The sequence below is a fragment of the Delphinapterus leucas genome, chromosome 7, assembly GCF_059928025.1.
Source record: "Delphinapterus leucas isolate spDelLeu-1000000601 "Yukka" chromosome 7, BTC_Dleu_Yukka2, whole genome shotgun sequence".
Lineage (NCBI taxonomy): Eukaryota > Metazoa > Chordata > Mammalia > Artiodactyla > Monodontidae > Delphinapterus > Delphinapterus leucas.
In genome coordinates, this window is record NC_143135.1 from 771,228 (window position 1) to 823,661 (window position 52,434).

General features: G+C 59.4%; 1 protein-coding gene across 1 annotated transcript; it reads left to right on the forward strand.

Annotated features, from left to right (window-relative positions):
* The first annotated feature begins 404 nt into the window (after nt 1-404).
* On the forward strand, nt 405-30,455 carry LOC111170325 (mucin-2). Its single transcript, XM_089914298.1, has 53 exons — nt 405-480; nt 1,541-1,811; nt 2,618-2,732; nt 3,025-3,115; nt 3,197-3,306; nt 3,465-3,675; nt 3,864-3,989; nt 4,476-4,593; nt 4,825-4,963; nt 5,052-5,162; nt 5,251-5,320; nt 5,464-5,601; nt 5,696-5,860; nt 6,329-6,423; nt 8,649-8,775; nt 9,163-9,418; nt 9,546-9,598; nt 9,717-9,817; nt 10,201-10,352; nt 10,645-10,783; nt 11,101-11,211; nt 11,297-11,476; nt 11,605-11,844; nt 12,289-12,445; nt 12,595-12,726; nt 13,207-13,351; nt 13,687-13,730; nt 14,102-14,299; nt 14,663-14,689; nt 15,264-15,773; nt 16,119-16,416; nt 16,985-17,618; nt 17,928-18,860; nt 19,296-20,035; nt 20,483-21,091; nt 22,723-22,777; nt 23,149-23,323; nt 23,791-24,038; nt 24,603-24,786; nt 25,074-25,299; nt 25,884-26,062; nt 26,344-26,413; nt 26,533-26,633; nt 26,746-26,777; nt 27,250-27,427; nt 27,642-27,746; nt 27,976-28,016; nt 28,234-28,356; nt 28,452-28,553; nt 28,948-29,076; nt 29,281-29,320; nt 29,648-29,774; nt 30,141-30,455. Exons 1-53 carry the CDS (start codon nt 405-407, stop codon nt 30,361-30,363), a joined length of 9,960 nt encoding a protein of 3,319 aa, XP_089770424.1. The 3' UTR covers nt 30,364-30,455.
* Nucleotides 30,456-52,434: the final 21,979 nt, after the last annotated feature.

Genomic DNA, 52,434 nt, shown 5'->3' on the forward strand with positions numbered 1-52,434 from the left:
AGACCCGACGCAGCCAAAAAAAAAAAAAAAAAAAAAAATTAGATTCCACATTAAAAAAATGGGGGGCCAGGTCCTCCCTGTCCCGGGCCTGGTTCCGCTAGTGGCTGGGAGGGACGGAGGTCCGCCTTGGGTGTGTGTTGGAATCGGGTAATTGGGGCTGCCACATTCTGGGCAGAGCCAGCTCTACCCCGGGAGCAATAAAAAATAAACCTCAGATAACCTGAATCAATATTTCCCCACCAGGGCCCTCGGAGCCCCCGCAGCTGCTTTCCTGACAATCTGGCAGATGCCCCACCCACCCCTCGCCCCTCCCCTGCCCTCCCCACCCTCCGACGGCTCTGCGGGGCCATATAAGGCCCAGACCCCTGCCCCGGTCGCTCTCCCACACCAGGTTTCTGGCCACCATGGGGCTGCCACTAGCCCTCCTGGTGGCCCTCTGCCTGACTCTGACCTGGGCCGGGGGCTCAGAGCTCCGGAGAGGTGAGAGGGTGCGGGCAGGAAGTCCGGGCGGCCCAGGGCACATGGTCCTGCCTGGGGTAGAGGTGTTTCCCTCGGCCCGGGCTTTGGGGTGGACAGCGTGGGCCAGGCCTCCTGCAGCCCCACCCCTGCTGACTTTGGGTGGAGGGATGAAAGGAAGGAAGGAAGGAAAGAAGGGAGGGAGGAAAGAAGGAAGGAAGGGAGGGAGGAAGGAAGGAAGGAAGGGAGGGAGGGAGGGAGGGAGGAAGGGGGTCTTGGGTTCCCACCATGCTTCTGAAGGTGATTGCCTGGCCAGAGTGTGTATCCAGGGGACAGTCCCAGGCGGACACACCGGTCTGGGTGGCTGCCTGTGGGCCTAGGGGAGGCAGGGGCCTGCCAGGAGGGGCTGGGCCAGGGGAGGCCCCCAGTCCTGTATCAGTACCGGGACTGGGGGTCAAGACCAAGCTGGGCCCTTCATGGGTCTCTGCTCAAGGGGTGGCTTCAGCCAGAGAAGACCATGCAGATGTAGGATGGGGACATCTCTGTCCCAGCAGGGCATTTGGGGACAGGGTGGTGGCGGGGCTGGGGGAAGGGGGAGCTGGCCCCATATGGATGAACATGACGCAGGCTCCCTCTGAGGGGTCTGGCACAGATCTTCTGCGGGATGAGGGGCGGCTGGAGCGGGGCTGGGGTGCTGGCTGGGGCGTCGATGGACGGAGTGTGGTGGAGACCGGGGTGGGGAGCTGGGCCAGGCTGACAGGGCGCCAGGGAGCCCGACAGCCCCTCTGGCCCTGCTCCCCGCTCAGCACACAGCCGCATCCCCCGCAGGGTCAGGGTGGGAGGGCGCGGCAGCTGGAGACGCCCTTTCAGGGGGCTGAGACTGCGTGGATGGGGTGGCCAGTGTCCAGCAGAAGACCCCCGCAGGGCGACCCTCCCTGGGGCCTGGGCCGAGACCCCGACGGGCTCTGAGCTGCTGCGGGGCGCCTCTGAAGGGTCCTCAGAGGGCCGCTGCCAGGCCAGAGCCTCGGACGGACGGGCTTCCTGGCGACATGGGCTGCTCACGTGCCCACCTGCTGCGCCCCAGAAGGCAGGACCCGGAACCACGGCCACAGCGTCTGCAGCACGTGGGGCGACTCCCACTACAAGACCTTCGACGGAGACGTCTTCCGCTTCCCCGGGCTGTGCGACTACAACTTCGCCTCTGACTGCCGGGACACCTACCAGGAGTTCGCTGTGCACCTGAAACGGGGCCCCGGCCGCAGTGGGGGCCACCCCCAGGTCGAGTACATCCTGCTGACCGTCAAGGGTGATGCCATCTACCTCACCAGCCAGCTCGCTGTGGTGAACGGCGCCTTGTGAGTGGTCAGGCAGTGTCCCTTCCCACGTCCTGTGAGCAAGCGAGACCTGGCCGGTGCCCCCGCTTGCCCTCCCTTCCCCCCCACCTCCCCCCACTGCCCCGCCGGCTAAGAAGGAGAGTGTTGGGGAGGGAGCTTTATTAAACCAGTGAGTCTCTTCCAGCCCCGCTGCTGGCAGCCCACCAGGCTCTGGGCTGGACCGTGCTGGGCAGGGTGGCCTGGCAGCCCAGGCTAGGGTTACAGGAGCCCACGGGAGGCCCGTTCCTCCTTCCCCCATGTTGTCCTGCGTTGTCTCAGGAACAAAGGGGCCCTGAGCTCATTCCTGCCCCGGGCGGGCAGGGGGTGGGGTGCAGGGGGGTCCCCACCTGCAGGGTTTGCCCTTCCCCTGCTGCAAGGGATTTTGATTCCCCGAAGCCCAGGCTCAGAGTAGGGGGCCGGAACAGGGCCCACAGGGGCAGCGTGGGGTGGGTACAGCGCCTGCCCTGGGCGATGGGGTGGGTGGGGCTTCTCCAGCCTGGTCCTCCCTCCTCCCAGGGCTTTTACGGGCTCCCTGGGGGCCCTGCCCAGAGCAGAGCCCAGGGAGGGGGTGTGGAGAGGGCGTTGGGCCGGCGGGTGTGGCCCAGCCCAAAGGACCTAGCCAGGCAGGTGGACAGGGGCTGGGCCACGGCCCGAGTGCCCCCAGAGGGTGGCCACACTGCTTGTGGCTCCCGGACGGGAGCCGGCCACCCCACCCACGCCCACAGCCTCAGGCCCTCTGCCACGTGGGTGCTGCGTGGGCCGGCATGACCCCGGTGCCCATCCCCCAGGGTCAGCAGCCCGCACTACAGCCCGGGGCTGCTCATCGAGAAGAATGACGCCTACACCAAGGTCTATTCCCGTGCTGGCCTCACGCTCATGTGGAACCGGGAGGACTCGGTCATGGTGTGTCACGGGCCTCGGGGACCCCAGGGGACCAAGAGGGGGCTCTGGGCGGGCTGGGGCACTGTGTGGCCTTTGGGCGGGTGGAGAGGCTGGAGGCAGAGCGGGGGTCAGGTGGTCCACCCCGTGAGGGGACCCTCTGGCCCGGGGTGGTGTGCTGGCCCTGCCCCTTCCCCCGCCCCCTCCCCCCAGCTAACCCCAGCTCTCCCACCACGGCTGACACGTGTTCAGGCAGGGTTCTGAGGCTGACCTGGCTGCCCCACGGCCTGCTCACTTGTCTCCCTTCCCCGGACAGCTGGAGCTGGACAGTAAGTTCCGGAACCACACGTGTGGCCTCTGTGGTGACTACAACGGTCTGCAGACCTACTCTGAGTTCCTCTCCGATGGTGAGGTCCTCCTCGGGCCTTGGCGGCTGGGCTGCGGGCAGGCTCCCCGCCCGGCCCCGCTGAACGGCTGTGCCCCCCCAGGCGTGCTCTTCAGTCCCATCGAATTTGGGAACATGCAGAAGGTGAACAAGCCTGAGGAGGTGTGCGAGGACCCCCAGGAGGTGCCGACCCCCGCGTCCTGCTCTGAGCATGTGAGTCGCTGGCCATTCGGGGGGGAGGGGGCCGTGGGAGCAGAGCCTGCACCTCCCCCCAGAGCCGTGCCTGCTGGCCTCTGTTGGGGACCCCGCGCCTGCCCCGGTGGCGCGGAGGGGAGAGGAGGCCGTGAGCAGCCCCACCCACTGCCCGCCAGCGCGCCGAGTGCGAGAGGCTGCTGACAGACACGGCCTTCGAGGACTGCCGGGACCTGGTGCCACTGGAGCTGCATGTGCAGGCCTGCATGCAGGACCGCTGCCAGTGCCCGCATGGCACTTCCTGCGTCTGCAGCACCATCGCCGAGTTCTCCCGCCAGTGCTCGCACGCCGGCGGCAGGCCGCGGAACTGGAGGACCGCCTCGCTCTGCCGTAAGTGCCGCGCGGCCAGGAGCCGGGGGCACGTGGGGCATGATCCGCGGGGAGCGCGGTGCCCTTTGCGCCCTGGACTGGGAGCCATGCTGTGCCCAGCTCAGCCGGGGCGCGAGGCCGGCACGGACCCTTCGTGGCGCCCGCTGCGCTCTGCCCCTCGGCTCAGGGGCCTGCCTCTGCCTGTCCAGCTAAGAGGTGCCCCGGGAACATGGTTTACCTGGAGAGCGGCTCGCCCTGCATGGACACCTGCTCACACCTGGAGGTCAGCAGCCTGTGTGAGGAACATCGCATGGACGGCTGTTTCTGCCCGGAAGGTGAGTGCTGGGGACGCACGCAGGCAGCGGAGTGGAGAGCGCTGCCCTGAAGCGCCACCCGCCGCCTGTGCCTGGTGGGACGGCCGCCTCGCTGCCTGGGCCTCGGCTCTCAGCCGTGCTGAGGGAGAGTGACAGCTCGGGGCCCTGCAGGGACATCAGGGGACAAGGTCCAGGTAGAAGGGCTATAAGGGCTGAAGACTCCCCAACATACACACAGCAGTGTCACCTTCCTGCTCATCACCCGTGGATAGACCTCGTCCTGCCTGGCCCGTGGCTCTGAGCCTGGAAGCAGGTCCCTCTGATACAGTGTGGGGACCACAGTTGTCCCCCAAAGGACCATAGGTGTCTGTGGCTGGGAGGCCTGGCTGGCAGCGCCCCTTCAGGGAGGCCGGCCCCTGGCTGTGGCCCTGGAAACGGCAGCCCCACCAGGGGGGACTCTGGCACTGTTCGGGCCGGCTGAATGGAACATGTCCCGCGCTGTCCCAGGCACTGTGTACGATGACATCAAGGGTGGCGGCTGCATCCCTGTGAACGAGTGTCACTGCAAGCTGCGTGGACACCTGTACGCGCCTGGCCGACAGATCACCAACAGCTGCGAGCAGTGGTGCGTCCCGGGGCTGGGGTCCCGACGGGCTGCGGTCCAGGTGGGCTGGGGTCCCGACGGGCTGGGGTCCCGACGGGCTGGGGTCCAGGTGGGCTGGGGTCCAGGTGGGCTGGGGTCCCGACGGGCTGCGGTCCAGGTGGGCTGGGGTCCCGACGGGCGGTCCAGGTGGGCTGAGGGTCCCAGAGGGCAGGGGTGGTGGTCGAGCCTGACCCTGGCCCTGTTGCCCTACAGTGTTTGCAATGCCAGCCGCTGGGTGTGCCAGGACCTGCAGTGCCCCAGGACGTGTGCCCTGGAGGGCGGTGCCCATATCACCACCTTCGACGAGAGGAAGTACACGTTCCACGGGGACTGCTACTACGTGCTGACCAAGGTGGCTGGCACCCGGGTGGGCATGTGGGTGGAGCTGGACCCCTGCCCCACCCGCTGTGTGGCTGCAACGCCCTCTGCCCTCCCCGCAGGACACCCACAACGACTCCTACACCGTCCTGGGTGAGCTGACCCCCTGCGGCTCCACCGACAAGCAGACCTGCCTGAAGACGGTGGTGCTGCTGGCTGACAACAAGAAGAACGTGGGTGCCCCTGCCCCCTGCCCTCCCAGCACCCCCGGGGACCCCAAGGCCCTTCTCAGCCCCCGTGTACACTCGGCCTTGCCCACAGGTGGTGGCCTTCAAGTTGGATGGCAGCGTCCTGCTGAATGAGCTGCAGGTGAACCTGCCCCACGTGACGGGTGAGTCCAGCTCCAGGGCGCCCATGCCGGGGAGGGGGCGGGGTGGGGGGAGGAGGGGGGAGGGAGACGGGGGAGGGGGACGGGAAAGGAGGGGAGCCCTCCCCACGAGCCCTCCACGGCCCTTCACCTCCCCTGCCTTGCAGCAAGCTTCTCCATCTTTCAACCGTCCTCCCACCACATCGTCGTGACCACCGCCTTCGGCCTCAGGCTGCAGGTCCAGCTGGTGCCGGTCATGCAGCTCTTCCTGACGCTGGACCATGCCGCCCAGGGGCTGGTGAAGGGTGAGCAGCCCCGCCCAGCGCCCCCCATGCAGGCCACCCTCGGGCCTGCGCACTCTGACCCCCGACACTTCCCAACCCTGTCCCGGCCCCTCAGGCCTCTGCGGGAACTTCAACGGCCTTGAAGGTGACGACTTCAGGACGGCCGGTGGGCTGGTGGAGGCCACGGGCGCCGGCTTCGCCAACACCTGGAAGGCCCAGTCGAGCTGCCGTGACAAGCTGGACTGGCTGGATGACCCCTGCTCCCTCAACATCGAGAGCGGTGAGGCTTGGCCGCTGGGGAGCTGGCCCTGCGCACACAGGGCTCCTGGTGGGACGTGGTGGGCGGGTATAGTGTGGAGACAACAGAGCCAGCCGTCCACCTGCTGCTGTCTGCCTTGCGGCTGGTTTATGGTGGCCCACGGTGGCAGCCTGCCCAGTGACATGGCAGAGGGGCCGGGGCTACTAATCGCAGGCTGGTGGCCCTCATCCGGGGGCTGGCCTGGTGCCTTGACAGGACACCCTAACACCTGCCAGGTCACCTGCCACGTCCACGAGGTGGAGAGAGGAGAGGGGTGGGAGCCCTTGCCTTACAAAGGGGCACCGTCCTGTGCTGACCTGCCCTGAAGGGAGGGGCCTGGGTTCAGTCCACCGAGGGGACAGTGTCTGCTCCAGCCTGGGCGGCTGGGCAGCGTGACCTGGGGGACTTGTTGGAGGGGCCATCCGCACTGACGGGCTGAACCCTCTCCAGCCAACTATGCTGAGCATTGGTGCTCCCTGCTGAAGAAGACAGAGAGCCCGTTCAGGAAGTGCCACTCTGCCGTGGACCCAGCCGAGTACTACAAGGTGGGTGGGCCCACACAGGCACCCCCCTCCCCGCTGCCTGCGAGGCTCCTGTGGGAAACGGCTGCGTGTGTGTGCACAGCACATGTGTATAGCTGGGTGTGTGTGCACAGCACATGTGTATAGCTGGGTGTGTGAGCACAGCTCATGTGTATAGCTGGGTGTGTGAGCACAGCTCATGTGTATAGCTGGGTGTGTGAGCACAGCTCATGTGTATAGCTGGGTGTGTGAGCACAGCTCATGTGTATAGCTGGGTGTGTGTGTGCACAGCTCATGTGTATAGCTGGGTGTGTGTGAGCACAGCACATGTGTATAGCTGGGTGTGTGTGCACAGCACATGTGTATAGCTGGGTGTGTGAGCACAGCTCATGTGTATAGCTGGGTGTGTGTGTGCACAGCACATGTGTATAGCTGGGTGTGTGTGCACAGCACATGTGTATAGCTGGGTGTGTGAGCACAGCTCATGTGTATAGCTGGGTGTGTGTGCACAGCACATGTGTATAGCTGGGTGTGTGTGCACAGCACATGTGTATAGCTGGGTGTGTGAGCACAGCACATGTGTATAGCTGGGTGTGTGAGCACAGCACATGTGTATAGCTGGGTGTGTGAGCACAGCTCATGTGTATAGCTGGGTGTGTGTGAGCACAGCACATGTGTATAGCTGGGTGTGTGTGCACAGCACATGTGTATAGCTGGGTGTGTGTGCACAGCACATGTGTATAGCTGGGTGTGTGAGCACAGCACATGTGTATAGCTGGGTGTGTGTGTGCACAGCTCATGTGTATAGCTGGGTGTGTGTGAGCACAGCACATGTGTATAGCTGGGTGTGTGTGCACAGCACATGTGTATAGCTGGGTGTGTGTGAGCACAGCACATGTGTAGAGCTGGGTGTGTGTGAGCACAGCTCATGTGTATAGCTGGGTGTGTGTGCACAGCACATGTGTATAGCTGGGTGTGTGAGCACAGCTCATGTGTATAGCTGGGTGTGTGAGCACAGCTCATGTGTATAGCTGGGTGTGTGTGCACAGCACATGTGTATAGCTGGGTGTGTGAGCACAGCACATGTGTATAGCTGGGTGTGTGTGCACAGCACATGTGTATAGCTGGGTGTGTGAGCACAGATCATGTGTATAGCTGGGTGTGTGAGCACAGCTCATGTGTATAGCTGGGTGTGTGAGCACAGCTCATGTGTATAGCTGGGTGTGTGTGCACAGCACATGTGTATAGCTGGGTGTGTGTGAGCACAGCACATGTGTATAGCTGGGTGTGTGTGTGCACAGCTCATGTGTATAGCTGGGTGTGTGTGAGCACAGCACATGTGTATAGCTGGGTGTGTGTGAGCACAGCTCATGTGTATAGCTGGGTGTGTGTGAGCACAGCACATGTGTATAGCTGGGTGTGTGTGTGCACAGCACATGTGTATAGCTGGGTGTGTGAGCACAGCTCATGTGTATAGCTGGGTGTGTGAGCACAGATCATGTGTATAGCTGGGTGTGTGAGCACAGATCATGTGTATAGCTGGGTGTGTGAGCACAGCTCATGTGTATAGCTGGGTGTGTGTGCACAGCACATGTGTATAGCTGGGTGTGTGTGAGCACAGCACATGTGTATAGCTGGGTGTGTGAGCACAGCTCATGTGTATAGCTGGGTGTGTGAGCACAGCACATGTGTATAGCTGGGTGTGTGAGCACAGCTCATGTGTATAGCTGGGTGTGTGTGAGCACAGCACATGTGTATAGCTGGGTGTGTGAGCACAGCACATGTGTATAGCTGGGTGTGTGAGCACAGCTCATGTGTATAGCTGGGTGTGTGTGCACAGCTCATGTGTATAGCTGGGTGTGTGTGAGCACAGCTCATGTGTATAGCTGGGTGTGTGTGAGCACAGCACATGTGTATAGCTGGGTGTGTGAGCACAGCTCATGTGTATAGCTGGGTGTGTGTGCACAGCACATGTGTATAGCTGGGTGTGTGTGAGCACAGCACATGTGTATAGCTGGGTGTGTGTGAGCACAGCTCATGTGTATAGCTGGGTGTGTGTGCACAGCTCATGTGTATAGCTGGGTGTGTGTGCACAGCTCATGTGTATAGCTGGGTGTGTGTGAGCACAGCACATTTGTATAGCCGGGTGTGTGTGTGCATGTGCGTAAATGCTGCGTGTCTGTGTGCTCACACGGGCGTGATGTCTCCCAGCCAGCTCTCCCCGTTCACTGCCCTGTTTGCCCCCACAGAGGTGCAAATACGACACGTGCAACTGTCAGAGCACGGAGGACTGCATGTGCGCGGCCCTGGCCTCCTATGCCCGCGCCTGCGCCATCAAGGGCGTCATGCTGTGGGGCTGGCGGGAGCGCGTCTGCAGTGAGTGCCAGGTGTCCTGGGCCCGGGCCGGCCTCCAGGTCGCTGCTGTCCCAGGTGGCAGCTCGCCCTGGCCGTCAAGGGTTGAGGGTGCAGGGGGGCGACCTCACTCCCAGCTTCCTCGGCTAGGAAGCAGCAGGAAACCTGCCCTGGGCCACTCTGCTTGCAGGGAGGGGCCTGGAACTGTGGCCACGATGCCTTAGCTCAGAGGGGAGGTGCGTGGGGGGGGGGCTGGGGCACCTGTGTGGCCAGGGGTCCCGGGGTGACTGCCCTCGTTGGCCCCCTGGCTGGGTGGGTGTCCTGGCCAGACGTGGGGCTCGGGGCTGGCTTTCGGGGAAGGGAGCTGCGGGCCGTCCTCCTGCCCCTCAGGCCGGCCCCTCCCCTCTGCAGACAAGGACGTGGGCTCCTGCCCCAGGTCGCAGGTCTTCCTGTACAACCTGACCACCTGCCAGCCGACCTGCCGCTCGCTGTCTGAGCCTGACGCTCACTGTGTCAAGGGCTTCGCACCCGTGGACGGCTGCGGCTGCCCCGACCACACCTTCCTGGACGAGAAGGGCCGCTGCGTGGCCCTGGCCAAGTGTTCCTGCTACCACCATGGCCTCTACCTGGAGGCGGGGGAGGCCATCCTGAGGCAGGAGGAGCGATGGTGTGTGGCCTGGGGCTGGGGAGGGAGGGCCGGCTCTGCTGGGGGTGCCCACACCCCCGCCCAGTCCCACAGAGCCACTGGGCCCGCCCCCGAAGGGCCCCATTCAACCCCCACCTCTCCCTCACAGCGTTTGCCGGAACGGGAGGCTGCACTGCCTGCGGGTCAAGCAGCCCTACCAGCGTAAGTGGCTGCTGCCCTGTGCACGGCCTGCCGCCCCCCACCCTGCTCCGCCCTCATCGCCTGCGCGAGCCCCCCACCCAACTTCACCTGAGCTGAGGTGGCCCCTTCTGTCCCGCAGGCTGCACGGCCCCGAAGATCCACGTCGACTGCAACAACCTGACGGCGCTGGCCACCCGGAACCCCAGGCCCGTCAGCTGCCAGACGCTGGCTGCCGGCTACGTGCGTGCTGGGCGGGGGCGCTGTGGACGGGGGTGCAGGCGGGCTCCCGTACGACCGGTCCTGCGGCTCTGGGCCCTAGGTCCTCTGGACACATGCGCTTCGCCGGCCCTCCCCATTCCTCGGGGGAGGTGGCCACCTGTGGGTCCCCACCCAGACCGCTGAGGGCACAGGGACCAGTGTAGGGGCCCCTGGCAGGCTGCTCTCCCCCGTCTCCCAGCCCAGTGGTGAGCCCGGGGGCAGGGCTCCGGAGGCTGGACCAGGGAGAGACGTCAAGCGTCGGGGGGGGGGCGGGGCACGAGGGGTGTCTGCAGCAACAGAAGAGGGGCCAGCCACCCTGGGCCCGGCACCTGATCCCCGAACCCCGCTCTCCAACCGCCCGCCAGTACCAGACGGAGTGCATCAGTGGCTGCGTGTGCCCTGAGGGGCTGATTGACGATGGCCGGGGTGGCTGCGTGGTGGAGGAGGCGTGCCCGTGTGTGCACAACAAGGACCTGTACTCCCCCGGGGACAAGATCAGGGTGGACTGCAACACCTGGTAAGCACCCTGGCCCCCGACCCCCAAGCACTCCGTGGGGAGCCGGCCCTGGACCACAGGCCTCCTCCACGGGGTTCTCCTCCGTGGGGCTGGCCGGGGTCTGCAGGGCCCCGTGGCCTCCCACCTGGCTGGCAGGGCCCTGGCCTGGGTGAGCGCTGGGATAGGAGGGCCTGGAGGTGTGCTCTGTGAGCTGCTGGGGGGCTTTCCGCACAGCGCCAGGGTACACGCTGAGCAGGGGTGGGGGACCTGGGCCCCTGCAGCCCCTCCAGGCCCCCCATCTCGCTCTCCTCAGCACCTGCCAGAAAGGGCGCTGGGCATGCACCCAGTCCATGTGCCACGGCACCTGTGCCATCTACGGGAACAGCCACTACATCACCTTCGATGGGAAGTACTATGACTTTGATGGACACTGCTCCTACGTGGCCGTTCAGGTGAGGCCAAGGGCATGGCCAGAGCCTGCCTCTGCTTCATGGCCCCTGCGTTGCTGGCCCTGGGCTGCTCCCAGTCCAGTGAGGAGGCTCCGAGTGGAGGGGGTCTGGGGCAGGACGGGAGCCCTTCCTTGGCCCTCCCATTCCATGACCCTCCCGTGGATTTCGGGGGTGTGGGGTGCACAGGGGCGTGTGTGTTTGGGGGGTTAAGGCCCCTCTCAACAGATGAGGGGCTGAGGCTCGACCAGGCCCAGCTTGGGGGAGGTGCCCAGGACCCTCATGGCCGGGCCGGCCTGGCTCACGTGCCCGTGGGCCCCCAGGACTACTGTGGCCAGAACTCCTCACTGGGCTCCTTCAGTGTCATCACTGAGAATGTCCCCTGTGGCACCACGGGCGTCACCTGCTCCAAGGCCATCAAGATCTTCCTGGGGGTGAGTGCTGCCTTCCCCTGGGCACGCATGGTCCCTTGGGGACCCTCAGACTCGGCCAGTGACGGGGCCTCTCCCCTGGGCACAGAGGACGGAGCTAAAGCTGGAGGACAAACACCGCATGGTGATACAGCGTGATGTGGGCCACCATGTGGCCTACACCACGCGGGAAGTGGGCCAGTACCTGGTGGTGGAGGCTAGCGTTGGCATCGTCGTCATCTGGGACAAGAGGACCAGCGTCTTCATCAAGCTCGCCCCCTCCTACAAGGTGCGCAGCCGCCTGCCCATCAGCCAGTCTGTGCCTATGCTCCCCCCGGGCCTCCCAGGCTCATGAGCGGCCAGCCCCTCCCGCCTGCGAGCCCCCTGGCAAAGCCCCCGGCCGGCTTGTCTCTGCAGGGCACTGTGTGTGGCCTGTGTGGGAACTTTGACCAGCGATCCAGCAACGACTTCACCACGCGGGACCACATGGTGGTGGAGAGTGAGCTGGACTTCGGGAACAGCTGGAAGGAGGCCCCCACCTGTCCGGACGTGAGCGCCACCCCCGAGCCGTGCGCCCTGAGGCCGCACCGCCGCTCCTGGGCCCAGAAGCAGTGCAGCATCATCAAGGGCCCGGTCTTCGGGGTCTGCCACAGCAAGGTGGGCGGGGAGTGGGCGCGGGCAGGGCCGAGGGTGGGGCTGAGGGCGGGGCGGTCTCCCGGCTGCGTCAGCCTGTGCCATCTGTTCTCCAGCTTCAGCTCCATCTTCTGTGTCCTTTGGACACGTGACCAGAGGTCCAGGCTTCCCTCTGAGACCCCTGGTTGGACCCCCGGCCTCTGGACCTTCCAGGGAGGGAGAAAGGACACAAATCCCTGAGGCCCAGATGGCCCTTAGCTCCCGGCAGTGGTGGGGGGAGGTGGGCAGGGTTGGGCAACCGTCGCTGGACCTCCCCTGACAGCCCCACTGGGGGGCTAGGGCTGGGTGACCACACCCTGTCCCGGGCGCAGAGTCGACCTCGGGGTCCCAAGCTTCCTGGGCCACAGGGGAAGGCCTGTCCGCATGAGGGCAGTGTAGACACCGGGCACATGGAGGCTCCTCCTCTAGGTGGACCCCAAGCCCTTCTACGAAGCCTGTGTCCACGACTCGTGCTCCTGCGACACGGGCGGGGACTGTGAGTGTTTCTGCTCTGCTGTGGCCGCCTACGCCCAAGAGTGCACCAAGGAGGGGGCCTGTGTGTTCTGGAGGACGCCCGAGCTGTGCCGTGAGTGCCCGCCTGTCCTGGACCTGGGGTGCCAGTGTGGCGGGCCGGAGGCTGCTGCACCGGGGGATGGGGTGTTTGTGGCCCCCTCCCTGCCTCCCCCGCCCGGCCTCGGCCCTCCCCAAGCCTGACCCCCCTCCCCCCTCCCCCAGCCATATTCTGTGACTACTACAACCCCCCGAACGAGTGTCAGTGGCACTACGAACCCTGCGGGAACCACAGCTTTGAGACGTGCAGGACGATCAGTGGCGTTCACTCCAACATCTCCGTGTCCCACCTGGAGGGTGAGGCGCCCTGTGGGGCCCGGGACCCTGCGTGCCAGGGTGGGCCAGGCTCGCCGCGCTGACAGTGGGCTGGGAGCCTGAGTCAAGACCCCGCCCTAGAGGAGAGAGGCAGAAAAGGGGCAGCTTAACATGCCACGTAAGGTCAGGAGACCATGTGAGGTTGGGGGCGAAGCTGCTGTGGGGAAAGAGCAGAAGAGGGCGAGGTGGGGGCTAGGGAGTCCTCTGCAGCGTCTGTGAGTCGAGAGCACGGAGATCTGGGGAGGGAGCAGTGGGCGTGCCCCCCAGGAGGCTGGGCGGGGCCTGGCTGTCCCTTTGGCCACAGGGCCGTGTCAGGGCCCCAGGAAGGGGGCGGTGTCCGGGCCCCTGCCTTCCCAGAGGACATCTGGAGAAGAGGACCTTCCAGGGTGGGGAAGATGGGTAGGGTCTGGTGGATGTGGGGTCCTCTGTGCCGGTCCAAGCCCAGTGCCCTGTGCCCACCAGGCTGCTACCCCCGGTGCCCTAAGGAAAGTCCCATCTATGACGAGGACCTGAAGAAGTGTGTCACACGGGACAAATGTGGTTGCTACGTGACGGGCACTCACTACGCACCTGGAGAGTCTGTGCCCTCGAAGATCTGCTACTCTTGGTATCTAAGCTCACGTCGCAGGGGCCCCGGGGGAGACCAGTGCACACGTACACACGCACCCACATCCACGCACACACACTGGCACACAGTGTTGTTCATGTACACGCATGTGGACACATGGCCGCACGCACACAGGAACCAGGGGGAGGGGAGAAGTGGGTCCTCCTTCCTTCTGCTCCCCTTGCCTCGTTCCCTCTCTGCCCACAGCGGGAACCCAGGCGGGGGCTCCTGGACTCAGCCTTTGGGGTAGCGCCCTGAGGCTTTGGGCCGGTGGCAGAGGCGGCTGGGAGAGGCCAGGGTTTCCTCGGGCCTGCAGCCTTGCTCTTGCTTTTCAGTGTGTGTAACAACTCCTCACAAGTTGTCTGCCAGGAAGAAAAAGGTAAGCTGCCCGCCCCTGGACCGTCCTCCTGGGCTGTGCTGGGGTCATTCTCCCCTTCCCCTCCCCCTTTTCTTCCGTGTGGCTTCCCTGGGGCCCTCCCAGCTCAGATGTGCCTCTGATTTGCAGCAGCCCCTCGGGCTCACCTGAAATGTTTGTATTTCTCCTGATGGGGAGCAGATGCCCCATCTGTGGTGTAGCTTCTGTGTCCTGATGGGCACCACTTAGGATTCTGGGAATGGGGTCCTGACGGGCGCTGGTTTGCCAGTGGTTGGAGGTGGGGGAAACCAGTCTTCCCCTTATTGGGACAGGCTGAGGAGGGCCTTGTGAGTCTCTGTCTTGTTCCTGACGTGTTGACGTCGGCCTCCCCCCAGGGAAGATTATCACCTCTAAGAAGGACAGCCCCTTCTGCTACTGGGAGATCTGTGGCCCCAACGGGACGGTGGAGAAGCACTTCGGCGTGTGCGAGCACACCCCAACAACCTTGTCCCCCTCAACACCCGCCACCACCACCTCTGTCTCCCCCATCACCCCCTCCACCACCATGAGCACCACTCTGACCGCCAGTACAGGTAAGGTCTTCCCCTGATCCCAGCAGGGCGGCCTTTCTAGGTAGACGGGGGTGATGCCGACATGCCTCTCAACTCAGGGAGTGTCCCCTGCCTCCCAGCATCTTGACCACACCCCTGAGCCCAGATTGCAGTGATGGCGACTCGGGGCCGTCTCCCCAGACCCGCAGGAAACTACCCCTAAGGGTCAGAGGAGGCAGAGAGACACCCTCTAGTCCCCGTGCATTTGCTCGGGCTGAAATTGCAGCTCGCGCTGAACGAGCCGCCAGCCGCCAGCCACCGGGAAAAGAAACTGGTAAAATTAAAAGGTTTGAAAAACCTCAAAGCTATAGAATGACATTCTCTTTTCCCCCCCTTTTACTGCAGTGCCATCTCCCTCTTCAACAACTCAGAGTAAGTCACGTTGACGGCGTTCCCAATGATACAGGGCGAGGACCTGCAGAAAGCTGCTGGGCGCCTCCCTCGAGACCCAGACACGGGGCTGGGCTGGGTGGGCTGGACCAGCGGCTCGCGGACCGAAGATGCTGTATTTTGGTGACTCGATTCCCGATTTGCTGAGCCCAGGGACACGTGCAGGGGACCTGACCAGCTCAGGGTGAAAACATTGGTCAAGAGTCCATACCAAGTCCCTGCCGGCGTGCTTCTTCGCTGGACTGGGTGGCCCTTTCCTTATTTATTTGTTTGGCATAAGGATTTGAAAGTAGCTGAGGAAGGGGTGCTAGGCTGGCGCTCTGAGGCCTGGGTCTGTCACTGGCATGGCATTGGGGTCTTGGGTTTTTAGCTGCAGAAGGAGGGGAGAAGTGGAGGGTGGAAGTTAGGGCTCAGCTTAGAGCCTCAGAGCCAACACTGCGCCCTTGGGTGATGATGGGGACAGCTGGTCCCGGGGGTATCGGTTCTCCGAGTCCCACAGATCTCCCGAAAGGCGCGCCCCAGCCTGGCTGACCAGCGCTGCGTCTTGCTCGCCTAGGGCTATGCTGCTCCTGGTCCGACTGGATCAACGATGACCATCCCAGAATCGGCAGTGATGGTGGAGACCGAGAGACATTCAACCATGTCTGCAGGGCCCCCAAGGATATCGAGTGCAGGGTGGCCGTACAGCCGCACCTCAGGTGGGAGGATCTGGGCCAGGAGGCTCAGTGCAATGTATCCTTCGGGTTCATCTGCAAGAACAAAGACCAGTTTGGAAAAGGACCTTTTGAAGTCTGCTATGACTACGAGATACGCGTCTATTGTTGCCTGCTGACAGATGAGTGTCGCACAAACCTGATCACGACGCCCACCACCACTTTAACTGGGACTCCAACTCTGACCCCCACCAAAACCACAACAGAGATTCCAACTCCGACCACTACAGAGACCCCAACCACAGGACCCACCACCACTTCAACTGGGACTCCGACTCCGACCCTCAGCACAACCACAACAGAGAGTCCAACTCCGACCTCTACAGAGACCCCAACCACAGGACCCACCACCACTTCAACTGGGACTCCGACTCCGACCCCCACCACAACCACAATAGGGACTCCAACTCCGACCACTAGTGAGATCCCAACCACAACCCCTACCACCACTTCAAGTGGGACTCCAACTATGACCCTCAGCACAACCACAACAGAGATTCCAGCCCCGACCACTACAGAGACCCCAACCACAACAGCCACCACCACTTCAACTGGGACTCCAACTGCGACCCGCAGCACAACCACAACAGAGATTCCAACTCCGACCATGACAGAGACCCCAACCACAACACCCACCACCACTTCACCTGGGACTCCAAATCCAACCCCCACCACAAGCACAACAGAGATTCCAACTCCGACCACTACAGAGACCCCAACCACAGGACCCACCACCACTTCAACTGGGACTCCAAGTCCGACCCCCACCACAACCACAACAGAGACTCCAACTCCGACCACTACAGAGACCCCAACCACAACACCCACCACCACTTCAACTGGGACTCCAACACCGACCCTCAGCACAACCACAACAAAGATTCCAACTCCGACCACTACAGAGACCCCAAGCACAACACCCACCACCACTTCAACTGGGACTCCAACTCTGACCCCCACCACAACCTTAACAGAGACTCCAACTCCGACCACTACAGAGACCCCAGCCACAACATCCATCACCACTTCAACCGTGACTCCAACTGCAACCCCTACAACAACCTCAACAGAGATTCCAACTGGAACCACTACAGAGACCCCAACCACAACACCCACCACCACTTCAACTGGGACTCCAACTGCAACCCCCAGCACAACCACAACAGAGATTCCAGCTCCAACCACTACAGAGATCCCACCCACAACACCCACCACCACTTCAACTGGGACTCCAACTGCGACCCCCAGCACAACCACAACAGAGATTCCAACTCCGACCACTACAGAGACCCCAAGCACAACACCCACCACCACTTCAACTGGGACTCCAACTGCGACCCCCAGCACAACCACAACAGAGATTCCAGCTCCAACCACTACAGAGACCCCAACCACAACACCCACCACCACTTCAACTGGGACTCCAACTCTGACCCCCACCACAACCTTAACAGAGACTCCAACTCTGAACCACTACAGAGACCCCAAGCACAACACCCACCACCACTTCAACTGGGACTCCAACTGCGACCCCCACAACAGCCACAATAGGGACTCCAACTCTGACCACTACAGAGACCCCAAGCACAACACCCACCACCACTTCAACTGGGACTCCGTCTCCAACCCCCACCACAACCACAATAGGGACTCCAACTCGGACCACTAGTGAGACCCCAAGCACAACACCCAGCACCACTTCAACTGGGACTCCAAGTCCGACCCCCACCACAACCACAACAGAGATTCCAACTCCGACCACTACAGAGACCCCAACCACAACACCCACCACCACTTCAACTGGGACTCCAACTGCGACCCGCACCACAACCACAACAGAGATTCCAACTCCGACCACTACAGAGACCCCAACCACAGGACCCACCACCACTTCAACTGGGACTCCGACTCCTACCCCCACCACAACCACAATAGGGACTCCAACTCCGACCACTAGTGAGATCCCAACCACAACCCCTACCACCACTTCAAGTGGGACTCCAACTATGACCCTCAGCACAACCACAACAGAGATTCCAACTCCGACCACTACAGAGACCCCAACCACAGGACCCACCACCACTTCAACTGGGACTCCAAGTCCGACCCCCACCACAACCACAACAGAGACTCCAACTCCGACCACTACAGAGACCCCAGCCACAACATCCACCACCACTTCAACCGGGACTCCAACTGCAACCCCCACCACAACCACAACAGAGATTCCAACTCCGACCACTACAGAGACCCCAACCACAACACCCACCACCACTTCAACCGTGACTCCAACTGCAACCCCTACAACAACCACAACAGAGATTCCAACCACTACAGAGACCCCAACCACAACACCCACCACCACTTCAACTGGGACTCCAACTCTGACCCCCACCACAACCTTAACAGAGACTCCAACTCTGACCACTACAGAGATCCCACCTACAACACCCACCACCAGTTCAACTGGGACTCCAACACCGACCCTCAGCACAACCACAACAAAGATTCCAACTCCGACCACTACAGAGACCCCAAGCACAACACCCACCACCACTTCAACTGGGACTCCAACCCCGACCCCCACCACAACCTCAACAGAGACTCCAACTGGAACCACTACCGAGACCCCAACCACAACACCCACCACCACTTCAACTGGGACTCCAACTCTGACCCCCACCACAACCTTAACAGAGACTCCAACTCTGACCACTACAGAGATCCCACCTACAACACCCACCACCACTTCAACTGGGACTCCAACACCGACCCTCAGCACAACCACAACAGAGATTCCAACTCCGACCACTACAGAGACCCCAAGCACAACACCCACCACCACTTCAACTGGGACTCCAACCCCGACCCCCACAACAGCCACAACAACGATTCCAACTCCGACCACTACAGAGACCCCAACCACAACACCCACCACCACTTCAACTGGGACTCCAACTGCGACCCCCAGCACAACCACAACAGAGATTCCAACTCTGACCACTACAGAGACCCCAACCACAACACCCACCACCACTTCAACTGGGACTCCAACTGTGACCCGCACCACAACCACAACAGAGATTCCAACTCCGACCATGACAGAGACCCCAGCCACAGCACCCACCACCACTTCAACTGGGACTCCAACTGCAACCCCCAGCACAACCACAACAGAGATTCCAGCTCCAACCACTACAGAGACCCCAACCACAACACCCACCACCACTTCAACTGGGACTCCAACTGCGACCCCCAGCACAACCACAACAGAGATTCCAACTCCGACCACTACAGAGACCCCAAGCACAACACCCACCACCACTTCAACTGGGACTCCAAGTCCGACCCCCACCACAACCACAACAGAGATTCCAACTCCGACCACTACAGAGACCCCAAGCACAACACCCACCACCACTTCAACTGGGACTCCAACTGTGACCCGCACCACAACCACAACAGAGATTCCAACTCCGACCACTACAGAGACCCCAACCACAGGACCCACCACCACTTCAACTGGGACTCCGACTGCAACCCCCACCACAACCACAATAGGGACTCCAACTCCGACCACTACAGAGATCCCAACCACAACCCCCACCACCACTTCAAGTGGGACTCCAACTATGACCCTCAGCACAACCACAACAGAGATTCCAGCCCCGACCACTACAGAGACCCCAACCACAACACCCACCACCACTTCAACTGGGACTCCAACTGCGACCCGCAGCACAACCACAACAGAGATTCCAACTCCGACCATGACAGAGACCCCAAGCACAACACCCACCACCACTTCAACTGGGACTCCGTCTCCAACCCCCACCACAACCACAATAGGGACTCCAACTCGGACCACTAGTGAGACCCCAAGCACAACACCCAGCACCACTTCAACTGGGACTCCAAGTCCGACCCCCACCACAACCACAACAGAGATTCCAACTCCGACCACTATAGGGACCCCAACCACAACACCCAGCACCACTTCAACTGGGACTCCAACTCCGACCCTAAGCACGACCACAACAGAGATTCCAACTCTGACCACTACAGAGACCCCAACCACAACACCCACCACCACTTCAACTGGGACTCCAACTGTGACCCGCAGCACAACCACAACAGAGATTCCAACTCCGACCACTACAGAGACCCCAACCACAGGACCCACCACCACTTCAACTGGGACTCCAAATCCGACCCCCACCACAAGCACAACAGAGATTCCAACTCCGACCACTACAGAGACCCCAAGCACAACACCCACCACCACTTCAACTGGGACTCCGTCTCCAACCCCCACCACAACCACAATAGGGACTCCAACTCGGACCACTAGTGAGACCCCAAGCACAACACCCAGCACCACTTCGACTGGGACTCCAAGTCCGACCCCCACCACAACCACAACAGAGATTCCAACTCCGACCACTATAGGGACCCCAACCACAACACCCAGCACCACTTCAACTGGGACTCCAACTCCGACCCTAAGCACGACCACAACAGAGATTCCAACTCTGACCACTACAGAGACCCCAACCACAACACCCACCACCACTTCAACTGGGACTCCAACTGCGACCCGCAGCACAACCACAACAGAGATTCCAACTCCGACCACTACAGAGACCCCAACCACAGGACCCACCACCACTTCAACTGGGACTCCAAATCCGACCCCCACCACAAGCACAACAGAGATTCCAACTCCGACCACTATAGGGACCCCAACCACAACACCCAGCACCACTTCAACTGGGACTCCAACTCCGACCCTAAGCACGACCACAACAGAGAGTCCAACTCCGACCACTACAGAGACCCCAACCACAGGACCCACCACCACTTCAACTGGGACTCCAACTGCGACCCCCAGCACAACCACAACAGAGATTCCATCTCCGACCACTACAGAGACCCCAACCACAGGACCCACCACCACTTCAACTGGGACTCCAACTGCAACCCGCACCACAATCACAATAGGGACTCCAACTCCGACCACTACAGAGACCCCAACCACAGGACCCACCACCACTTCAACTGGGACTCCAACTGCGACCCCCAGCACAACCACAACAGAGATTCCAACTCCGACCACTACAGAGACCCCAACCACAACACCCACCACCACTTCAACTGGGACTCCAACTGCGACCCCCAGCACAACCACAACAGAGATTCCAACTCCAACCACTACAGAGACCCCAAGCACAACATCCATCACCACTTCAACTGGGACTCCAACCCCGACCCCCACAACAGCCACAACAACGATTCCAACTCCGACCACTACAGAGACCCCAACCACAACACCCACCACCACTTCAACTGGGACTCCAACTCCGACCACCACCACTACAGAGACAATCCCCACTACTGTCACAACCACAGAGACCCCAACACCAATAACCACCACCACAGTGACCCCAACACCACCACTGACCACCACCTCCACAGTGACTCCAACTCCGACCCTCACCATTAGCACCACCTCCACCGAGACTCCAACACCTACACCCACCATAACAGAGACCCCAACTCCAGCGTCCACCACCACAGAAATCCCCTCCCCGACCACTGCCACATCCACAGAGACTCCAACCCCACTTCCCAACATTAGCACTACCAGCAGCACATCAAAATCTCTTCCTACGTCTTCCCCTCCAATCTCCCAGTCCACCTATCCCTCTTCCATGGAATCTACCACGCTTGTGACGACCACCCCAACAATTGTGGAGACATATAGCACACCACAGACCCCAGCGTCGACAGAATCAGCCATCACTACAACAGGAGGAACCACGCCCTCTCCACCTACACCTGGCCCCACCCCTCCAGGTACACAGAGACCATGGAACTTGCGTGGTTATTGGTGATGCGCTTACCGTTCCTTCTCCCGCCAGGGGAGCTTTACAACTCTTGGGTCTTGAGACAGGTGCCCCCCACCCTACCCAGTGAGAGCGGTCCCCAAGAAGGCTCCAGGAGGGCTCGCCTGCCTCTCCTGCCCCCCAAGTCCCGATGCTGAGTGTTCAGGGAGCTGCTGACCCCACAGTACGTCTCTCCTTGGGCATGGCTGCCTGTGGCCCACATCCCTCAGCCTATGGCTGTAAGATGGGCTACGTGGGCAAACCCATCCTGAGGGAAGACCACCGAGGCATGTGTGGCCTCATGGGGAGTAGAGGCTGCCAGTCAGGTGCCATGGGAGACCCTCCCTCTGTCCCCCCTCTTCCAGCTGCACTTCTCCCCTGGGGCTTTGGAGGGCAGCTGGTCAGCCTCTCTTGATGGACCAATGTCCTGTGGCTCTCGTGCTGCCTGGAGCTGGTGCCTCACCCCCGTGGCCTCCCTGTTACATACACCATAGACTGTGGGCCCTGACACTCTGCTCAACCCTGAGACTGAGGGCTGGGGAAATGGATGTGAGGCCTCCCACGCCAGGTACCAGGTCCTTTGAGTGAGCTGCCCACACGCACTTGCCGCCAGGCCGCCTGTGCATCTGCGATGGGTGGACGCCCACAGCCCTGACTGCACCCTCCATTCTTACAGGCTCGCCAGCCTCGGGTCCCACCTCCTCGAAGACCACTCCCACCCGTGGAACCACGACTGGGCCCCCTTCATCCACCACAGGCCCCCCTTCCACACCCACACCCACTCCCGCGACTGTGTCAACGACTTCCACGGGAACTTCCACACCAATAGGACACTCGTCGACCATGCCACCCACGCCACAGACCACCAGCACCTTGACCTCCAGTGTGACCACCCCCACGGTGATCCCATTAACCTCACCCAACATCACCACGAGCATCGTCTCAGTCACCACCAAGCCCCAGAGGGAATGCTGCTATTTCAATGAAACGTACTATGCCCCAGGTACCCAAGCTTTTCATTCTGACTCAGGCAATGCAGGCTGGTGGGACTTTGCGTTCCCAGCGCCCAGGGGTCAGTTGAAGGTCTAAACTGGGCGCTTGCTTGGGAAGCTGGATGCCAGCACGGGCGGATGTCTCCACGGCCAGCCCCGTGTGCTGCCACCACAAATCAGGACTGAGTGAGGGTGGTGTGGACTTCTCTCTCGTGGCCTCTGTGGGGACCCGCCTGGGTACTCTGGTGGCCAGCCCTGTGTGGATGGGGTAAGGACTGGGTCTTTCCCCTTGCAGGTGAGCTGGTGTACAATAGCACACATGGGGACACCTGCTATTACGTGAACTGCTCGCTGGACTGCACACTTGAGATCTTCAACTGGTCCTGCCCATCCACACCCACCACCCAGCCATCCATGACATCCAGTGTGCCGCCCACCACCAAGCCCCCTGCGTGCCTGGACTTCGATCCTCCCAGACAGGTCTGTGTCTGTGGGTGGCTTTTGTCCCCTTGGGCACACCCCCCCCCACTATCTGGGCATCCAAAGCCCCAGGTGCTACCTTTCTGCTGGTTATGCCCCTGCCCCTATGCCCCACATCCCCAGTTGGGCGAAGGCTTTAGGCAGCTTGCTGGGCTCAGGGTCTGCTGTGGCCCTCCTACCTTCTCTCCCACACGCCCCTTGCTGTAGTGAGGTGGCTGGCTGCCCTCCTGGACGGGGTTGCCCTTCGCCTTCAGCCTCCTGGGCAGGGCTCTTAGGTGCTCACCTGGGGTCTCGCCTGCACGGCCCACCCCTCCTGTGTGAACCTGGGCGCCAGGCTGGTGCCGCTGACCCTGTGCCCTCCCCACCTGCAGGAGAACGAGACCTGGTGGCTGTGTAACTGCACCATGGCCATCTGCAAGTACAACAACACCGTGGAGCTCGTGGAGGTGAAGTGCGACCCCCCACCCATGCCCACCTGCTCCAACGGCCTCATGCCTGTGCGCGTCGAGGACCCCGACAAGTGCTGCTGGCACTGGGAGTGTGACTGTAAGCCCGACGCCACAGAGACCCACCCCACCTGCTCCCCACTGTGTGTGTGGGAGCTGCAGACCCCAGGCTGTCGTGATGGCTTTGATGGCTGAGCACCCGCGGAGAGTCAGGCCCACGTTTGGAGCAATTTCTCATGCCTCCTGCTTATTCCCCATCTCAGGCCAGGGGCCCGGGGGGAGGGAGGGTCTTGCCTGGTAGAGTATGGCCACTGCCGAGGGGCCTGGGGTGGGGGTGGGGCAGAGCTGGAGTTGGAACCGAGGCCTGGCCACTGCGGGCTGAGTGCGGAAGGCACTCTTGGGGCCCAGATGTCCCACGTGCCCCAGGAACCAGACTTCGGGGCTTCCCTCAGTTTCTGCTTGCCCTTCCCACCTGACCCTTGACCCTTGGTCCCTGTCCTTGACCCTGTCCCTGTCCCAGCCCCCAGCCCATGGCTCGGCACTGGCTCACCCCAGCTCCCTCTGCAGGCTACTGCACGGGCTGGGGGGACCCGCACTACGTCACCTTCGATGGGCTCTACTACAGCTACAAGGGCAACTGCACGTACGTGCTGGTGGAGGAGATCACTCCCACTATGGACAACTTCGGGGTCTACATCGACAACCAGCACTGTGACATCAACAGCCAAGCGTCCTGCCCCCACGCGCTCATCGTGCGCCATGAGACCCAGGAGGTTCTGATCAAGGCCGTGCACACGATGCCCATGAGGGTGCAGGCACGTTGGCTGGGGAAGGGTGTCTATGGCGGGGCGCACTGATGCGGGCTCCCTTAGCCGGTGGGAGGCTGGGCTTCCTCCCCCAGAGCCAGGCTTGGAGAGGGCAGGGCGGCGCTCAGCGGACACATTTCTGTGTCTGGCCCTCTGGAGGCATTCAGGGACCTCTTGACCTCCCCCTCTCATGCCCCTGCCACCTACCCTGGGCACAGGTCTCTGTGGCAGAAGCCCCCTCCCTGAGGACAGGGGTGAGTGGGGAGGGGCCCTGAACACACTGCACGGCGTTGTTGGTTCCCGTGGCCCGGGGAGTCCTACCCCCTGCACGGGGGCCCCCAGGTCTCCGGGGGACTCTGAGGACAGAGGCCCTGCCACCTTGCCCCTGAGACGAGTCAGGACAAGGATCAGCGCGATGGAAAGAAGAGGGAAGGGGGAGAGGGACGGGCAGAGATCCCCGCACTGGGTGCTCAGCCTGAGGACAGGCGGGGGTAGGGTGACCCCAGGTGCCTCCGGAGGCACAGCTCGTCCCACCCTGCTGGCCTTCCCTGACCCCAGATGTCTCGGCCACAGGTGCAGGTCAACAGGCAGGCCGTGGCGCTGCCCTATAAAAAGTACGGGCTGCAGGTGTACCAGTCAGGCATCAACTATGTGGTGGACATCCCTGAGCTGGGTGCCCTCATCTCCTACGACAGCCTTTCCTTCTCCATCCGGCTGCCCTACCACCGGTTCGGCAACAACACGAAGGGCCAGTGTGGTGAGCCTCTCGCCCCCCGTGCGCTGCCCCAGGGAGGGTGTCCGGGCTGCGGCTGGCTGCGGGCGCCTGCCCCCGCGGCTGTGGTTCTCAGCGCCGTGCAGGCCCCCACCGCCTTATCTGGGTTGGGCTCCTGTGGGAAGCCAATAGGAGCCTAGTCTAGTCTGTGCCCTTGGCCCCGGCCAGCCGGCCAGGGACCTGGGCTGGGAGGGGCTGGGTCCTGGGGCTTTGCCCAGCCTGCTGGACGGCTGGGCTCGGCTCAGGGACGCGTGGCCTTCCTGCCGACACAGGTACGTGCACCAACAGCACCTCGGATGACTGCACGCTGCCCGGTGGGGAGGCCGCCGCCAACTGCGAGGTCGCGGCTGGCCACTGGGTGGTGAACGACCCCTCGGAGCCGCAGTGTCCCCACAGGGGCTTCACCACCGAGCGCCCGGCCGCCTGGCCATCGGTGGGCAGCAGCACAACCACCGGGACACGCTCTCCGTCTCCGCTCTGCGAGCTCATCAAGGACAGGTGATCCAGTGGGGCCCAGGACTCGGGCTCCTGATTTCCATGGGGCTGAGTGGCCCGTAAGGCATCCCTGTGCCCTTTGTGACCCTCCCATCTCTCCTGCCTCCTGGGCTGGTGCAGGGGCGGTTGGGCTTGAATCCTGGGTAGAGACTAGTTGACTCGGGACAGAGTTCGCATCCAGGACTGATGCTGGGGAGGGGTATTTGGGCTTAGACAGAGAGGGGGCGCTCCCAAAGCTGGCATCCCTGGGAGCGAGCAGCTTGTCCCCAGAGGTGGGCGAGTCGGGGCTGAGAGGTTCCCTGCTGGTGTTGCTGGAGGGGGGTCTTGGCACCCCGTGGCTGTTTAGACACGAAGCTTCCATCTCTGGGCCTGAGCACAGCGTCTCATCCTCGGGCCACAGTGCTGGCCCCCCTACCCCAAGGCCAGCCCGGCCGCTCTGCTCCCACCCTCAGCCCACGGGCACCTGTCTGGTGGTGCAGGCTGAGCCGGGCCCTGGGGGACAGCCCAGGTGGAGGTGCTGGGCAGGGGGTATTGTGAGAGAGGCTGGGGCACTGGCCAGACCGTGACCTGCAGCCCTCCACCCGCAGCTTGTTCGCCCGGTGCCACACTGTGGCATCCCCCAAGCACTACTACGAAGGCTGCATATTCGACAGCTTCACTGCGCCCGACTCAAGCCTGGAGTGTGCCAGCCTGCAGGCCTATGCAGCCCTCTGTGCCCAGAAGGGCATCTGTGTCGACTGGCGGAGCCACACTGGCGGGGCCTGTTGTGAGTGCCTGCCCGCCCCGTCCTGGGCTCTGCTGGGCGCTGTGCCGGGAGCCAGACTGGGGTGGGGGGACAGGCCACCAGAAGAGCGGCCTTGCTCAGCACCCGGCGGGCTGGGCCCCCTCCTCCTGGCTCGGGACAGCGTGGGGGGCTGAGGCCACGCTCAGCCCGTGCGGGTGTGTGGGGTCCTGTTTGGGAGGGGTTGGGCACGATGTCACTTGGGGGTTAGGGTGGGGGACACAGGCTTTCCCCCTCTGACTCTGGTTCCTGCCCCCTCCCCACAGTGGTGACGTGCCCGGCGCACCGCGAGTACCGGGCCTGTGGTCCCGTGGAGGAGCCCACCTGCAAGTCCAGGTCAGTCACCGTGGATGCGTCGGGGCGGTAGGCTGTCCCTCTGACCGTGCTCCTGGCCGGTGTGTCGGGGCTGGTCGTCCAGTCTGTCCCCTCGCCGTCTCATGATGCTCTCCCCCCAGCCCCACCCAGGCAAACAGCCCACGCCTGGCGGAAGGCTGCTTCTGTCCCAAGGGCACCACCAGCTACGCGCCCGGCTTCGACGTCTGCGTGGACCTGTGCGGTAGGCTGCCTGCCAGAGGCCGCTACTCCTCCCTGGGGCTGAGGCCAGCTCCCACATGCTGGGGCTGTGCTCACAGGGCTGTGCTCACGGGGCCTGTCTCCTTCCTTCCTAGGCTGCGTGGGGCCCGACAACGTGCCCAGAGAGGTAGGCCAACACCCTTGGTGCTGGGACTGGACACTCCCACGAGCCCTGCATTTTGGGAGGTGGGATGGGTTGGAATGAGAACCTGGGACCCTTGGAGGCTATAATGAGTAATGAGTGATTTAAGTCCTGGAAGGCTGAGCTAGCAGGGGGATCCACCCACTAGCCATTTCATGCTCTGTCTACACCTGCGGCGGCGTCTGCAGTGTTGAGTGTGTCTCCTGCGCGTGGTTGGCTCTTTAGCTCCACGCTGTGTGAGCCCCACAGAGGCACGTGGCATGTCTGCCCCGCACCAGCCCTGTGTGTGCACACGCTGGTGAGCAGGTCTCGGTTGTGATGTGAGTGTCCTGGCCCAGAACCTGCCCTGTGCGCTCAGAGCAGGGAGGGCGCGGGCTTTCCCGCAGGCCGCCGGGTGCAGCGCGGCCTCGGGCTGACCGGCGCCCGCTCTCCCCCTGTTCGCCCCTCCTCCCTGCAGTTTGGGGAGCACTTTGAGTTCGACTGCAAGGACTGCATCTGCCTGGAGGGGGGCAGCGGCATCGTCTGCAGGCCCAAGACATGCCACCCCAGGCCCCGCATGGAGTGCAAGGAGAACGGCACCTACCCTGTCACAGAGGTCGACCCCGCCAACATCTGTTGCAACATCACCTCTTGCAGTAAGGCGCCCGCGGGGCAGGGAGCGGGCCTGGCCCTGCTGTGGTTTCTGGAGGTGGGGGCCTCAGGGCGTGTCCGCAGGAGAGTGGGCGTCGGTGGGGCCACGGGGGTCCAGACCCCGGGTCCCTCTGCTGCAGGCCCCAGCCCTGTGCAGGGTGGCATCGGGGCTCGGCCAGCTAGCAGCCGTGCTCACTGGGGCATCTCCCCCGTTTTCAGAATGCAATGCCATCCTGTGCAGGGAGAACCCCCCGCCGTGCCCACTGGGCTTCGAGGTGAAGAGCAAAATGGTCCCTGGGAGGTGCTGCCCCTTCTACTCGTGTGGTAGGTGGGCCAGGGTGGGGGATGAAGGAGGTCTAGGCCGGGCAGCCGGGCTGGGGCTGGGCAGCGGTGTGATGGGGGGATGGGGAGGTGGGGGGGGTGGGGCTGAAGTGGCCCCTGCCTGGGGGCTCAAGTTCTGCCCAGCGGATGCACCCAGCCCAGTCCGCTGGCTCTGCGTCCACGTGGGCTCAGGCAGGACAGTCTGACCTTCGTTCCTCTTCTTCCCCCCAAGTGCCCAAGGGTGTGTGTGTTCTCCGGAACGCTGAGTACCAGGTGAGCCCTGACGGGCTGCGGGGAGCGGGGCCGGGTGCACAGAGGGCTTCGGGGCATGGGGTTTGGCAGGCTCTTGGCTGGCCCGGTGAGGGGCCCTGCTCTGGGGGCTCTCGGCCCCTGGGGCACCCAGCTCACCTGCTGGTGATGGGGGGCGGTGCCCTGGAGGAGGGGAGGTGCCTTGGAGGCCCCGCCTCACCTGCCCTCCCTGTGCCCGAAGCCCGGTTCTCCAGTCTTCTCTTCCAAGTGCCAGAACTGCACGTGCACCGAAGGCAGGGACAACGCCACTCAGCTCAACATCATCTCCTGCACCCACGTGCCTTGCAACACCTCCTGCAACCCCGTAAGCACCCCCTGCCCAGACAAGTGCGGCCCGCCCACCGCCGTCCCCGCGCAGCCCTTCCTCTTTCGATGCCAGCCCGCCCGGGTGTCCTGCAGGGCTTTGAGCTGGTGGACGCCCCCGGCGAGTGTTGCAAGAAGTGTCAGCAGACCCAGTGCATCGTCATCAACCGGCCCGGCAGCCAGGTCGTGGTCCTGAAGGTGCGCACGCCTGTCCTTCCCCGCCCGGGGCAAGGCTGAGTCTCCCCCGGGGCTGCAAGGCTGTACACGTCCTGTCTCTTATCAGGACACCTGCCATGGGATTTTGGCCCCCTGTTCCTCCCCCACGCCCCGGGTAATCCAGGATGGTCTCACCTGGAGATCTTTAATTCAGCTCCCTCTGAAAGACACCCTTTCCAGATCAGGTCACCTCTGCGGGATGTGCGGGTTAGGTTGTGGACCCGTCCCTGGGCCCCTCCTGGGTGCCGCCGGCCTGGTGGCCCCGGGCCTGTGGGCTGCACTCGGCAGGGTGTCCGGGGAGCTGCCAGGTGTCTCCAGTTGCCTTTCTGGGTGGGACTCCTGCCAGGCCTCCCACAGACCCTCCTCTGCCCCACAGCCCGGCGACATGAAGAGAGACCCCCTGAACAACTGTACCTTCTTCAGCTGCATGAAGATACATGGCCAGTTCATCTCATCCGTCTCCAGCATCACCTGCCCCGACTTTGACCCCAGCACCTGTCTCCCGGTGAGCAGGCCCATCACTGCTGGGAGTGCGGGTCCCCGATGTTCCTGAGCGGCTGGACCTCCAGCACCAGGACAGCAGCCTCCAGCCTGGAGGGTCTGCTGTGGGCCCTTATGCAGGAACGGCCGCTTGCACCCCCGTGGCAAGAGGGGGGCTGTCACTGCTCGGGGAGGCCTGCGAGTCCCAGCTCTTTCTCCTTCCCGCCAGGGCTCCATCACACTCATGCCCAATGGCTGCTGCAGGAAATGTGAGTTCGGGCGGGTGGCTCCTGGGGCACGGGGCGCGGCGGCCTGGCAGTGGGCTCCACCCGGGCCCCTTGAAGGGAGGACAGCACGAGGGGATGGTGCCCCGGGAATCCCGTCCCCTCTGCGCCACTCTCAGCTGGACGCTGAGCTCGAAGGCGTCACCTGGGCTGCCCAGGAAGCCTGAACCCCTTCCTGAGAAGCAGGACAGAGCTCAGCTTGCTTGAGGGCGGCCGAGGTGGGGTGCTTGGGGAGGGGAGAGGAAGCAGTGAGGGGGAGTGAGAGGGCCCTGGATGGTGGAGACCCCCCGAGCCTCTGCCCCCTCTCCCCAGGCCTCCCTCGCAATGAGACCAGGGTCCCCTGCTCCACTGTCCCTGTCGTCAGGAAAATTTCGCACAACGGCTGCGCCAAGCTGGTCACCATGAACGACTGCTCCGGGTCCTGCGGGACCTTCGCCATGTGAGGCCCAGGCCGCGAGTGGCCCTGGTGGGGGTGGCGGGGGGGATCCTGCGGGACCTTCGCCATGTGAGGCCCAGGCCGCGAGTGGCCCTGGTGGGGGCGGCGGGGGAGATCCTGTGGGACCTTCGCCATGTGAGGCCCAGGCCGCGAGTGGCCCTGGTGGGGGCGGCGGGGGGGATCCTGCGGGACCTTCGCCATGTGAGGCCCAGGCCGCGAGTGGCCCTGGTGGGGGCGGCGGGGGGGGTCCTGCGGGACCTTTGCCATGTGAGGCCCAGGCCGCGAGTGGCCCTGGTGGGGGCGGCGGGGGGGGGCGGGGGCTGCATCCGCGCCAGCAGACAGTGGCGCCTCACCCCGGCTGCTCTGCAGGTACTCGGCCGAGGCCCAGTCCCTGGACCACAGGTGCTCCTGTTGCAAGCAGCAGCGCACCAGCCAGCGGGAGGTGATGCTGCAGTGCCCGGGCGGGCACTTGCTCCGCCACACCTACACCCACATCGACAGCTGTCTGTGCCAGGACACCATGTGCGAGCTGCCCCCCTGGCGCAGGGCCCGGCGCTCTGGCCTCAGGGACCTGGGCCCGGGGCGGGGGTGAGTGGGGCGCGCTCGGCCACCCAGGCCCCGCCTCCACCGTCCGTACAGCGCCTCTCCTGCCCCGCTGAGCTTCCTCGCCTCCTAAGCTGACCTTCTCTCCACAGATATTTATTCTCCAAAAGCCTTTGTTCGATTCTTTGCTTTTCCGAAATAAACTCAGGCAGACACTGCGCAGCTGTGCTTCAGTAGAGGCTGGGCGTCGGGTGGGCCGCCGTGCACGGCCGAGGTCTGGCTGATTCCTGGGGAGCGAGTGGGCTCCGGCCACCAGGCTCTGCACGCAGGATCGGGGGGACACAGTGCACAGGGGCCTGGCCTGGCTTCGGCAAACCCCGGAAGGCACTGTCCTGCCCTCTCCTGCCCTTGGCGTGCACGAAGCCCTGGCTGGGCCACCGAGATGCAGGTGGCCCCCCGCTGCAGGAAGCCCCCTGAGCCCGATTTTGCGAAGAAGGACGCAGTCACTTTCACAGCCATTATGCTGCCTGTGCACCTGTTTGCGTGCGTGTGAGTGTGTGTTCGCATATGTGACCTGGGTGTGAATGTGCACACGTTTGCATGTGTGTGTGAAATGCGCCAACCCCTGGGGAAAATGGAGAAGGTCCTGGTCCACAGATGGGGGCAGCATGCCGACGCCTGCTGCAAAAACTGACAAAAAGTGACCTTATGGGTCCTTCCGGGCTGCCGTAATGCAGCTGGCCGCAGGGCCTCTGGCTGGCTCTGGGGACCAGGCCAGGAAGCGGCCCTGTGTGTGTGCGTGTGTCCACCTGTCCACATGCCCACGTGTGTCTGGGGAGCTGCTCTGTGCGCTGGCTGAGATACCAGAATGGGAATTCTAGGGAAGGGACCCTCTGGTCCTTTTACCGTAGAGCGAGGCTGGCAGCCGTGGAGACCCATGGGCTTGGGAGGGGAGCAGTTGCTTCTCTCTGACCAGGTGGTGGGGGAGTGGGGGCCCTGGGTTCCTGGGCTGAGGACCCCCAGGTGTAGTAATCCAACCTGTGAGCATCCTTGGAGACCTAAGGGGAGGGGACTCTCCCCCCGGGGCCCAGGTACAGTCTGCTGTCCCATTTACACCTGATACCTGTCGGCCACATTTACACCTGGCTCATGGGTGCTGGATGAAGCTGCCCAGGGCCCAGCCGCGCTTGCACAGAGCGGACCCAGGCCCCCTACCTCCCCTCCACCCACTGCCTCCTGCCGAGCTGGGCTGAGGCCACTGCCCTCCCCTCAGCCACCTGACTCCCTCCCCAACCTGACCCCCACCTGACACTAGGTCAGGACACCCCAGCACAGCAGTGCCACCCTGGATCCCGGGTTCCTGGTGACTTCAGGAGCTCATGCTACACCTGGCCCAGCCAGTGGACCTCTCGGTGGTCAGTTGGCCTGGGCTGGACTTGGAGCCACCAAGTCCCCTCCTAAAGCAGAAGGTTTGTTAAGGGGACAGAGGGGTTGCCCACCCCTGCTTTGTGGCCACGTGGGGTCCTGGGTGCCTCAGAACCAGCCCTGCTGGTAAGCGGTCACTGAGCCCACCCCAGGCTCTCAGCTGTTCCTCTGTCCCTCCTGGGCCATGAAGGCTGTGAGCTCCGTTCGCTCAGTGTGTGGCCTGTTGCCTGGACCTGGACCCGAGCCCCAGGCCCGGCAGCTCCAGCCCCGGCTGCGAGACCTGTAGGACAGGACCGGGGGTAGGGCGCTGGGGCCGGCGCCGGGTCGGGGGGTGGTGTCAGGTTCTGGCCAGCATCCTCCTTGGCCTCCCAGGTCCCCACTGCTGCCCCACTAGCCCTGGCCTCACAGCTGTGAAACGGGGGCTCCCGGGTGACCAGGGGTGGGCAAAGGTGGGTTGTGCCCCCAGGCCCGCTGATTTAAGCAGAACAGCCCTGGCTTTTTTCTCTTGGACACGGAGTTTCCATGAAGTTTTGCTTGGAAAGAGGTTTTTGGCTTAAAAATAGTTTGACAGGGACTTCCCTGGTGGTCCAGTGGTGGCTAAGACTGCATTCCCAGTGCAGGGGGCCCGGGTCCCATCCCTGGTCAGGGAACTAGATCCCGCACACCGCAGCTGAGTCCGAATGTTGCAACTAAGACCCGGTGCAGCCAAATAAATAAATAAATATTAAAAAAAAATAGTTCGACAAAATCACCGGCAGATGGCGGGAGGTCGCGGCCCTGTCCCCTGAGAGGAACACGCGGCGCCTCCCGCCCACCCCGCACGTCGAGCGCTCATGGACGAATGAACCAGGGAGTGCGTGAGCAGAGGAGCCATCCGCATGCCAGCCTCCGAAGACCCAGGAGGGGGCGGGGTGGGGGGGGGAGGTACCGATTCATTGTTTCACTTCCCTCAGGCCAACGGTTCCTGCCCCACCCCCCTGTTTAGATGCGGGCTCTGAGGGCTCTGCTGTCTGCCGGGACACCTGTACGGTGTGTGGCAACCCGGCCCTCTGCTCAGAGAGCAACCGCCTGGGCCCTGCCCCTCCCTCCGCGCTCCCAACCCAGCCCCTCTCCCACTTCAGCCTTCCGATCCTGCGGAGCCCCCCAGGCCCTGTAGCCGCTCCACAGGTGTTCCCCGCCTGCCCCAGACCTGGTTTCTAGCTGGGGAGGGGTCCCTATGGAGACCCCAGGCCGGGCCCACACCGCCGATGGATGCAAAGCCCGGATGACGGGTGGTTCCTGGCCCCCCAGTCCGCGGCCCCTCTCCTGGTCTGGGTCTCTGAGCTGAGCTCCCCTTTCCACTGACGTCTCTGGGGCCGATCTCTCCTCTGACCAGAGGCAGAGAGGCTTCCACCTGCCTCCACCGCCTCTGCCCACCCAGGCTCTCAGGCACAGCTGTGCCAGGGCAGAGGCGGCAGATGTTCCCAACCACCTGGGCGGCCCTGGGGACACCTTCTGTAAATGGGGACTTGGCAGAACAGGTGCGTCCCTGTCCGGACAGCCTGCCCCCTCCCCCTGCACACGGCCCACCCAGGTCACAGAGGCGTTGGAGGGTCAGGATGGCGGACAGGGAGGGAGGAGGGCGGGCAGCCTGCAGCCCCCTCCCCTCTCCAGCTGCTCTCTCTTCTTCCTCACCTGGCTCACCACCCAGAGCTGTGCCCTCCTAGGGCTCCCTAGGGGTACACACCTGGAGCCACGGCCATCTGCTTCTCCCACGGCCCATGGTGGGCTGTGCCCTGTCTGGGGTGCCCCCAGGGCACAGGAGACAAGGACCAGGTCAGCCAGGTGGGCGGCCCTGCCCCGGGGACCTGGAAGCTGGGCTACAAGTTCTCCGCCACTGTCTTGGGTGCCGTGGAAACAGGCCCAGGCTTGAGACAAAGTAACTGTCCATCTCCATGCTGCCCCACCAGCCCTGGGCCGCCACAGCCCCTCCCCCCTCCCCCCAGCCTGCCCACCTCTGCCCCTGGCCAGGAGGCTATGTAAGAATAAATCACCTCACTGTTGGCTAAGTGCCTGTTTCTCCTGCTGCCCCCGTGGACCCTCACACTACAAGGGCCCTGACACAGGGTTCACTCCAACCCCGTTTTCAGTAGGAAAACAGGCCTGGAGGGCGAGGGGCTCCCAAGGCCACCAAGTGGACCCCGAGGCAGAGTTGACCAGGCCGTGGGTCCTTCTGCTGCATGCCGCCTTCCCCACCCCGCCCCACCCCAGCAGGTGCCCCCCACACCCCGCCGTTCCCTCGAGCTCACTGATGCTGGACCTGCCCCAGGGCAGGGCCCACGAGTTCCCACCAGGCCTCGTGGCACTGCAGCTCAGCTACGCTCGACCCCTGGATGCCGGCTGGCCCACGCTGTCCGGGGTGGCGGGCCTGCAGCGTGGCCTTCAGGGGTGCCCATGGCCATGGTGCCCACTCGGGCTCCAGCTGTGCAGGCCACTCCGTGCCTGCTGTGCCCCTCTAGGTCCTCACTTCGCAGCGGGATTGTGACCATAACAACCGACAGGTAGTGCCTGGCTTGCTGCCGCCCAGGCCTTCCAGAGGCTACGCTCGCCCCCAGGCACTTGTCCCCCACCACAGGAGAAGGCCGCAGAGCCAAGACCCCTGCCTGGGGCCCAGGAGGGATGGGGTCTCCTAGGCACCCTGCGGGATCGCAGGTTGTCAACCCTGTGGCAACACTTCTCGGGCTCTGTGGGGCTCCACCGGTGAGGGGAGCCCTGGGCCCACAGCCTGGCCCTTGATCGCAGGGCTGCGGTGGGGGCCCCAGTGGTGAGAGCACAGCCTCGTTCTGAGGTTGTGCCCGGGCCTCTCATGGTGTGATAGCCCTGCCCACACACTGGACATTAGGTAAGGACCGGACTTAGGATTTCCATCACGAGCTCCCACCTTGCTTTTCCCGGGGCACCTTTTATTTTATTTACTTATTTTAAAATATTTATGTATTTAATTAATTAATTTGGGGGGGCTGCATCGGGTCTTAGTTGAGGAATGCGGGATCTTTCGTTGTGATGCTCGGGCTTCTCTCTAGTTGTGGCATGCAGGGTTTTCTCTCTCTAGTTGTGGCGCGTGGGCTCTGTACTTGGTGGCACGCAGCCTCTCTCGTGGCACGCGGGCTTAGTTGTTCTGCGGCATGTGGGATCTTAGTTCCCCAACCAGGGATCGAACCCACGTCCCCTGCATTGGAAGGCAGAATCTTTACCACTGGACCCCCAGGGAAGTCCCTCCCGGGGCACCTTTATTTATTTATTTATTTATCTCTCTAACATCACCTCTTTATCACAACAACGCTAGCTGAATCAAATATCACAAAGTAAACCCCAAAGCCCTCTCAAAAGCCATATTTACACAATATTTTACAATATACAGAAATGCTTATTCTACCGTAAGTTTTTAAATACTAAATTTGATCCGATGTCATATGCAAAAAAGTATGCATAGAAAAAAATTTTTAACATATGTATATAGGTGCATGGACAAAAAACAGAAGAAAAGACACCGAAATGCTAGCAGTGGTTGTTTGGGTGGTGGGATGCCGCCAGGCAGGCGGGGAGCCTCTATCTGGGAGCTGCATGGAGGGGACCCTGTCCCATCCTGCCCTGGATTTCTCTGCACAATCCGAGTGATCTATCACGAGCATGCATTCTAACAGCAGAAATTCTTTTCAGAAATCACTGAAGATGTGGGAATTCCCTGGTGGTCCAGCAGTTAGGACTCCTCTCTTTCACTGCCCGGGGCCCAGCTTTAGTCCCTGGTCGGGGAACTAGGATCCCGCAAGCTGCACAGTGCGACCCAAAAAAAAAAAAAAAAAAATCACTGAAGATAGAAATCTTTTGTGTTCCCCTCTGCCTTGGCTGGGATGGCCACACGTGTGTGGACATCGGTCATGACCCCTCAAACCACACACTTAAAGTCTGTGCATTTATTATGTCAAGTATGCCTCAATTTTAAACTGTAGCAGGACAAAACCAGTCGCTGTGGAGCAGGGCTGCTTCACATCCACACACTTCTGGAGCAGAAGCCTTCCCCAGCCGTGCCTGTTTCCCCTCCATCCCAACTTCAGGAAGCATCCTTGTTCTGAATAGGATTCGGGGTAACTTAGGAAACTGCTCTCAATACAGTATTTTAAAGTTGAAGAAATTGACAGGAAAGGAAATCAGTGGGAATATCGAGGTAGTAATGGGAAAAGTTAGCACACAAAGGAGGCACAGTCATGTCACCATGGCCAAAGTGGGGGCAGAGCGGGAACCTTGTGGCCACAGGCCATCACAGGGCTGTGTGTCCCTTTTGGGCTCCAGGCACAGGGTCACAGTACCTTGGGGACGAGCAGCCCAGCTTTCTCTGTCCTCCCCGACAGGTGTCTGGGCTGCAGAGATTCTGGCCCCTGAGCTCTCCTGAGTTGGAAGTTCACTGGGCCCCTGGATGGGCGTGGGGGGGGCAGTACTGGCAGGAGTGGGGTTTTCCTCAGACAAGGCTCATGGAATGAAGAAAGTGAACAAACGAACCAAGGCGCTTTGCCCCAGACACGTGGGCCTTGTCCCAGGCAGAGCCATTGCCTTTGAGAAGCCATCAAGGCCACCTGCCAACAGCCAAGAGCTGAGTCTCCTGGCTGACTCTGGCCCTCTCCAGGCCTCCCTGCTCATTCCGGGGCACTTTTAAAAAGACCACTCAGAGCTGAGCCTGTGAAAGTTAGTAACCTCTGCCCCAACAGCCTTGTAAGTACTAGATGCTCAACTGTGACCTGGGACAGATGACCCTGTGCACCAGCCGCCCCTTGTTTCTGGGGTCCGTAGGTAATAAATCTTGTGACTTTACTTCCTTTGTGGGAGTGTGTTGAAACTGCGCCTGCAATCGAAATGGTCCTGGGGTTTTCCCTTCCCCAAAGCGGGAGGTCAATGCTGAGGGGCTGGGGTGGCCCCTCCTTCAACAGACAGTGCTCTGAATAGTCTTAATATACCAGCTCCTGGCTTTCCAGCTGGAACTCCAGAAAAGAACCTCCTCTGAGAAGCAGCTCTGGGCAAGTAGGGAGGGGGTCCAGGGGGGGCTGCTCCCTTCTCAGGGGACCCCAAGTCCCTCCATGGCTGTCTCTTAGCTTCTCTTTCCAGGGAAACACTTCCCGGTGTCTTAAATTGGAAACGAGCCTGATTGACATAGAATATTCCACCTGACACAGCAGAAATCACGTTCTTTTTAAATGCACGTGGACCGTTCACAAAGATGGGCCGTACTCCAGTCGCAAAACAAAAGGAAACATGTTTAAAACAGTAAAAATCATACAAAGTATGTTACACACATGGGACACATGGAATTAAACTAAAAATCAACAACGGAGAGAGAGATATCTGGAAAATTCCAAATATTTAGAAATTAAAACATACTTCTAACTAACATGAATGACAGAGGAGGCCACAAGAAATCAGGAAATATTTAAAATAGAATACAGATGAAAAGAAAACCTATCAAAAATTGTGAAATGTAGCTAAAGCATGTCTTAGATGGACTTTTATGCATTTAATGTTTGTATTAGTGAAAAGGAAGCTCAAAGCAAATAGAAAGAAGCAAATAAGAAAGAGCATAAATAAACAAAATTTAAAACAAAACAAACAACAAAACCAAAAATCCAATGGAGATTGTCAATGAAAAAGAAAACTGGCTCTTTGAAGAGATTAAAAATAAAACTGACAAATCTCTAGTGGACCATGAAAAAAAGAGCAAAGACATGAATGATTAATATCAAGATTAAAAAGGGACATAACTACAAATCCTACAGACATTAAAAGGATAGTAAGGGAGTATTATGAGCTACTTTATGCTAATACATTTGATAATTTAGATTAAGTAGACAAATGTCTTGAAGGAAACAAGTCAACAAACTTTGTTCAAGAAGAAATTGAAAACTTGAACAGCCCTATGTTGATTCTAGAAAACTAAAACTCGTAAACTTTTCCACAAAGTTCAGGTTCAGGTGGTTTCACTGGTGAGTTCTATCAGGTATTTAAAGAAAAAACAATATTGATCTTACATAAATTCTTTCAGGAAATAAAGAAGGAGGGGACACTTCTCAACTCATTTTATGGGGCTAGTATTTATGTTGATTCCAGAACCAAAGATATCATAAGTAAAGCAAATCACAGATCAATTCTTCTCATGAAAATAGGTGCAAAAATCCATAACAAAATATTAGCAAGTCAAATCCAACAATACATACACAGGCTAATACCAAGTGAGGTTTACCCCAAGAATGCAAGATTGGTATAACATATGAAAATCAATCAGTGTAATTCCCCATGTTCATAAAATAAAGGAGAAAAACAAATGATCATATTATATGCAGAAAAAGTGTTTGAAGAAAATCACAACACTTTAATGATAAAAACTCTCAGAGAGCTAGGAAAAAAAGAGAACATCTTCAACCTGATTGGGGACATTTACAAAAACCTGAAGCTAACATCACACTCAGAGATTAAAGCCTATTCCAAGATCAGGTAGGAGAGTAGTCTGTGTGCTCTCACCACTTCTGTTTAGCATTGTACTAGACGCCCTTGCCAGTGCAATAAGACAAGTAAAAGAAATGAAAGATGTTCAGGTTGGAAAGATCTGAATGGTATATTTTATAAAGATGTCTATATTTGAAGATGATATATTTATGTATGGCGATAACCCTAAGGAACCTACAAAATATCTACTAGAAAGAATAAATGAATTTATCAACATTGCAGGATATAAGGCAATGTACAAAAACCAATGGCATTTCTATATAGTATAAATGCACAATTAGAAATGAAATTAAAGAAAACAGCCCAATTTACAATAGCATCATAAATAAAATACTTAGGAATAGATTTAGCAAAAGTTGTATGAGATGTGTACAGTAAAAACTACAAAACAGTACAAAGCAAAACATAAAGGCTGAAGTAAATGGAAAACTATACCATGCTCATGGTGGAGGATTTAATATTGGGAGCATGGCTGCCCTTCCCAAATTTATCTAAAGATTCAACGCAATACCAATCAAATCCCCAATAGGCTTTGTTGAAGAAATTGACAAGATGATTTAAAATTCATATGGAAAGGCAATCTGGTAGAGTCAAAACAATTCTGAAGAACAAAGTTGGAGGGCTAGCATTATCTGATTGCAGGAAAATGTTGTATAAATACAGTTTTATATTATTTATTATTTATATTAATTATATTATTATAAAGATATAGCCTATATAATTAATAGTATTCTATTGGCATAAAGATAGACATACAGATCAATGCAGCAAGACAGAGAGTCCAAGAATGGTGGCACAGTGGTTGAGACTCCGCCTGCCGATGCAGGGGACACGGGTTCGTGCCCCGGTCCGGGAAGATCCCACATGCCGTGGAGCGGCTGGGCCTGTGAGCCATGGCCGCTGAGCCTGCGCGTTTGGAGCCTGTGCTCCGCAATGGGAGAGGCCACGACAGTGAGACGCCCGCGTACTGCAAAAAAAAAACAAAAACAAAAACACAAAGGTAATTAATAGGATAAAGGTAGTCTTTTTTAACAAATAATGCCAAATGTCTATCTGTGTGGAAGAGAAATAAACCTTGACCCTTAGCCAACACCATATACAAATATAACCTAAGTGCAAGAGCAAGAACTATTAAATTTATAGAAGAAATACAGAAGAAAATATTTATGACATTGGAATAGGCAAAGATTTCTCAAACCAGACATAAAAAACACAAAATATAGAAGAAAAAACCAATAAAATAGACTTTATTAAGATTAAAATCTTTTGCTTTTTGAAAGACATGGTTACCAAATTTTTGCAAAACATATGTGTGAAAAGGAACTTACATCCAGAATATATAAAAAAACTCTTACAACTCAATAAAAATAAGTTAACTCAATTAAAAATAGGCAAAAGATTTATAGGATCCGTCACAAAATATGATATAGGATCGGCCAGTAGGACGTTCAACGTTACTGGTCCTCCAATAAATGCACAAACTACAAAGATGTGTCGGTCTTCACACACGGACAATACAAAATGTTGGCAAGAACATGGAGTAACTGGAACTCTCAGATGTTGCTGGAAGGAATGTGAAATTGTACAGCCTTTTGGAAAACAAAACGTTACCAAGTTAAATGTATACTTACTATGTGACTCACCAGTTCCCCTCGTAGATGTTTACCCAGGACAAAAGAAACCACATGGTTGAAGAAGACGTATGTGAATGTTTGAGGCACCATCATTCAAGATTTCTGAAAACGAGAAGTGATGTACTTGCCCGTCCACTGCTGAATGGATAGACAAATGGAAATATTGGGTTGGCCAAAAAGTTCCTTCGGGTTTTCTATAACATGAAAAACCCGAACGAACTTCTGGGCCAACCCAATATAGCCGTATGTTGAGATACTGCTCTCCAATTAAAATGGACAAGTATCGCTGTATGCAACTGGGATAAGTATCAAAAGCATTGTGTTAATCGAAAGTAGTCAGGTATAAAGGACTGCAGGATTTTGTACCACAGAATTCTAAAAATGACAAAACTGGGGGGAATGAAGAGCACAGCGGTGGTTTCCTGCGACCAAGGATGTGGAAAGGGACCAGCTGCAAAACGGCACAAATAAGCTTTCTGAGTTCCTCCATCTTGATTTTGGTGGTGAGTACATGACTGCACATAGTTACTAAAAGTTATCAGGCTGCTTGTCACGTGTCTGCTGTCAGCTGGTGGGTCTGCAGGACCGGACATGGTCGGAGTAGCTTGGGTCACTGGCACCTGTATCCATAAGTCGCTCCTTCTCCAGAAGAAGGTGGCTATTCCCATGGCGGTCACTGTTCTCAAGAGCCACGAGAGACCCGAGGGCACAAGCTCTTTTCATGCCTCCACATGTGTCGGATTTACTGCTGTTCCAGTGGCTATAGCTATCCATGGACACAGCAAGCCCAGATCGGTGAGGATGGGATACAGGGGTGTGAACAGCTGGGCCTTTGACCACATCGTGTCACACAGACTTTCCCAGAAGGCAGAAAAAGTGGGAGGCTGAGGCCTCTCATTTCTGAAACTAGGATAACGGTGATACAAAAATCTCTCAAAAGCAGCCCAAGGAAATGAAATTGCAGACACCCTGAAGAATTTATTAGTCCTTGTGGGGCTTGCCTTTTTCTCTGCAGCCACATCTCTTTCCATGAGGAGCTGGTCCTTCTGTTCCTGCCCCTTTGTCCTTTACGTCCTCCATCTCGGGGAGAGCGCAGTGGCTTAAAGGCTTAATCCACACCCGAAAAGAGAAACAGGGTGTGGGCATCCCTCCTCTCTTCTCTTCCTTCCTCCCGGGCCTGACCTGTTCTCCTTTGCTTCTCCAAGGAGGGGGCTTGTCAGGGCCGGCCATTGGAGGGTTGTCTGTTGAATTCGAGGGGTCAGAGTAAGGAAGCCGACTTACCCACAAATGCGATCCATGGTCTCCGGCCAAGAATCTATAATTTACGCAACTAGGCTTGGTCCTGCACACGCCAGCTCCCCTTCCTTCCTTTTCAATTGGTTCAAGCCTTCAGGTGGGGAGGGCTGTGTATGACGCTCCCCTGAGATCCCAGAAACCGTGAGCAAGGAGGCTTATCCAGCAAGTCAAGTATTGTTCAACAGCAGAAGATCTACTAACGTAATGTCTCAGTCAGGATAGCTCTGGTGTGTTGCAGTAACAAGAGCCCCCAGATCTTGGTGACCTGTGACAACGGAGGTTTCCAGGCACCCTGGACTGGTGCTCTGCTCCCATTTTCTCTCCAGGAACTCAAGTGATGGAGCAGCTGTCATCTCAGAGATCACGTCTGTCACGTGGAGCATCTTGCCCGGTGTCTAAACCCTCAGAACAAAGGGTCACCTGGTTGCTGGCAGCTGCCAGGGCTGGGATGTGAGATGTGGCTTTGCCAACAGGAGGGGAGCCAGTAACGTTTGGCGATTTCCATGGACAGATTAAAGGAGAAAAACTATTAAGAGATGCAGAAAAAGCACCCCATGAAAGTAAACAGCTTGTCTTCATTTTTTTTTTAAAGCAAACTAAGACTGGAAGGAAACATTCCTCATCTGTTAGTGGGTATCAGTCAAAAAACGGCAGCAAACATCAGATTTAGTGCTAGAGCTTTAGAGTCATTCCATGAAAGTCAGGGGACGTGGAGGTTGTCTACAATGACTACTTTCTTTTTTTTAAAAAAATTTATTGATGTATAGCTGATTTACAATGTTGTGTTAATTTATGCTATACAGTAAAGTGACCCAGTTATACATATATATTCTTTTTCATATTCTTTTACCATCAATCTATGGGGTCTAGAAGTTCTTGCCAAAGCAACAAAACAAGAAAAAAAAAGTATCAGGATTGAAAAAAAATAAAACTGTCCTGATTTAAAGATACTGTGATTATCAAGATGGAAAAGCCAATTAGAGCTCAGTAACATTGTTGGATACAAGGTTAATGAAAACAAGTACACAAAACCAGTAGCATTTATTTATGCCAGTAAAAACCAAGTAGAAAAAATAATAATTAACACAGCCACAAACCCACGCAGATTCCTAAGAATAAATCAAACAGAATATGTCCCAGGCTATTAAGAGAAAATTACTATAGTTACTGGAAGGCAAATAGGAAGACCTTATTAAATGGAGAGAGATGCCCTGCTCACGAATGATAAGATTCAATTTTGAAAAATAAAACCATTTCTTGGCAAACAGCTGTATAAACGTAACAAAATGCCTTTCACAATCCCAGTAGAGTTTTTCATGGACTTTTCAGGTTGCTCAAACAGCCCACGTGAGACCAAAGAGCTAAGAAGAGCTGAGAGTTTTCAAAGAAGCACGAGGTGGGAAGGATGGTCTCTTCTCACAGAGCAGCGTGGGCTTGCTCAGGGATAGGCAAGCGGGCAGGTGGAACAGACCACACGCCAGGACAGTGACTGCGGTGGGAGGGACTCCTCATATGCGGGGAGGGGGGACCTTCAGTAGAAGCTGCTGGGACAGCGTTCTCTCAGTGGGGAAGTAGGAATGAGGTCTCCACCTCACGCCCCAAACTAAGATCAGATACCAAGTGGCTTAAGTAGCTAGATGTGAAAAGCAAAACTTTTAAACTTTCAGGAGAAATTCAAGGTGTAATGTTTGTGCCCTCAGGGGAGGGGAGGATTTCTTAACCAAGTCAGTAAAATCACAAGCCGTCGATGTCGCAGTGGAGACACTTGATAATATCCTGTTTGCAAAAAGACAACCTAACAAAGTGAAAACACAGGCCAAAGAGGGAAGGAAGCTTCCGTGAGGATGACTCATGAGGACCAGTGTCCAAAGAGCTAAGGAATGCCCGTGATGTCCACCACCTGCTGGACCCTCATGGGGTGAGGGGAGGAGAAGGAAGGGGAAGGGGAGGACGGGGGAGGCTGAGCCCACCCACGGCCTAGACGGAGAGTCCAGGGCGCCCACCTGCTGCCTTGGGGCAGAGGGCAGCTCACCTCCTTTCAGGCACAGATGACGAAAATAAGCAGCAAGCCAAGAAGCTTGACCACAGGGATCCTGGAAAAGCGAGAGAAACCCCCCTTGGGACCCGCATTAGCCCACCGGCGCTTCTGCCTGGCCCGTCCTGCCGCTAGCCGAGCCGGGTGTCACAGCCCTCTCGCAGGAGTGAGACCCCCACCCTTCCCCAGAATGCAACACGGCCACTAAACCTGCAGGAGCCGGAACCACAGCAGGCTCACGCAGACCCTGATTCCATCACTGGGGATTCACGCGTTATCCCTGTTTTATAACTTGCACATTTACAAACGTGGTAAAACTATAAAAACTTTTGAGAACCATGGAATTCAGGATTGTGGCCACTTCTGGGGAGGGGGTGGGTGGCGAGAGGCACCCGGTTCTATCCGTAATATTTTATTTCTCGATGGAAAACATATCTGAAGCACAAAGGTCAAGGAGCTAATGTTAGTTGAAGCTGGATGGCGGGTACACGGTGCCCACGTGTCAGTCTGTTCTCGATGGTATGTTTGAAATCTTTCCTGGTGGGAGGATGGGAGCTGGTGAGTGGGCCCTGCAACGTCCAGCGCAGCCCCTGGGGCCGCGGCAGGAGCACAAGGAACGTGCTGCGGTGGCTGGAGGGCGTCCCAGGTCTCAGGCTGCTGAGGGCGTCAGCGGTGTGGTCAGTCCTTCCCTGCCCAAGCCAGCCGGGCCGAGCCCACAGCCTGCGACCAGGAGGCCAGAGCAGGGCCCCATGGACGTCACCGGGCTCTGAGAGCCTCATGGCGCCCTCGGACCCTCAGGAGTAGCTCCGCCAGGGTTTGCTGATGGCATCAAATCAGATCCTGTCTGTTTACGGTTCTGCTGGCCACTCCCTGAACCCCACCTGCCTGCCGGTCCCTGAAAGGAGCCGGGGATTTTCTCCCTGTGCAGTGAGTTTTGACTCACTCTCTCCCCTTTTGTTCTTATAGGTTGTTGTGGGCTGAACTGTGTCCCCCAAATTCATACATAGGGGTCCTGACCCCCAGCACCCCAGAATGTGACTATTTGGAGATGAGGTCTTTAAAAAGGTGGAAAGTAAAATGAGGTCACGAGGGTGGGCCCTGCCCCAGTGTGACTGGTGTCCTTATAAGAGGAGGAGGTCAGGACACAGACACACACAGAGGGACGACCCCGTGAGGACACAGTGAGGAGACAGCCGTCTACAAGCCGAGGAGAGAGGCCTCAGGAGGACCCAGCCCTGCCCACACCTGGATCTGGGATTCCAGTCTCAGGACTGAAGACAAAAAACAACGAACAATGTTGCTCCAGTCACCCCAGGAAACACACCCTGATCAACCCTGCGGCTACACAGAGGGAGGACCCAGGTGGACAGGATGGGCGCTCAGAGAGGACATAGGGCTTTCGGGCCATCACCTGTTGGCGTTCCCCCTGAGAGTCCACCCCCTGCCAAGCTCGGGGAGTGACAGGGGTGGTGTCATTGGCTCAGTGATCCCGGCCGAGGGTGAAGCAGCTTCCTCTAGGGGACAATCTTGGTGGGGGGTGGGGGGCGTTGACTATCACTTCATTTAACAGACGGCAAAACCTGCCAAGGTGGGCCAGCAACCCTGGGGGTCACGCAGCTGCGGTAGGCAGCACCTCACCACGCTGATCCCCCGGAGACCCTGGTCGGGCTGGGCGAGGGAGGGGGCCCTGGGGACAAGGCCAGGGCCTCCTCAGCTCCCCTCCCGGCCCGGTCATGCCGCAGAAAACGCCTGCTCTGTCTTGGCTGGAAGTGCTTCCGAGCCCCGATTTCCCGTTCTTCCCGTGGTCGGGATGCCACCTGCCCGCCGCAGAGCTGGGACCCGTGGCCATCCTTGCACCACGTGGCTGAGAAACGGGTACCCAGGCCTTGCAGCCAGGCCACCTCCTCCTGTGCTATGGGGTGGCGGGGGGGTAGCTGGGCATTTTCCATCCCCAACGTCCTCGGCGTCAGCAGGCCTGTTAACAAGGCCCCAGGGAGATCGGGGACGTCGCCACCTGGCATTGGAGGCCTGCCCCCCGGCATTGGAGGCCTGCCCCCCACCGGTGGCATGGGGCCAGTGGTGTCCTCTCTTCTCGGCTGTCCCTGGCCTGCCCCAAGGACCAGGAAATGGCCGTTCCCTGTGACTCAGCATCTCCAGGGCAGTGAGCGAGCTGGTCATCTTCCCACTTCCTGCTCGGGGGACAGCGGCTCTGGGCCAGGCTGCAGGGCAGGCCGTGGCTCTAGTGCCCGGCCAGACCCCACCCCAGGGAGCCTGGATGCCGCCCGCCCCCCAGCACTGCGTGGGCTGCCCTCTACCGCCTCTGCTTGAGGATGGGGCCCCACACGGAGAACTTGCAGGGGGAACCCCACAAAGTGGGCCCCGGGTGCTCCCTACTTAGTGTCAGCTTTCAGGACTCTTCCTGCGAACGACGCCTGGACAGGGGTCTTGGGGGAGGCGTCCTGTAAGGACACAGTGTTCACAGCGGCCTCCCGTCTGTGAAATCAGGGCTCACACAAACCCAGCCCCCAAGCAGCAGCTCTTGGCCAAACCGCAGGCATTTCAGGGCCCTTTGGCCTGTTGGTCAGAGATGGGCCAAGCGCCAGGCCACAGAAGTTTACCCAGGGGCGGGGTCTTCTGCCCGTCCTTCTGGTGGTGAAGCGTTGCCATATTTTACTGAGAGGCCCGACAGAGGCTTGCCGGGAGGGCCCGTGCCGACTGCACCTTTGAACCTGAGGGCCGGCGCTTGGTTGGGTGGGGGACGGCTGTCTCCTCTGTCGCTTCCCCCGGGTGGCTGTGCCGGGGGCATCTCCAGCCACTGCCCAGAGCCTGTTGGGTGTCCGGGGGTGGTGATGGGTGAGGGCCCCTAGGGCAGCACAGCCCGGCCACGGGCGGAGGTGCCCCAAGCGGCCCGCTGGCCACGAAGCTCAAGTGTCTGGAGTTCCGATTGCAGCTCACGTGAGTCTAGCTCTTCCTTGCGTTTGGCTGCGGTGTCCAGGATGGTGGTGAGCGCTTCTGGGGTGTCACAACCCCCACCCCTCACGCTGGCTCTCAGCACCCACACGTCTGCGGCGAGCTCTCCCAGGACCCCCGAACCCGAGGGTCCTTTAATGCCCTCGAGTTGGAGCAACAATTGGCTCAAATATCAAATAAAGTTCAGAGTTCTTTTCTTTCAGCATTTGAACATATCACTCCTTGGTCCCATAACCAGTGCGCATGGAGAAGTTCAAGGTCGACCCCATCTCTTTCAGAATCCTACCGTCTTCTACCCCCCGCACCCTGGTAGTTGAGGTGTGATGGAGGCTTGGTAACAAGAGGCCTGAGGAATTTGCCGTCCCCTGACCCAGGACCCAGAGCCCCTCGGGTGCCCTGCAGGGTCCTTCTGGTTTCTCTCACCGTCTCCCCTGTTCTTATGATTCACACCCACAGAATTGTAAGTAGGTACCCTTTGTCCGTGAGACTTATGCGTGTTGTGAGTAGCAGAAATTCATTCTTTTTATTACTGAGTGGTACTGTGTTGCAGCTTTACCACAATTATTTATGCACCCTACTATTGGTGGACATCTGGTTACTCTCAGTGCCATGGGGTGAACTGTATCCCCCCCAAAATCATGTGTCAGCGTCCGAACACCAAGTACCTTGGAACGTGACTTGTTTGGAAATAGGGTCTTTCTGGAGGTGATTGAGTTAAAATGAGGTCATTTGGCTGGACCCTAATCCTGTATGGTTGGTGTTTATTAAAAGGGGAGATTTGTAGACAGACACACACCAGGGAGGATAGATGCCACGTGAAGATGAAGGTAGAGATTGGGGTGATGCTTCCAGACGCCAAGCACACCAAAGACTGGAGCAAACACCCCAGAGCTGAGGGGGAGCGCTTGACAGAAACCCTCAGAGCCTCGGGGTGGGGCCCAGCCCCGCACGCCCCTTAATCTGGGACTCCCCGTCCCCAGGACGGAGCGAATGAACTTCTGTTGATCAAGCCACTTGTGCCCGGTGCCCTGTCCTCGGGCAGTCAGGGCTCGCGGCCGTACCCAGTGTTTGGCTACTGTTAATAAAGTTGCAATAATCTTTGGCACAGTGTTTCGGGTGGTGCAGCCACCATCTCTCTTGGAACCGCTTCGTCCCACGTCAGGCAAATGGTTTCCCGAGTGGTCCTGGCGATGGGCATATCCTCTCAGCCGGGACGGGGGCTCCACCAGCTCGGCGCTGGGCCAGCACCTGGAACGGTCCGTCTCCGCCAGCAGCCCTCCTGACATTTCACTGGGTCGTGTCCAGGGGCTGTTTTCCGTTTCTCTCTTGTTGGGCTGCCTTTGAGTCCCTTCCTTCTGAGGCCTTTTGTTTTCCACTGTGGGAAAAACGTTCCATTATTACTTTAACACTTTTCCTCTGCATAAAAAATTTTTTTAAAAATTATTTATTTATGGCTGCATTGGGCCTTCATTGCTGCATGCGGACTTTCTCCAGTTGCGGCGAGCGGGGGCTGCTCTTCGTTGCGGTGCACGGGCTTCTCATTGCGGTGGCTTCTCTTGTTGCGGCGCACGGGCTGTAGGCGCTTGGGCCTCAGTAGTTGTGGCTCTCGGGCTCAGTAGTTGTGGCACATGGGCTTAGTTGCTCCGCGGCACATGGGATCTTCCCGGACCAGGGCTCGAACTCGTGTCCCCTGCATTGGCAGGCGGATTCTTAACCACTGGGCGCCCAGGGAAGCCCTCTCCATTAAAATTTAAAAAAAAATTTTATTTGTGGTAAGAAACATATAATATAGAATTTACCGTCTTGCCATGTCTAAGTGCACAGCTCAGGGGCATGAAGCACATTCGCATTGCTGTGCAACCTTCACCACCATCCACCTCCAGAAGTTGTTCATCCTCCCAAACCGAAACCCTGTCCCCATGAAACACTCACCCCCCTCCCCTCCCCCAGCCCCGGGCCCACCGTCTACTTTCTGCCTCTATGGGTGTGACTTCTCCAGGGACCTCATGTGGGTGGAATCAGACAGGATTTGTCCTTCTGTGTCTGGATTATTTCACCAAGCATCATGTCCTCAAGGTTCACCCAGGATGTAACCTGTGGCAGGATATCCTTCCTTTTTAAGGCTGACATCCATTTATGGATGGACCACATTTTGTGCATCTATCCACTCACCCTTCGATGGGCACCTGGGTTGCCTCTGTCTCTGGGCTGCTGTGAACATGGTGTATGAGTGCTTGCAAGCCTGCTGTCAGTCACTTTGGGATTATCCAGGGTCTTCTTGAGGAGAAACTAGGGATGGGCCCAGACCCTCAGACGCACCTTGACGCATTCCCCTTGACCAGACCCCTCCTGGTCAGACCCTCATCTGAACCCTCTGGGGGAGGAGCCTTTACAGGCTTGACTGGCCAGTCCAGGTGCTTGGAGGAGAGGGAAGGAGGAGAGATTCTGGGTGGGCTGGTCCACGGGCCTGCCTGCCATTGCCATTACGATACCCGTCTTTCCCCTAGGCCGACTGGGACACTGCTGCCAGCCTCTGACTCCGACCTCATGGCCCAGGGGCCTGCTGAGGGCTGAGACCAGAGACGGCCAGAAGGCCTTCATCCCGTCCGACTCCCACGGCCTCCCACTGTCCCCTCCGTACCCGCCCAGCCCCCCACCTCGCAAGGCAGCCTCGAGCTCTCTCCCTCTCAGCACCTCTGCGTCTCTGCCTCTCTCTCCCTGTCTCTCTCTGTGTCTCTCTCACTCTGTCTCCCACTCTGGGTGCCGACCAGTGACTGCATCATTAGATGGGGCTTAGTTAAAACCCCATAAATCTCAAAGCTAAATAAGGCAGCTGGGCCAGCCCTGTGTGCAAACAAGAAGCACCCATGTGGCCTCCGCCCCACTGCAGAGGAGGGCGGGACAGACCCCGTCGTCCTGACACTTTCCCTCCAAACCTGCCGACACCTCCTGGCTCAGAGGCCTTGTGAAGCAGAAGGGGGCAGCAGCTGTGCGGTGATTCACAGAGAGGAGGGGCCGACCCTGGGCTGGGGAGCCCCGAGAAGAAGTGAGTCCTGGGGAGTCACTAGGGTCACGTGCTGGGAGGCAGAGTGGCCGGGCTCTCGGGGGCAGCCTCTGCATCTCCGTCCCAGATTCTGAGTCAGTTCTGAACCTGGGCCCTGGCCACCCTGCTGCTGCCGGGCTGTGCAGTGCCTGCTCGGGACGCCGGCTGGTGGTCGTAGCAGAGTCGCCGCGCGGCAGCTGCGTGGGTTGCACACGAGCAGGACGAGGATCAGATGCCTGGGAATCACCCCCACACGCCCAGCATCCACGTGGGATTCCAAGCCCAGGGTCTTGCGTGCAGCGGGGCTGGTGGTCGAGTGCTCAGCCACCTTCCTCCCCCAGAAGGGCCACGAGGCCTGTCCCGCCGGCCTGTCCCTGGCATGGCCGGGTGTGGAGACTTGGGGGACAGTGGCCTCGTGGCCCACGCTGACCCTCAGGGAGCACGTCCTTGAGATTTCCGAGCTTCCCTTTATGATGGTGCCTTTTTCAGAAAAGCACAGACACTTATCAGAGCCAGGGAGCTACCACATTTCTGTCCAGCATGAGCTGCCCGCTGCCCAGCAGGGTGTTCGGCCATGGGCATGGCCATTGTCCGTCCATGTCCACCCTCCATCCTTGATACTTGGGCGGGAACGTGTTCAGCGCCGCTGGGGACAATGTGCCTTGTCCTGACCTTGATCTGTCCCTGCACGTCTCCTTGCCTCCCAGAGACGGGCCGGGCAGGGCCAAGCCCACCACGTTCCAGGGGCCTCTCAGTCTCACAGCTTGCTGGGAAGGGCCGGGTGCCAGGAGGAAGGGTCACAGTGCCACGTCACCCCTTCGGCTGACCTGTGGAGCCCTCCTGCAAGGCCGCAAGGTGGGGAGGGTGCAGACAGGAGGAGCCATTCCTCTGAGAGGACCTCCCGGCCTCGGCAGGCCTGCTCGCACCCCCCTCCCCTGGGACCCTGAGGAGGTGACCTGACCTCAGAGGGCACGCAGCTTTTGGACCTGCCGTGACCCGCGGTGCTCCCAGTGGGGCGCAGGCACCGCCGGCTGGGCGTACAAACCCTTCCCTCAGCCCTCTGGCAAACCTCACATCCCGATCTTGCAACCTCCGGCCTCCCTGCCTCCGGCTGTCCTGCCAATGCTGCATCCTTGAGGGTGATGGGGGGCCGGAGAGGTCCTGCCCTCTGAGGCCCTACCTGTGGGCCTTGTCATAGGAGGCCCTGGGAGGGCAGGCGTGTTGCCTGGGGGGGGGGAACGGACGGCCACGCTCCTGCCCCACAGGTGCCTTGACGGCAAAGAGGGAGCAAAGCCGCGGGGGGCCGATCCCCCATTCACAGACACCCACTCCGGGTGGGCCAGCCAGGCGGCTGTTGGAAGTGCTTGGGGACTGCAGGACCACTACCCTGAGCCCAGCGTCCCACCGGCACTGGGCGGCTGTAATCTGAGACTCTGTGCTGACCGCTCCGGTCACCACCTGTTTGCCGTGAGGTCTGGGAGGGCAGGCCGTGCCCATCTCATGGCCCTCGAGCCCCACCCGTAGACATGTGCTGTGGGACAAGAAGAAGGTGTCCCCATGGGGCAGCGGGCCAGGCACAGGGTCTCCGAGGCCCTCAGAAGTGGGGGCCTCCGGCAGCTGGAGGAGGCCGCGTCCCCAGCTTGCAGGTGGCTGCCACCCTGTCCTCTGGTGCCTGGGCCGGCATCGCTAACTGATAGGGCTCCCCCTGCCCACACAGGCCTGGAAGTGGCCTTGGAACCCTGATGACACCCTGCGCTGGGTAGCCCCGCCCCCAGGGCTGGTGTGTAAGGAGAACCCCTACCGTCTGGGAAGCCTGGCCTCCTCGCTTGACGCGGGAGCTGCTGCCAGAGAGCCTGGTTTGCCAGGAGGGATCTTTAAGAGTGGGGCACCTAGAGGCCCCCAACCCCGTTGTTCCTCCCCCACTGCCACCAGCACCCCCTTACAGGGCCGGAGCAGTGGCTGCAGAGACGTCCGGTTGACCCGCAGGCGGCCTGGTGCTTGGCTGCGTTCTGAGCCGTGTTTCCCTCCTTCCACTCCTTCCTGGGGCCTTTGATTTACCTGGGAGGAGGGGACCCTAATGGATCTCTTCCTTTCCTGGGAACTGACAGGCCTTTCACTGCCACCGAGCCAAGTGCATGGCTCCCTGGCCCGCGAACCCCATGAGAGGCTGCGTGACTCAGGCTCCCCAGACGGGAACTGCCGCCCCTGCGCTGAGAGATCCTGGATTAGTCCCAGAGGGCAGGCAGCTGCCTTTGTCAGGGCTGTTCTCAAATCCTCCTTCAGGGAAGCAACACCCCACTAATCCCCGGGGCAGGTCCTCTCCTCCCGGAGTGCCCGCCTGGGCCCCTCCCTGTGCGGCCCTGGGTTGCTCAGCAGGTTTCTGGCAGACAGCGGTGTCCTGCACGCAGTGGGACTTGATAAATGTTTGCTGCAGGAGAAAAGGAAAGGACGGTTCCACCCCCCGTCAGCTGGACCTGTGTCCACTGCAGCCCCCAGGAAGGCTTCAGTCCTCCTGGTCTAGAGCCACACGGTCAAGTCCTTCGGTGTGGACGGGGCAAGGTCTGTGCCAGGAGCAGGGCGCCGGGACACAGCTCCTTCCTTCCCTCCCTCCCTCCCTCCCTTGCGGGATATTAGTTCCCGGACCAGGGACTGAACCGGGCTACCACAGTGAAAGCGCGGAGTCCTAACCACTGGGCCGCCAGGGGATCCCCTGCTTCCTATAGGTTATGCTGCTTGGGGAGGGGGAGGTTGATTTATTTTTAAAATTATTTTTTTGAATTGTGGCAAAATACACACAACATAAAACTTACCACCTTAACCACTTGTAAGTGAGACGTCAGCAGCGCTAAGCACGTTCTCATTGCTGTGTGACCATCACCCCCATCCACCTCCAGAACTTCTCCATCCTCCCAAACGGACACTCTGTCCCCGTGAAACACTCCCCTCCCCTCCCCCAGCCCCGGGCCCCACCATCTACTTCCTGTCTCTGTGGATGTGACTCCTCTAGGGACTTCCTGGGAGTGGAATCAGACAGGATTTGTCCTTCTGTGTCTGGCTTATTTCACTGAGCATAATGTCCCCAGGGGCCATCCTGTTGTAGCCTGTGTCAGGATCTCCTTCCTTCTTAAGGCTGAGTAATGCTCTACTATGTGGATGGACCACACTTTGTGAACGCACTCATCCACGGAC

What these genes read in the sequence shown, in the direction of transcription:
- LOC111170325 (XM_089914298.1), top strand. Translation starts at nt 405, where the DNA reads ATGGGGCTGCCACTAGCCCTCCTGGTGGCCCTCTGCCTGACTCTGACC. An exon ending in TGGCTGACAACAAGAAGAAC is followed by an intron (nt 5,163 to 5,250) that starts GTGGGTGCCCCT and finishes CCTTGCCCACAG; the next exon opens with GTGGTGGCCTTCAAGTTGGA. An exon ending in TCCCTCTTCAACAACTCAGA is followed by an intron (nt 14,690 to 15,263) that starts GTAAGTCACGTT and finishes TTGCTCGCCTAG; the next exon opens with GGCTATGCTGCTCCTGGTCC.